Genomic DNA, 72,089 nt, shown 5'->3' with positions numbered 1-72,089 from the left:
ACTACCTCTCTGCACTATTCCCTGACCCCTCCATACTCAACACTACCTATCTGCACTACCCCCTGACCCCTCCATACTCACCACTACCTATCTGCACTACCTCCCTGACTCTTCCATACTCACCACTACCTATCTGCACTACCCCCTGACCCCTCTATACCAAACACTATCTCTCTGCACTACCTCACTGACCCCTCCTTACTCACCACTACCTATCTGCACTACCCCCTGACCCCTCCATACTCAGCAATACCTATCTGCACTACCTCCCCGACCCCTCCATACTCACCACTACCTATCTGCACTACTTCCCTGACTCCTCCATTCTCACCACTACCTATCTGCACTACCTCCCTGACCCCTCTATACTCACCACTACCTATCTGCACGACCCCCTGACCCCTCCATACTCACCATTACCTATCTGCACTACTTCCTGTCTCCTCCATACTCACCACTGCCTATCTGCACTACCTCCCTGACCCCTCCTTACCATACACTATCTCTCTACACTACCTTTCTGACCCCCCCCATACTCACCACTGCCTATCTGCAATACCCCCTGACCCCTCCATACTCACCACTACCTATCTGCACTACCCCCTGACCCCTCCATACTCACCACTATCTCTCTGCACTACCTCCCTGACCCCCCCATACTCACCACTACCTATCTGCACTACCCCCTGACCCCTCCTTTCTCACCACTACCTATCTGCACTACCTCCCTGACCCCTCCTTACTCACCACTACCTATCTGCACTACCCCCTGAACCCTCCATACTCACCACTACCTATCTGCACTACCTCCCTGACCCCTCCATACTCACCACTACCTATCTGCACTACTTCCCTGACTCCTCCATACTCACCACTACCTATCTGCACTACCTCCCTGACCCCTCTATACTCACCACTACCTATCTGCACTACTTCCCTGACTCCTCCATACTCACCATTACCTATCTGCACTACTCCCTGACTCCTCCATACTCACCACTGCCTATCTGCACTATCTCCCTGACCCCTCCTTACCATACACTATCTCTCTGCACTACCTCACTGACCCCCCATACTCACCACTGCCTATCTGCACTACCCCCTGACCCCTCCATACTCACCACTACCTATCTGCACTACCCCCTGACCCCTCCATACTCACCACTATCTCTCTGCACTACCTCCCTGACCCCCCCATACTCACCACTACCTATCTGCACTACCCCCTGACCCCTCCTTACTCACCACTACCTATCTGCACTACGTACCTGACCACTCCATACTCACCACTACCTATCTGCACTACCTCCCTGACTCCTCCATACTCACCACTACCTATCTTCACTACCCCCTGACCCCTCCTTACTCAACACTACCTATCTTTTCTACCCCCTGCCCCCTCCATACTCACCACTACCTATCTGCACTATTCCCTGACCCCTCCATACTCACCACTATCTCTCTGCACTACCCCCTTACCCCTCCATACTCACCACTACCTCTCTGCACTATTCACTGACCCCTCCATACTCACCACTACCTATCTGCACTACCCCCTGACCCCTCCATACTCACCACTACCTATCTGCACTACCTCCCTGACTCCTCCATACTCACCACTACCTATCTGCACTACCTCCTGACCCCTCTTTACCAAACACTATGTCTCTGCACTACCTACCTGAACCCTCCTTACTCTCCACTACCTATCTGCACTACCCCCTGACCCCTCCATACTCACCACTACCTATCTGCACTACCTCCCTGACCCCTCCATACTCACCACTACCTATCTGCACTTCTTCCCTGACTCCTCCATACTCACCACTACCTATCTGCACTACCTCCCTGACCCCTCTATACTCACTACTACCTATCTTCACTACCCCCTGACCCCTCCTTACTCAACACTACTTATCTGCACTACTCCCTGACTCCTCCATACTCACCACTGCCTATCTGCACTATTCCCTGACCCCTCCATACTCACCACTATCTCTCTGCACTACCCCCTGACCCCTCCATACTCACCACTACCTCTCTGCACTATTCCCTGACCCCTCCATACTCACCACTACCTATCTGCACTACCTCCTGACCCCTCCATACTCATCACTACCTATCTGCACTACCTCCCTGACCCCTCCATACTCACCACTACCTATCTGCGCTACCTCCCTGACTCCTCCATACTCACCACTATCTCTCTGCACTACCTCACAGACCTCTCCATACTCACCACTACCTATCTGCACTACCTCCCTGACTCCTCCATACTCACCACTACCTATCTGCACTACCTCCTGACCCCTCCATACTCATCACTACCTATCTGCACTACCTCCCTGACCCCTCCATACTCACCACTACCTATCTGCACTACCTCCCTGACTCCTCCATACTCACCACTATCTCTCTGCACTACCTCACTGACCTCTCCATACTCACCACTACCTATCTGCACTACCTCCCTGACTCCTCCATACTCACCACTACCTATCTGCACTACCCCCTGACCCCTCCATACTCACCACTACCTATCTGCACTACCTCCTGACCCCTCTTTATGAAACACTATCTCTCTGCACTACCTCCCTGACCCCTCCTTACTCACCACTACCTATCTGCCCTACCCCCTGAACCCTCCATACTCACCACTACCTATCTGCACTACCTCCCTGACCCCTCCATACTCACCACTACCTATCTGCACTACTTCCCTGACTCCTCCATACTCACCACTACCTATCTGCACTACCTCCCTGACCCCTCTATACTCACCACTACCTATCTGCACTACTTCCCTGACTCCTCCATACTCACCATTACCTATCTGCACTACTCCCTGACTCCTCCATACTCACCACTGCCTATCTGCACTATCTCCCTGACCCCTCCTTACCATACACTATCTCTCTGCACTACCTCACTGACCCCCCATACTCACCACTGCCTATCTGCACTACCCCCTGACCCCTCCATACTCACCACTACCTAACTGCACTACCCCCTGACCCCTCCATACTCACCACTATCTCTCTGCACTACCTCCCTGACCCCCCCATACTCACCACTACCTATCTGCACTACCCCCTGACCCCTCCTTACTCACCACTACCTATCTGCACTACGTACCTGACCACTCCATACTCACCACTACCTATCTGCACTACCTCCCTGACTCCTCCATACTCACCACTACCTATCTGTACTACCCCCTGCCCCCTCCATACTCACCACTACCTCCCTGACCCCTCCATACTCACAAGTACCTCCCTGACCCCTCCATACTCACCACTACCTATCTGTTCTACCTCCTGACCCCTCCATATTCACCACTACCTATCTGCACTATTCCCTGACCCCTCCATACTCACCACTATCTCTCTGCACTACCCCCTGACCCCTCCATACTCACCACTACCTCTCTGCACTATTCCCTGACCCCTCCATGCTCACCACTACCTATCTGCACTTCCTCCTGACCCCTCCATACTCATCACTACCTATCTGCACTACCTCCCTGACCCCTCCATACTCACCACTACCTATCTGTACTACCCCCTGACCCCTCCATATTCACCACTTCCTATCTGCACTATTCCCTGACCCCTCCATACTCACCACTATCTCTCTGCACTACCCCCTTACCCCTCCATACTCACCACTACCTCTCTGCACTATTCCCTGACCCCTCCATACTCAACACTACCTATCTGCACTACCCCCTGACCCCTCCATACTCACCACTACCTATCTGCACTACCTCCCTGACTCTTCCATACTCACCACTACCTATCTGCACTACCCCCTGACCCCTCTATACCAAACACTATCTCTCTGCACTACCTCACTGACCCCTCCTTACTCACCACTACCTATCTGCACTACCCCCTGACCCCTCCATACTCAGCAATACCTATCTGCACTACCTCCCCGACCCCTCCATACTCACCACTACCTATCTGCACTACTTCCCTGACTCCTCCATTCTCACCACTACCTATCTGCACTACCTCCCTGACCCCTCTATACTCACCACTACCTATCTGCACGACCCCCTGACCCCTCCATACTCACCATTACCTATCTGCACTACTTCCTGTCTCCTCCATACTCACCACTGCCTATCTGCACTGCCTCCCTGACCCCTCCTTACCATAAACTATCTCTCTACACTACCTTTCTGACCCCCCCCATACTCACCACTGCCTATCTGCACTACCCCCTGACCCCTCCATACTCACCACTACCTATCTGCACTACCCCCTGACCCCTCCATACTCACCACTATCTCTCTGCACTACCTCCCTGACCCCCCCACACTCACCACTACCTATCTGCACTACCCCCTGACCCCTCCTTTCTCACCACTACCTATCTGCACTACCTCCCTGACCCCTCCTTACTCACCACTACCTATCTGCACTACCCCCTGAACCCTCCATACTCACCACTACCTATCTGCACTACCTCCCTGACCCCTCCATACTCACCACTACCTATCTGCACTACTTCCCTGACTCCTCCATACTCACCACTACCTATCTGCACTACCTCCCTGACCCCTCTATACTCACCACTACCTATCTGCACTACTTCCCTGACTCCTCCATACTCACCATTACCTATCTGCACTACTCCCTGACTCCTCCATACTCACCACTGCCTATCTGCACTATCTCCCTGACCCCTCCTTACCATACACTATCTCTCTGCACTACCTCACTGACCCCCCATACTCACCACTGCCTATCTGCACTACCCCCTGACCCCTCCATACTCACCACTACCTATCTGCACTACCCCCTGACCCCTCCATACTCACCACTATCTCTCTGCACTACCTCCCTGACCCCCCCATACTCACCACTACCTATCTGCACTACCCCCTGACCCCTCCTTACTCACCACTACCTATCTGCACTACGTACCTGACCACTCCATACTCACCACTACCTATCTGCACTACCTCCCTGACTCCTCCATACTCACCACTACCTATCTTCACTACCCCCTGACCCCTCCATACTCACCACTACCTATCTGTACTACCCCCTGACCCCTCCATACTCACCACTACCTCCCTGACCCCTCCATACTCACAACTACCTCCCTGACCCCTCCATACTCACCACTACCTATCTGTTCTACCTCCTGACCCCTCCATATTCACCACTACCTATCTGCACTATTCCCTGACCCCTCCATACTCACCACTATCTCTCTGCACTACCCCCTGACCCCTCCATACTCACCACTACCTCTCTGCACTATTCCCTGACCCCTCCATACTCACCACTACCTATCTGCACTTCCCCCTGACCCCTCCATACTCATCACTACCTATCTGCACTACCTCCCTGACCCCTCCATACTCACCACTACCTATCTGTACTACCCCCTGACCCCTCCATATTCACCACTACCTATCTGCACTATTCCCTGACCCCTCCATACTCACCACTATCTCTCTGCACTACCCCCTTACCCCTCCATACTCACCACTACCTCTCTGCACTATTCCCTGACCCCTCCATACTCAACACTACCTATCTGCACTACCCCCTGACCCCTCCATACTCACCACTACCTATCTGCACTACCTCCCTGACTCTTCCATACTCACCACTACCTATCTGCACTACCCCCTGACCCCTCTATACCAAACACTATCTCTCTGCACTACCTCACTGACCCCTCCTTACTCACCACTACCTATCTGCACTACCCCCTGACCCCTCCATACTCAGCAATACCTATCTGCACTACCTCCCCGACCCCTCCATACTCACCACTACCTATCTGCACTACTTCCCTGACTCCTCCATTCTCACCACTACCTATCTGCACTACCTCCCTGACCCCTCTATACTCACCACTACCTATCTGCACGATCCCCTGACCCCTCCATACTCACCATTACCTATCTGCACTACTTCCTGTCTCCTCCATACTCACCACTGCCTATCTGCACTACCTCCCTGACCCCTCCTTACCATACACTATCTCTCTACACTACCTTTCTGACCCCCCCCATACTCACCACTGCCTATCTGCACTACCCCCTGACCCCTCCATACTCACCACTACCTATCTGCACTACCCCCTGACCCCTCCATACTCACCACTATCTCTCTGCACTACCTCCCTGACCCCCCCATACTCACCACTACCTATCTGCACTACCCCCTGACCCCTCCTTTCTCACCACTACCTATCTGCACTACCTCCCTGACCCCTCCATACTCACCACTATCTCTCTGCACTACCTCCCTGACCCCCCCATACTCACCACTACCTATCTGCACTACCCCCTGACCCCTCCTTACTCACCACTACCTATCTGCACTACCTCCCTCACCCCTCCATACTCATCACTACCTATCTGCACTACCTCCCTGACCCCTCCATACTCACCACTACCTATCTGCACTACCTCCCTGACTCCTCCATACTCACCACTATCTCTCTGCACTACCTCACTGACCTCTCCATACTCACCACTACCTATCTGCACTACCTCCCTGACTCCTCCATACTCACCACTACCTATCTGCACTACCCCCTGACCCCTCCATACTCACCACTACCTATCTGCACTACCTCCCTGACTCCTCCATACACACCACTACCTATCTGCACTACCCCCTGACCCCTCCATACTCACCACTACCTATCTGCACTACCTCCTGACCCCTCCATACTCATCACTACCTATCTGCACTACCTCCCTGACCCCTCCATACTCACCACTACCTATCTACACTACCTCCCTGACTCCTCCATACTGACCACTATCTCTCTGCACTACCTCACTGACCTCTCCATACTCACCACTACCTATCTGCACTACCTCCCTGACTCCTCCATACTCACCACTACCTATCTGCACTACCCCCTGACCCCTCCATACTCACCACTACCTATCTGCACTACCTCCCTGACTCCTCCATACTCACCACTATCTCTCTGCACTACCTCACTGACCTCTCCATACTCACCACTACCTATCTGCACTACCTCCCTGACTCCTCCATACTCACCACTACCTATCTGCACTACCTCCTGACCCCTCTTTACGAAACACTATCTCTCTGCACTACCTCCCTGACCCCTCCTTACTCACCACTACCTATCTGCACTACCCCCTGACCCCTCCATAATCACCACTACCTATCTGCACTACCTCCCTGACCCCTCCATACTCACCACTACCTATCTGCACTACTTCCCTGACTCCTCCATACTCACCACTACCTATCTGCACTACCTCCCTGACCCCTCTATACTCACCACTACCTATCTGCACTACTTCCCTGACTCCTCCATACTCACCATTACCTATCTGCACTACTCCCTGACTCCTCCATACTCACCACTGTCTATCTGCACTATCTCCCTGACCCCTCCTTACCATACACTATCTCTCTGCACTACCTCACTGACCCCCCATACTCACCACTGCCTATCTGCACTACCCCCTGACCCCTCCATACTCACCACTACCTATCTGCACTACCCCCTGACCCCTCCATACTCACCACTATCTCTCTGCACTACCTCCCTGACCCCCCCATACTCACCACTACCTATCTGCACTACCCCCTGACCCCTCCTTACTCACCACTACCTATCTGCACAACCTCCCTGACCCTTCCATACTCACCACTACCTATCTGCACTACCTCCCTGACTCCTCCATACTCACCACTACCTATCTTCACTACCCCCTGACCCCTCCTTACTCAACACTACCTATCTGTTCTACCCCCTGACCCCTCCATACTCACCACTACCTCCCTGACCCCTCCATACTCACCACTACCTCCCTGACCCCTCCATACTCACCACTACCTATCTGTACTACCTCCTGACCACTCAATATTCACCACTACCTATCTGCACTATTCCCTGACCCCTCCATACTCACCACTCTCTCTCTGCACTACCCCCTGACCCCTCCATACTCACCACTACCTCTCTGCACTATTCCCTGACCCCTCCATACTCACCACTACCTATCTGAACTTCCTCCTGACCCCTCCATACTCATCACTACCTATCTGCACTACCTCCCTGACCCCTCCATACTCACCACTACCTATCTGTACTACCCCCTGACCCCTCCATATTCACCACTACCTATCTGCACTATTCCCTGACCCCTCCATACTCACCACTATCTCTCTGCACTACCCCCTTACCCCTCCATACTCACCACTACCTCTCTGCACTATTCCCTGACGCCTCCATACTCACCACTACCTGTCTGCACTACCCCCTGACCCCTCCATACTCACCACTACCTATCTGCACTACCTCCCTGACTCTTCCATACTCACCACTACCTATCTGCACTACCCCCTGACCCCTCTATACCAAACACTATCTCTCTGCACTACCTCCCTGACCCCTCCTTACTCACCACGACCTATATGCACTACCCCCTGACCCCTCCATACTCAGCACAACCTATCTGCACTACTTCCCCGACCCCTCCATACTCACCACTACCTATCTGTACTACTTCCCTGACTCCTCCATACTCACCACTACCTATCTGCACTACCTCCCTGACCCCTCTATACTCACCACTACCTATCTGCACTACTTCCCTGACTCCTCCATACTCACCATTACCTGTCTGCACTACTCCCTGACTCCTCCATACTCACCACTGCCTATCTGCACTACCTCCCTGAACCCTCCTTACCATACACTATCTCTCTACACTACCTCCCTAACCCCCCCCATACTCACCACTGCCTATCTGCACTACCCCCTGACCCCTCCATACTCACCACTACCTATCTGCACTACCCCCTGACCCCTCCATACTCACCACTATCTCTCTGCACTACCTCCCTGACCCCCCCATACTCACCACTACCTATCTGCACTACCCCCTGACCCCTCCTTACTCACCACTACCTATCTGCACTACCTCCCTGACCCCTCCATACTCACCACTATCTCTCTGCACTACCTCCCTGAACGCCCATACTCACCACTACCTATCTGCACAACCCCCTGACCCCTCCTTACTCACCACTACCTATCTGCACTACCTCACTGACCTCTCCATACTCACCACTACCTATCTGCACTACCTCCCTGACTCCTCCATACTCACCACTACCTATCTGCACTACCCCCTGACCCCTCCATACTCACCACTACCTATCTGCACTACCTCCCTGACTCCTCCATACTCACCACTACCTATCTGCACTACCCCCTGACCCCTCCATACTCACCACTACCTATCTGCACTACCTCCTGACCCCTCCATACTCATCACTACCTATCTGCACTACCTCCCTGACCCCTCCATACTCACCACTACCTATCTGCACTACCTCCCTGACTCCTCCATACTCACCACTATCTCTCTGCACTACCTCACTGACCTCTCCATACTCACCACTACCTATCTGCACTACCTCCCTGACTCCTCCATTCTCACCACTACCTATCTGCACTACCCCCTGACCCCTCCATACTCACCACTACCTATCTGCACTACCTCCCTGACTCCTCCATACTCACCACTACCTATCTGCACTACCTCCTGACCCCTCTTTACGAAACACTATCTCTCTGCACTACCTCCCTGACCCCTCCTTACTCACCACTACCTATTTGCACTACCCCCTGACCCCTCCATAATCACCACTACCTATCTGCACTACCTCCCTGACCCCTCTATACTCACCACTACCTAACTGCACTACTTCCCTGACTCCTCCATACTCACCATTACCTATCTGCACTACTCCCTGACTCCTCCATACTCACCACTGTCTATCTGCACTATCTCCCTGACCCCTCCTTACCATACACTATCTCTCTGCACTACCTCACTGACCCCCCATACTCACCACTGCCTATCTGCACTACCCCCTGACCCCTCCATACTCACCACCTATCTGCACTACCCCCTGACCCCTCCATACTCACCACTATCTCTCTGCACTACCTCCCTAACCCCCCCATACTCACCACTACCTATCTTCACTACCCCCTGACCCCTCCTTACTCAACACTACCTATCTGTTCTACCCCCTGACCCCTCCATACTCACCACTACCTCCCTGACCCCTCCATACTCACCACTACCTCCCTGACCCCTCCATACTCACCACTACCTATCTGTACTACCTCCTGACCACTCCATATTCACCACTACCTATCTGCACTATTCCCTGACCCCTCCATACTCACCACTCTCTCTCTGCACTACCCCCTGACCCCACCATACTCACCACTACCTCTCTGCACTATTCCCTGACCCCTCCATACTCACCACTACCTATCTGAACTTCCTCCTGACCCCTCCATACTCATCACTACCTATCTGCACTACCTCCCTGACCCCTCCATACTCACCACTACCTATCTGTACTACCCCCTGACCCCTCCATATTCACCACTACCTATCTGCACTATTCCCTGACCCCTCCATACTCACCACTATCTCTCTGCACTACCCCCTTACCCCTCCATACTCACCACTACCTCTCTGCACTATTCCCTGACGCCTCCATACTCACCACTACCTGTCTGCACTACCCCCTGACCCCTCCATACTCACCACTACCTATCTGCACTACCTCCCTGACTCTTCCATACTCACCACTACCTATCTGCACTACCCCCTGACCCCTCTATACCAAACACTATCTCTCTGCACTACCTCCCTGACCCCTCCTTACTCACCACGACCTATATGCACTACCCCCTGACCCCTCCATACTCAGCACAACCTATCTGCACTACCTCCCCGACCCCTCCATACTCACCACTACCTATCTGTACTACTTCCCTGACTCCTCCATACTCACCACTACCTATCTGCACTACCTCCCTGACCCCTCTATACTCACCACTACCTATCTGCACTACTTCCCTGACTCCTCCATACTCACCATTACCTATCTGCACTACTCCCTGACTCCTCCATACTCACCACTGCCTATCTGCACTACCTCCCTGAACCCTCCTTACCATACACTATCTCTCTACACTACCTCCCTAACCCCCCCCATACTCACCACTGCCTATCTGCACTACCCCCTGACCCCTCCATACTCACCACTACCTATCTGCACTACCCCCTGACCCCTCCATACTCACCACTATCTCTCTGCACTACCTCCCTGACCCCCCCATACTCACCACTACCTATCTGCACTACCCCCTGACCCCTCCTTACTCACCACTACCTATCTGCACTACCTCCCTGACCCCTCCATACTCACCACTATCTCTCTGCACTACCTCCCTGAACCCCCATACTCACCACTACCTATCTGCACAACCCCCTGACCCCTCCTTACTCACCACTACCTATCTGCACTACCTCACTGACCTCTCCATACTCACCACTACCTATCTGCACTACCTCCCTGACTCCTCCATACTCACCACTACCTATCTGCACTACCCCCTGACCCCTCCATACTCACCACTACCTATCTGCACTACCTCCCTGACTCCTCCATACTCACCACTACCTATCTGCACTACCCCCTGACCTCTCCATACTCACCACTACCTATCTGCACTACCTCCTGACCCCTCCATACTCATCACTACCTATCTGCACTACCTCCCTGACCCCTCCATACTCACCACTACCTATCTGCACTACCTCCCTGACTCCTCCATACTCACCACTATCTCTCTGCACTACCTCACTGACCTCTCCATACTCACCACTACCTATCTGCACTACCTCCCTGACTCCTCCATTCTCACCACTACCTATCTGCACTACCCCCTGACCCCTCCATACTCACCACTACCTATCTGCACTACCTCCCTGACTCCTCCATACTCACCACTACCTATCTGCACTACCTCCTGACCCCTCTTTACGAAACACTATCTCTCTGCACTACCTCCCTGACCCCTCCTTACTCACCACTACCTATTTGCACTACCCCCTGACCCCTCCATAATCACCACTACCTATCTGCACTACCTCCCTGACCCCTCTATACTCACCACTACCTATCTGCACTACTTCCCTGACTCCTCCATACTCACCATTACCTATCTGCACTACTCCCTGACTCCTCCATACTCACCACTGTCTATCTGCACTATCTCCCTGACCCCTCCTTACCATACACTTTCTCTCTGCACTACCTCACTGACCCCCCATACTCACCACTGCCTATCTGCACTACCCCCTGACCCCTCCATACTCACCACCTATCTGCACTACCCCCTGACCCCTCCATACTCACCACTATCTCTCTGCACTACCTCCCTAACCCCCCCATACTCACCACTACCTATCTGCACTACCCCCTGACCTTTCCTTACTCACCACTACCAATCTGCACTACCTCCCTGACCCTTCCATACTCACCACTACCTATCTGCACTACCTCCCTGACTCCTCCATACTCACCACTACCTATCTTCACTACCCCCTGACCCCTCCTTACTCAACACTACCTATCTGTTCTACCCCCTGACCCCTCCATACTCACCACTACCTCCCTGACCCCTCCATACTCACAACTACCTCCCTGACCCCTCCATACTCACCGCTACCTATCTGTACTACCTCCTGACCACTCCATGTTCACCACTACCTATCTGCACTATTCCCTGACCCCTCCATACTCACCACTCTCTCTCTGCACTACCCCCTGACCCCTCCATACTCACCACTACCTCTCTGCACTATTCCCTGACCCCTCCATACTCACCACTACCTATCTGCACTTCCTTCTGACCCCTCCATACTCATCACTACCTATCTGCACTACCTCCCTGACCCCTCCATACTCACCACTACCTATCTGTACTACCCCCTGACCCCTCCATATTCACCACTACCTATCTGCACTATTCCCTGACCCCTCCATACTCACCACTATCTCTCTGCACTTCCCCCCTTACCCCTCCATACTCACCACTACCTCTCTGCACTATTCCCTGACCCCTCCATACTCACCACTACCTATCTGCACTACCCCCTGACCCCTCCATACTCGCCACTACCTATCTGCACTACCTCCATGACTCCTCCATACACACCACTATCTCTCTGCACTACCTCACTGACCTCTCCATACTCACCACTACCTATCTGCACTACCTCCCTAACTCCTCCATACTCACCACTACCTATCTGCACTACCCCCTGACCCCTCCATACTCACCACTACCTATCTGCACTACCTCCCTGACTCCTCCATACTCTCCACTACCTATCTGCACTACCCCTTGACCCCTCCATACTCACCACTACCTATCTGCACTACCTCCTGACCCCTCCATACTCATCACTACATATCTGCACTACCTCCCTGACCCCTCCATACTCACCACTACCTATCTGCACTACCTCCCTGACTCCTCCATACTCACCACTATCTCTCTGCACTACCTCACTGACCTCTCCATACTCACCACTACCTATCTGCACTACCTCCCTGACTCCTCCATACTCACCACTACCTATCTGCACTACCCCCTGACCCCTCCATACTCACCACTACCTATCTGCACTACCTCCCTGACTCCTCCATACTCACCACTACCTATCTGCACTACCTCCTGACCCCTCTTTACGAAACACTATCTCTCTGCACTACCTCCCTGACCCCTCCTTACTCACCACTACCTATCTGCACTACCCCCTGACCCCTCCATAATCACCACTACCTATCTGCACTACCTCCCTGACCCCTCCATACTCACCACTACCTGTCAGCACTACTTCCCTGACTCCTCCATACTCACCACTACCTATCTGCAGTACCTCCCTGACCCCTCTATACTCACCACTACCTATCTGCACTACTTCCCTGACTCCTCCATACTCACCATTACCTATCTGCACTACTCCCTGACTCCTCCATACTCACCACTGTCTATCTGCACTATCTCCCTGACCCCTCCTTACCATACACTATCTCTCTGCACTACCTCACTGACCCCCCATACTCACCACTGTATATCTGCACTACCCCCTGACCCCTCCATACTCACCACTACCTATCTGCACTACCCCCTGACCCCTCCATACTCACCACTATCTCTCTGCACTACCTCCCTGACCCCCCGATACTCACCACTACCTATCTGCACTACCCCCTGACCCCTCCTTACTCACCACTACCAATCTGCACTACCTCCCTGACCCTTCCATACTCACCACTACCTCCCTGACCCCTCCTTGCTCACAACTACCTCCCTGACCCCTCCATACTCACCACTACCTATCTGTACTACCTCCTGACCACTCCATGTTCACCACTACCTCTCTGCACTATTCCCTGACCCCTCCATACTCACCACTACCTATCTGCACTTCCTTCTGACCCCTCCATACTCATCACTACCTATCTGCACTACCTCCCTGACCCCTCCATACTCACCACTACCTATCTGTACTACCCCCTGACCCCTCCATATTCACCACTACCTATCTGCACTATTCCCTGACCCCTCCATACTCACCACTATCTCTCTGCACTTCGCCCCTTACCCCTCCATACTCACCACTTCCTCTCTGCACTATTCCCTGACCCCTCCATACTCACCACTACCTATCTGCACTACCCCCTGACCCCTCCATACTCACCACTACCTATCTGCACTACCTCCCTGACTCCTCCATACACACCACTATCTCTGCACTACCTCCCTGACTCCTCCATACTCACCACTATCTCTCTGCACTACCTCACTGACCTCTCCATACTCACCACTACCTATCTGCACTACCTCCCTGACTCCTCCATACTCACCACTACTTATCTGCACTACCCCCTGACCCCTCCATACTCACCACTACCTATCTGCACTACCTCCCTGACTCCTCCATACTCACCACTATCTCTCTGCACTTCGCCCCTTACCCCTCCATACTCACCACTTCCTCTCTGCACTATTCCCTGACCCCTCCATACTCACCACTACCTATCTGCACTACCCCCTGACCCCTCCATACTCACCACTACCTATCTGCACTACCTCCCTGACTCCTCCATACACACCACTATCTCTGCACTACCTCCCTGACTCCTCCATACTCACCACTATCTCTCTGCACTACCTCACTGACCTCTCTATACTCACCACTACCTATCTGCACTACCTCCCTGACTTCTCCATACTCACCACTACCTATCTGCACTACCCCCTGACCCCTCCATACTCACCACTACCTATCTGCACTACCTCCCTGACTCCTCCATACTCACCACTACCTATTTGCACTACCCCCTGACCCCTCCATACTCACCACTACCTATCTGCACTACCTCCTGACCCCTCCATACTCATCACTACCTATCTGCACTACCTCCCTGACCCCTCCATACTCACCACTACCTATCTGCACTACCTCCCTGACTCCTCCATACTCACCACTATCTCTCTGCACTACCTCACTGACCTCTCCATACTCACCACTACCTATCTGCACTACCTCCCTGACTCATCCATACTCACCACTACCTATCTGCACTACCCCCTGACCCCTCCATACTCACCACTACCTATCTGCACTACCTCCCTGACTCCTCCATACTCACCACTACCTATCTGCACTACCTCCTGACCCCTCTTTACGAAACACTATCTCTCTGCACTACCTCCCTGACCCCTCCTTACTCACCACTACCTATCTGCACTACCCCCTGACCCCTCCATAATCACCACTACCTATCTGCACTACCTCCCTGACCCCTCCATACTCACCACTACCTGTCTGCACTACTTCCCTGACTCCTCCATACTCACGACTACCTATCTGCACTACCTCCCTGACCCCTCTATACTCACCACTACCTATCTGCACTACTTCCCTGACTCCTCCATACTCACCATTACCTATCTGCACTACTCCCTGACTCCTCCATACTCACCACTGTCTATCTGCACTATCTCCCTGACCCCTCCTTACCATACACTATCTCTCTGCACTACCTCACTGACCCCCCATACTCACCACTGCCTATCTGCACTACCCCCTGACCCCTCCATACTCACCACTACCTATCTGCACTACCCCCTGACCCCTCCATACTCACCACTATCTCTCTGCACTACCTCCCTGACCCCCCGATACTCACCACTACCAATCTGCACTACCTCCCTGACGCTTCCATACTCACCACTACCTATCTGCCCTACCTCCCTGACTCCTCCATACTCACCACTACCTATCTTCACTACCCCCTGACCCCTCCTTACTCAACACTACCTATCTGTTCTACCCCCTGACCCCTCCATACTCACCACTACCTCCCTGACCCCTCCATACTCACAACTACCTCCCTGACCCCTCCATACTCACCACTACCTATCTGTACTACCTCCTGACCACTCCATGTTCACCACTACCTATCTGCACTATTCCCTGACCCCTCCATACTCACCACTACCTCTCTGCACTATTCCCTGACCCCTCCATACTCACCACTACCTATCTGCACTTCCTTCTGACCCCTCCATACTCATCACTACCTATCTGAACTACCTCCCTGACCCCTCCATACTCACCACTACCTATCTGTACTACCCCCTGACCCCTCCATATTCACCACTACCTATCTGCACTATTCCCTGACCCCTCCATACTCACCACTATCTCTCTGCACTTCGCCCCTTACCCCTCCATACTCACCACTTCCTCTCTGCACTATTCCCTGACCCCTCCATACTCACCACTACCTATCTGCACTACCCCCTGACCCCTCCATACTCACCACTACCTATCTGCACTACCTCCCTGACTCCTCCATACACACCACTATCTCTGCACTACCTCACTGACCTCTCCATACTCACCACTACCTATCTGCACTACCTCCCTGACTCCTCCATACTCACCACTACCTATCTGCACTACCCCCTGACCCCTCCATACTCACCACTACCTATCTGCACTACCTCCCTGACTCCTCCAAACTCACCACTACCTATCTGCACTACCCCCTGACCCCTCCATACTCACCACTACCTATCTGCACTACCTCCTGACCCCTCCATACTCATCACTACATATCTGCACTACCTCCCTGACCCCTCCATACTCACCACTACCTATCTGCACTACCTCCCTGACTCCTCCATACTCACCACTATCTCTCTGCACTACCTCACTGACCTCTCCATACTCACCACTACCTATCTGCACTACCTCCCTGACTCCTCCATACTCACCACTACCTATCTGCACTACCCCCTGACCCCTCCATACTCACCACTACCTATCTGCACTACCTCCCTGACTCCTCCATACTCACCACTACCTATCTGCACTACCTCCTGACCCCTCTTTACGAAACACTATCTCTCTGCACTACCTCCCTGACCCCTCCTTACTCACCACTACCTATCTGCACTACCCCCTGACCCCTCCATAATCACCACTACCTATCTGCACTACCTCCCTGACCCCTCCATACTCACCACTACCTGTCAGCACTACTTCCCTGACTCCTCCATACTCACCACTACCTATCTGCAGTACCTCCCTGACCCCTCTATACTCACCACTACCTATCTGCACTACTTCCCTGACTCCTCCATACTCACCATTACCTATCTGCACTACTCCCTGACTCCTCCATACTCACCACTGTCTATCTGCACTATCTCCCTGACCCCTCCTTACCATACACTATCTCTCTGCACTACCTCACTGACCCCCCATACTCACCACTGTATATCTGCACTACCCCCTGACCCCTCCATACTCACCACTACCTATCTGCACTACCCGCTGACCCCTCCATACTCACCACTATCTCTCTGCACTACCTCCCTGACCCCCCGATACTCACCACTACCTATCTGCACTACCCCCTGACCCCTCCTTACTCACCACTACCAATCTGCACTACCTCCCTGACCCTTCCATACTCACCACTACCTCCCTGACCCCTCCTTGCTCACAACTACCTCCCTGACCCCTCCATACTCACCACTACCTATCTGTACTACCTCCTGACCACTCCATGTTCACCACTACCTCTCTGCACTATTCCCTGACCCCTCCATACTCACCACTACCTATCTGCACTTCCTTCTGACCCCTCCATACTCATCACTACCTATCTGCACTACCTCCCTGACCCCTCCATACTCACCACTACCTATCTGTACTACCCCCTGACCCCTCCATATTCACCACTACCTATCTGCACTATTCCCTGACCCCTCCATACTCACCACTATCTCTCTGCACTTCGCCCCTTACCCCTCCATACTCACCACTTCCTCTCTGCACTATTCCCTGACCCCTCCATACTCACCACTACCTATCTGCACTACCCCCTGACCCCTCCATACTCACCACTACCTATCTGCACTACCTCCCTGACTCCTCCATACACACCACTATCTCTGCACTACCTCCCTGACTCCTCCATACTCACCACTATCTCTCTGCACTACCTCACTGACCTCTCCATACTCACCACTACCTATCTGCACTACCTCCCTGACTCCTCCATACTCACCACTACTTATCTGCACTACCCCCTGACCCCTCCATACTCACCACTACCTATCTGCACTACCTCCCTGACTCCTCCATACTCACCACTATCTCTCTGCACTTCGCCCCTTACCCCTCCATACTCACCACTTCCTCTCTGCACTATTCCCTGACCCCTCCATACTCACCACTACCTATCTGCACTACCCCCTGACCCCTCCATACTCACCACTACCTATCTGCACTACCTCCCTGACTCCTCCATACACACCACTATCTCTGCACTACCTCCCTGACTCCTCCATACTCACCACTATCTCTCTGCACTACCTCACTGACCTCTCTATACTCACCACTACCTATCTGCACTACCTCCCTGACTTCTCCATACTCACCACTACCTATCTGCACTACCCCCTGACCCCTCCATACTCACCACTACCTATCTGCACTACCTCCCTGACTCCTCCATACTCACCACTACCTATTTGCACTACCCCCTGACCCCTCCATACTCACCACTACCTATCTGCACTACCTCCTGACCCCTCCATACTCATCACTACCTATCTGCACTACCTCCCTGACCCCTCCATACTCACCACTACCTATCTGCACTACCTCCCTGACTCCTCCATACTCACCACTATCTCTCTGCACTACCTCACTGACCTCTCCATACTCACCACTACCTATCTGCACTACCTCCCTGACTCATCCATACTCACCACTACCTATCTGCACTACCCCCTGACCCCTCCATACTCACCACTACCTATCTGCACTACCTCCCTGACTCCTCCATACTCACCACTACCTATCTGCACTACCTCCTGACCCCTCTTTACGAAACACTATCTCTCTGCACTACCTCCCTGACCCCTCCTTACTCACCACTACCTATCTGCACTACCCCCTGACCCCTCCATAATCACCACTACCTATCTGCACTACCTCCCTGACCCCTCCATACTCACCACTACCTTTCTGCACTACTTCCCTGACTCCTCCATACTCACGACTACCTATCTGCACTACCTCCCTGACCCCTCTATACTCACCACTACCTATCTGCACTACTTCCCTGACTCCTCCATACTCACCATTACCTATCTGCACTACTCCCTGACTCCTCCATACTCACCACTGTCTATCTGCACTATCTCCCTGACCCCTCCTTACCATACACTATCTCTCTGCACTACCTCACTGACCCCCCATACTCACCACTGCCTATCTGCACTACCCCCTGACCCCTCCATACTCACCACTACCTATCTGCACTACCCCCTGACCCCTCCATACTCACCACTATCTCTCTGCACTACCTCCCTGACCCCCCGATACTCACCACTACCTATCTGCACTACCCCCTGACCCCTCCTTACTCACCACTACCAATCTACACTACCTCCCTGACGCTTCCATACTCACCACTACCTATCTGCCCTACCTCCCTGACTCCTCCATACTCACCACTACCTATCTTCACTACCCCCTGACCCCTCCTTACTCAACACTACCTATCTGTTCTACCCCCTGACCCCTCCATACTCACCACTACCTCCCTGACCCCTCCATACTCACAACTACCTCCCTGACCCCTCCATACTCACCACTACCTATCTGTACTACCTCCTGACCACTCCATGTTCACCACTACCTATCTGCACTATTCCCTGACCCCTCCATACTCACCACTACCTCTCTGCACTATTCCCTGACCCCTCCATACTCACCACTACCTATCTGCACTTCCTTCTGACCCCTCCATACTCATCACTACCTATCTGAACTACCTCCCTGACCCCTCCATACTCACCACTACCTATCTGTACTACCCCCTGACCCCTCCATATTCACCACTACCTATCTGCACTATTCCCTGACCCCTCCATACTCACCACTATCTCTCTGCACTTCGCCCCTTACCCCTCCATACTCACCACTTCCTCTCTGCACTATTCCCTGACCCCTCCATACTCACCACTACCTATCTGCACTACCCCCTGACCCCTCCATACTCACCACTACCTATCTGCACTACCTCCCTGACTCCTCCATACACACCACTATCTCTGCACTACCTCACTGACCTCTCCATACTCACCACTACCTATCTGCACTACCTCCCTGACTCCTCCATACTCACCACTACCTATCTGCACTACCCCCTGACCCCTCCATACTCACCACTACCTATCTGCACTACCTCCCTGACTCCTCCAAACTCACCACTACCTATCTGCACTACCCCCTGACCCCTCCATACTCACCACTACCTATCTGCACTACCTCCTGACCCCTCCATACTCATCACTACATATCTGCACTACCTCCCTGACCCCTCCATACTCACCACTACCTATCTGCACTACCTCCCTGACTCCTCCATACTCACCACTATCTCTCTGCACTACCTCACTGACCTCTCCATACTCACCACTACCTATCTGCACTACCTCCCTGACTCCTCCATACTCACCACTACCTATCTGCACTACCCCCTGACCCCTCCATACTCACCACTACCTATCTGCACTACCTCCCTGACTCCTCCATACTCACCACTACCTATCTGCACTACCTCCTGACCCCTCTTTACGAAACACTATCTCTCTGCACTACCTCCCTGACCCCTCCTTACTCACCACTACCTATCTGCACTACCCCCTGACCCCTCCATAATCACCACTACCTATCTGCACTACCTCCCTGACCCCTCCATACTCACCACTACCTGTCAGCACTACTTCCCTGACTCCTCCATACTCACCACTACCTATCTGCAGTACCTCCCTGACCCCTCTATACTCACCACTACCTATCTGCACTACTTCCCTGACTCCTCCATACTCACCATTACCTATCTGCACTACTCCCTGACTCCTCCATACTCACCACTGTCTATCTGCACTATCTCCCTGACCCCTCCTTACCATACACTATCTCTCTGCACTACCTCACTGACCCCCCATACTCACCACTGTATATCTGCACTACCCCCTGACCCCTCCATACTCACCACTACCTATCTGCACTACCCGCTGACCCCTCCATACTCACCACTATCTCTCTGCACTACCTCCCTGACCCCCCGATACTCACCACTACCTATCTGCACTACCCCCTGACCCCTCCTTACTCACCACTACCAATCTGCACTACCTCCCTGACCCTTCCATACTCACCACTACCTCCCTGACCCCTCCTTGCTCACAACTACCTCCCTGACCCCTCCATACTCACCACTACCTATCTGTACTACCTCCTGACCACTCCATGTTCACCACTACCTCTCTGCACTATTCCCTGACCCCTCCATACTCACCACTACCTATCTGCACTTCCTTCTGACCCCTCCATACTCATCACTACCTATCTGCACTACCTCCCTGACCCCTCCATACTCACCACTACCTATCTGTACTACCCCCTGACCCCTCCATATTCACCACTACCTATCTGCACTATTCCCTGACCCCTCCATACTCACCACTATCTCTCTGCACTTCGCCCCTTACCCCTCCATACTCACCACTTCCTCTCTGCACTATTCCCTGACCCCTCCATACTCACCACTACCTATCTGCACTACCCCCTGACCCCTCCATACTCACCACTACCTATCTGCACTACCTCCCTGACTCCTCCATACACACCACTATCTCTGCACTACCTCCCTGACTCCTCCATACTCACCACTATCTCTCTGCACTACCTCACTGACCTCTCCATACTCACCACTACCTATCTGCACTACCTCCCTGACTCCTCCATACTCACCACTACTTATCTGCACTACCCCCTGACCCCTCCATACTCACCACTACCTATCTGCACTACCTCCCTGACTCCTCCATACTCACCACTATCTCTCTGCACTTCGCCCCTTACCCCTCCATACTCACCACTTCCTCTCTGCACTATTCCCTGACCCCTCCATACTCACCACTACCTATCTGCACTACCCCCTGACCCCTCCATACTCACCACTACCTATCTGCACTACCTCCCTGACTCCTCCATACACACCACTATCTCTGCACTACCTCCCTGACTCCTCCATACTCACCACTATCTCTCTGCACTACCTCACTGACCTCTCTATACTCACCACTACCTATCTGCACTACCTCCCTGACTTCTCCATACTCACCACTACCTATCTGCACTACCCCCTGACCCCTCCATACTCACCACTACCTATCTGCACTACCTCCCTGACTCCTCCATACTCACCACTACCTATTTGCACTACCCCCTGACCCCTCCATACTCACCACTACCTATCTGCACTACCTCCTGACCCCTCCATACTCATCACTACCTATCTGCACTACCTCCCTGACCCCTCCATACACACCACTACCTATCTGCACTACCTCCCTGACTCCTCCATACTCACCACTATCTCTCTGCTCTACCTCACTGACCTCTCCATACTCACCACTACCTATCTGCACTACCTCCCTGACTCATCCATACTCACCACTACCTATCTGCACTACCCCCTGACCCCTCCATACTCACCACTACCTATCTGCACTACCTCCCTGACTCCTCCATACTCACCACTACCTATCTGCACTACCTCCTGACCCCTCTTTACGAAACACTATCTCTCTGCACTACCTCCCTGACCCCTCCTTACTCACCACTACCTATCTGCACTACCCCCTGACCCCTCCATAATCACCACTACCTATCTGCACTACCTCCCTGACCCCTCCATACTCACCACTACCTGTCTGCACTACTTCCCTGACTCCTCCATACTCACGACTACCTATCTGCACTACCTCCCTGACCCCTCTATACTCACCACTACCTATCTGCACTACTTCCCTGACTCCTCCATACTCACCATTACCTATCTGCACTACTCCCTGACTCCTCCATACTCACCACTGTCTATCTGCACTATCTCCCTGACCCCTCCTTACCATACACTATCTCTCTGCACTACCTCACTGACCCCCCATACTCACCACTGCCTATCTGCACTACCCCCTGACCCCTCCATACTCACCACTACCTATCTGCACTACCCCCTGACCCCTCCATACTCACCACTATCTCTCTGCACTACCTCCCTGACCCCCCGATACTCACCACTACCTATCTGCACTACCCCCTGACCCCTCCTTACTCACCACTACCAATCTGCACTACCTCCCTGACGCTTCCATACTCACCACTACCTATCTGCCCTACCTCCCTGACTCCTCCATACTCACCACTACCTATCTTCACTACCCCCTGACCCCTCCTTACTCAACACTACCTATCTGTTCTACCCCCTGACCCCTCCATACTCACCACTACCTCCCTGACCCCTCCATACTCACAACTACCTCCCTGACCCCTCCATACTCACCACTACCTATCTGTACTACCTCCTGACCACTCCATGTTCACCACTACCTATCTGCACTATTCCCTGACCCCTCCATACTCACCACTACCTCTCTGCACTATTCCCTGACCCCTCCATACTCACCACTACCTATCTGCACTTCCTTCTGACCCCTCCATACTCATCACTACCTATCTGAACTACCTCCCTGACCCCTCCATACTCACCACTACCTATCTGTACTACCCCCTGACCCCTCCATATTCACCACTACCTATCTGCACTATTCCCTGACCCCTCCATACTCACCACTATCTCTCTGCACTTCGCCCCTTACCCCTCCATACTCACCACTTCCTCTCTGCACTATTCCCTGACCCCTCCATACTCACCACTACCTATCTGCACTACCCCCTGACCCCTCCATACTCACCACTACCTATCTGCACTACCTCCCTGACTCCTCCATACACACCACTATCTCTGCACTACCTCACTGACCTCTCCATACTCACCACTACCTATCTGCACTACCTCCCTGACTCCTCCATACTCACCACTACCTATCTGCACTACCCCCTGACCCCTCCATACTCACCACTACCTATCTGCACTACCTCCCTGACTCCTCCATACTCACCACTACCTATCTGCACTACCCCCTGACCCCTCCATACTCACCACTACCTATCTGCACTACCTCCTGACCCCTCCATACTCATCACTACATATCTGCACTACCTCCCTGACCCCTCCATACTCACCACTACCTATCTGCACTACCTCCCTGACTCCTCCATACTCACCACTATCTCTCTGCACTACCTCACTGACCTCTCCATACTCACCACTACCTATCTGCACTACCTCCCTGACTCCTCCATACTCACCACTACCTATCTGCACTACCCCCTGACCCCTCCATACTCACCACTACCTATCTGCACTACCTCCCTGACTCCTCCATACTCACCACTACCTATCTGCACTACCTCCTGACCCCTCTTTACGAAACACTATCTCTCTGCACTACCTCCCTGACCCCTCCTTACTCACCACTACCTATCTGCACTACCCCCTGACCCCTCCATAATCACCACTACCTATCTGCACTACCTCCCTGACCCCTCCATACTCACCACTACCTGTCAGCACTACTTCCCTGACTCCTCCATACTCACCACTACCTATCTGCACTACCTCCCTGACCCCTCTATACTCACCACTACCTATCTGCACTACTTCCCTGACTCCTCCATACTCACCATTACCTATCGGCACTACTCCCTGACTCCTCCATACTCACCACTGTCTATCTGCACTATCTCCCTGACCCCTCCTTACCATACACTATCTCTCTGCACTACCTCACTGACCCCCCATACTCACCACTGCCTATCTGCACTACCTCCCTGACTCCTCCATACACACCACTATCTCTGCACTACCTCACTGACCTCTCCATACTCACCACTACCTATCTGCACTACCTCCCTGACCCCTCCATACTCACCACTACCTATCTGCACTACCCCCTGACCCCTCCATACTCACCACTATCTCTCTGCACTACCTCCCTGACCCCCCCATACTCACCACTACCTATCTGCACTACCCCATGACCCCTCCTTACTCACCACTACCAATCTGCACTACCTCCCTGACCCTTCCATACTCACCACTACCTATCTGCACTACCTCCCTGACTCCTCCATACTCACCACTACCTATCTTCACTACCCCCTGACCCCTCCTTACTCAACACTACCTATCTGTTCTACCCCCTGACCCCTCCATACTCACCACTACCTCCCTGACCCCTCCATTCTCACAACTACCTCCCTGACCCCTCCATACTCACCACTACCTATCTGTACTACCTCCTGACCACTCCATATTCACCACTACCTATCTGCACTATTCCCTGACCCCTCCATACTCACCACTCTCTCTCTGCACTACCCCCTGACACCTCCATACTCACCACTACCTCTCTGCACTATTCCCTGACCCCTCCATACTCACCACTACCTATCTGCACTTCCTTCTGACCCCTCCATACTCATCACTACCTATCTGCACTACCTCCCTGACCCCTCCATACTCACCACTACCTATCTGTACTACCCCCTTACCCCTCCATATTCACCACTACCTATCTGCACTATTCCCTGACCCCTCCATACTCACCACTATCTCTCTGCACTTCCCCCCTTACCCCTCCATACTCACCACTACCTCTCTGCACTATTCCCTGACCCCTCCATACTCACCACTACCTATCTGCACTACCCCCTGACCCCTCCATACTCACCACTACCTATCTGCACTACCTCCCTGACTCTTCCATACTCACCACTACCTAACTGCACTACCCCCTGACCCCTCTATACCAAACACTATCTCTCTGCACTACCTCCCTAACCCCTCCTTACTCACCACTACCTATCTGCACTACCCCCTGACCCCTCCATACTCACCTCTACCTATCTGCACTACTCCCTGACTCCTCCATACTCACCACTGCCTATCTGCACTACCTCCCTGACCCCTCCTTACCATACACTATCTCTCTACACTACCTCCCTGACCCCCCCCATACTCACCACTGCCTATCTGCACTACCCCCTGACCCCTCCATACTCACCACTACCTATCTGCACTACCCCCTGACCCCTCCATCCTCACCACTATCTCTCTGCACTACCTCCCTGACCCCCCCATACTCACCACTACCTATCTGCACTACCCCCTGACCCCTCCTTACTCACCACTACCTATCTGCACTACCTCCCTGGCCCCTCCATACTCACCACTACCTATCTGCACTACCTCCCTGACTCCTCCATACTCACCACTCCCTTTCTGCACTACCTCCTGACCCCTCCATACTCACGAATACCTATCTGCACTACCTCCCTGACCCCTCCATACTCACCACTATCTCTCTGCACAACCTCCTGACCCCTCCATACTCACCACTACCTATCTGCACTACCTCCTGACCCCTCCATACTCACCACTACCTATCTGCACTAGCTGCTGACCTCTCCATACTCACCACTACCTATCTGCACTACCTCCTGACCCTTCCATACTCACCACTACCTATCTGCACTACCCCCTGACCCCTTCTTACCACTACCTATCTGCAGTACCCCCTGACCCCTCCTTACTTACCACTACCTATCTTCACTACCCCCTGGCCCCTCCTTACTCACCACTACCTATCTTCACTACCCCCTGACCCCTCCTTACTCAACACTACCTATCTGTTCTACCCCCTGACCCCTCCATATTCACCACTACCTCCCTGACCCCTCCATACTCACCACTACCTCCCTGACCCCTCCATACTCACCAATACCTATCTGTACTACCTCCTGACCCCTCCATATTCACCACTACCTATCTGCACTATTCCCTGACCCCTCCATACTCACCACTATCTCTCTGCACTACCCCCTGACCCCTCCATACTCACCACTACCTCTCTGCACTATTCCTGACCCCTCCATACTCACCACTACCTATCTGCACTACCTCCTGACCCCTCCATACTCATCACTACCTATCTGCACTACCTCCCTGACCCCTCCATACTCACCACTACCTATCTGCACTACCTCCCTGACTCCACCATACTCACCACTATCTCTCTGCACTACCCCACTGAACTCTCCATACTCACCACTACCTATCTGCACTACCTCCCTGACCCCTCCATACTCACCACTACCTATCTGCACTACCTGCCGACCTCTCCATACTCACCACTACCTATCTGCACTACCTCCTGACCCCTCCATACTCACCACTACCTATCTGCACTACCCCCTGACCCCTTCTTACCACTACCTATCTGCACTACCCCCTGACCCCTTCTTACCACTACCTATCTGCAGTACCCCCTGACCCCTCCTTACTCACCACTACCTATCTTCACTACCCTCTGACCCCTCCTTACTCAACACTACCTATCTGTTCTACCCCCTGACCCCTCCATACTCACCACTACCTCCCTGACCCCTCCATACTCACCACTACCTCCCTGACCCCTCCATACTCACCACTACCTATCTGCACTACCTCCTGACCCCTGCATATTCACCACTACCTATCTGCACTACTTCCCTGACTCCTCCATACTCACCACTACCTATCTGCACTACCCCCTGACCCCTCCATACTCACCACTACCTATCTGCACTACTTCCCTGACTCCTCCATACTCACCACTACCTATCTGCACTACCTCCCTGACCCCTCCTTACTCACCACTACCTATCTGCACTACCTCCTTGACCCCTCAATACTCACCACTACCTATCTGTACTACCTCCCTGACTCCTCCATACTCACCACTACCTATCTTCACTACCCCCTGACACCTCCTTACTCAACACTAACTATCTGTTCTACCCCCTGACCCCTCCATACTCACCACTACCTCCCTGACCCCTCCATACTCACAACTCCCTCCCTGACCCCTCCATACTCACCACTACCTATCTGTACTACCTCCTGACCCCTCCATATTCACCACTACCTATCTGCACTATTCCCTGACCCCTCCATACTCACCACTATCTCTCTGCACTACCCCCTGACCCCTCCATACTCACCACTACCTCTCTGCACTATTCCCTGACCCCTCCATACTCACCACTACCTATCTGCACTTCCTCCTGACCCCTCCATACTCATCACTACCTATCTGCACTACCTTCCTGACCCCTCCATACTCACCACTACCTATCTGCAATACCTCCTGACCCCTCTTTACCAAACACTATCTCTCTGCACTACCTACCTGACCCCTCCTTACTCACCACTACCTATCTGCACTACCCCCTGACCCCTCCATACTCACCACTACCTATCTGCACTACCTCCCTGACCCCTCCATACTCACCACTACCTATCTGCACTACCTCCAGACCGCTCTTTACGAAACTCTAAGTCTCTGCACTACCTCCCTGACACCTCCTTACTCACCACTACCTACCTGCACTACCCCCTGACCCCTCCATACTCACCACTACCTATCTGCACTACCTCCCTGACCCCTCCATACTCACCACTACCTATCTGCACTACTTCCCTGACTCCTCCATACTCACCACTACCTATCTGCACTACCTCCCTGACCCCTCTATACTCACCACTACCTATCTGCACTACTTCCCTGACTCCTTCATACTCACCATTACCTATCTGCACTACTCCCTGACTCCTCCATACTCACCACTGCCTTATCTGCACTACCTCCCTGACCCCTCCTTACCATACACTGTCTCTCTGCACTACCTCACTGACCCCCCCATACTCACCACTGCCTATCTGCACTACCCCCTGACCCCTCCATACTCACCACTACCTATCTGCACTACCCCCTGACCCCTCCATACTCACCTCTATCTCTCTGCACTACCTCCCTGACCACCCATTCTCACCACTACCTATCTGCACTACCCCCTGACCCCTCCTTACTCACCACTACCTATCTGCACTACCTCCTTGACCCCTCAATACTCACCACTACCTATCTGTACTACCTCCCTGACTCCTCCATACTCACCACTACCTATCTTCACTACTCCCTGACACCTCCTTACTCAACACTAACTATCTGTTCTACCCCCTGACCCCTCCATACTCACCACTACCTCCCTGACCCCTCCATACTCACAACTCCCTCCCTGACCCCTCCATACTCACCACTACCTATCTGTACTACCTCCTGACCCCTCCATATTCACCACTACCTATCTGCACTATTCCCTGACCCCTCCATACTCACCACTATCTCTCTGCACTACCCCCTGACCCCTCCATACTCACCACTACCTCTCTGCACTATTCCCTGACCCCTCCATACTCACCACTACCTATCTGCACTACCCCCTGACCCCTCCATACTCACCACTACCTATCTGCACTACCTCCCTGACCCCTCCATACTCACCACTACCTATTTGCACTACCTCCAGACCGCTCTTTACGAAACTCTATCTCTCTGCACTACCTCCCTGACCCCTCCTTACTCACCACTACCTACCTGCACTACCCCCTGACCCCTCCATACTCACCACTACCTATCTGCACTACCTCCCTGACCCCTCCATACTCACCACTACCTATCTGCACTACTTCCCTGACTCCTCCATACTCACCACTACCTATCTGCACTACCTCCCTGACCCCTCTATACTCACCACTACCTATCTGCACTACATCCCTGACTCCTCAATACTCACCATTACCTATCTGCACTACTCCCTGACTCCTCCATACTCACCACTGCCTATCTGCACTACCTCACTGACCCCTCCTTACGATACACTATCTCTCTGCACTACCTCACTGACCCCCCCATACTCACCACTGCCTATCTGCACTACCCCCTGACCCCTCCATACTCACCACTACCTATCTGCACTACCCCCTGACCCCTCCATACTCACCACTATCTCTCTGCACTACCTCCCTGACCACCCATTCTCACCACTACCTATCTGCACTACCCCCTGACCCCTCCTTACTCACCACTACCTATCTGCACTACCTCCCTGACTCCTCCATACTCACCACTACCTATCTTCACTACCCCCTGACCCCTCCTTACTCAACACTACCTATCTGTTCTACCCCCTGACCCCTCCATACTCACAACTACCTCCCTGACCCCTCCATACTCACCACTACCTATCTGTACTACCTCCTGACCCCTCCATATTCACCACTACCTATCTGCACTATTCCCTGACCCCTCCCTACTCACCACTATCTCTCTGCACTACCCCCTGACCCCTCCATACTCACCACTACCTCTCTGCACTATTCCCTGACCCCTCCATACTCACCACTACCTATCTGCACTTCCTCCTCTCCCCTCCATACTCATTACTACCTATCTGCACTACCTCCCTGACCCCTCCATACTCACCACTACCTATCTGCACTACCTCCTGACCCCTCTTTACCAAACACTATCTCTCTGCACTACCTCCCTGACCCCTCCTTACTCACCACTACCTATCTGCACTACCCCCTGACCCCTCCATACTCACCACTACCTATCTGCACTACCTCCCTGACCCCTCCATACTCACCACTACCTATCTGCACTACTTCCCTGACTCCTCCATACTCACCACTACCTATCTGCACTACCTCCTTGACCCCTCTATACTCACCACTATCTATCTGCACTACTTCCCTGACTCCTCCATACTCACCATTACCTATCTGCACTACTCCCTGACTCCTCCATACTCACCACTGCCTATCTGCACTACCTCCCTGACCCCTCCTTACCATACACTATCTCTCTGCACTACCTCACTGACCCCCCCATACTCACCACTGCCTATCTGCACTACCCCCTGACCCCTCCATACTCACCACTACCTATCTGCACTACCCCCTGACCCTTCCTTACTCACCACTACCTATCTGCACTACCTCCCTGTCCCCTCCATACTCACCACTACCTATCTGCACTACCTCCTGACCCCTCCATACTCACCACTACCTATCTGCACTACCTGCTGACCTCTCCATACTCACCACTACCTATCTGCACTACCTCCTGACCCATCCATACTCACCACTACCTATCTGCACTACCCCCTGACCCCTTCTTACCACTACCTATCTGCAGTACCCCCTGACCCCTCCTTACTCAACACTACCTATCTGTTCTACCCCCTGACCCCTCCATACTCACCACTACCTCCCTGACCCCTCCATACTCACCACTACCTATCTGTACTACCCCCTGACCCCTCCATACTCACCACTACCTATTTGCACTACCTCCCTGACCCCTACATACTCACCACTATCTCTCTGCACTACCCCCTGACCCCTCCATACTCACCACTACCTATCTGCACTACCTCCCTGACTCCTCCATACTCACCACTACCTATCTGCACTACCTCCTGACCCCTCCTTACCAAACACTATCTCTCTGCACTACCTCCTGACCCCTCCTTACTCACCACTACCTATCTGCACTACCCCCTGACCCCTCCATACTCACCACTACCTATCTGCACTACTTCCCGGACTCCTCCATACTCACCATTACCTATCTGCACTACTCCCTGACTCCTCCATACTCTCCACTGCCTATCTGCACTACCTCCCTGACCCCTCCTTACCATACACTATCTCTCTGCACTACCTCCCTGACCCCTCCATACTCACCACTGCCTATCTGCACTACCCCCTGACCCCTCCATACTCACCACTACCTATCTGCACTACCCCCTGACCCCTCCATAATCACCACTACCTATCTGCACTACCTCCCTGACCCCTCCATACTCACCACTACCTATCTGCACTACCTCCCTGACCCCTCCATACTCACCACTACCTATCTGCACTACCTCCCTGACCCCTCCATACTCAACACTACCTCTCTGCACTACCCCCTGACCCCTCCTTACTCACCACTACCTATCTGCTCTACCCACTGACCCCTCCTTACTCACCAATACCTATCTGCACTACCTCCCTGACCCCTCCATACTCACCACTACCTATCTACACTACCTCCCTGACTCCTCCATACTCACCACTACCTATCTGCACTACGTAATGACCCCTCCATACTCACCAATACATATCTGCACTACCTCCCTGACCCCTCCATACTCACCACTATCTCTCTGCACTACCTCCTGACCCGTCCATACTCACCACTACCTATCTGCACTACCTCCTGACCCCTCCATACTCACCACTACCTATCTGCACTACCTGCTGACCTCTCCATACTCACCACTACCTATCTGCACTACCTCCTGATCCCTCCATACTCACCACTACCTATCTGCACTACCCCCTGACCCCTTCTTACCACTACCTATCTGCAGCACCCCCTGACCCCTCCTTACTCACCACTACCTATCTTCAGTACCCCTGACCCCTCCTTACTCAACACTACCTATCTGTTCTACCCCCTGACCCCTCCATACTCCCCACTACCTCCCTGACCCCTCCATACTCACCACTACCTATCTGCACTACCCCCTGACCCCTCCATACTCACCACTACCTCCCTGACCCCTCCATACTCACCACTGCCTATCTGCACTACCCCCTGACCCCTCCATACTCACCACTACCTATCTGCACTACCCCCTGACCCCTCCATACTCACCACTACCTATCTGCACTACCTCCCTGACCCCTCCATACTCACCACTACCTATCTGCACTACCTCCCTGACCCCTCCATACTCACCACTACCTATCTGCACTACCTCCCTAACCCCTCCATACTCAACACTACCTCTCTGCACTACCCCCTGACCCCTCCTTTCTCACCACTACCTATCTGCACTACCCCCTGACCCCTCCTTACTCACCAATACCTATCTGCACTACCTCCCTGACCCCTCCATACTCACCACTACCTATCTACACTACCTCCCTGACTCCTCCATACTCACCACTACCTATCTGCACTACGTAATGACCCCTCCATACTCACCAATACATATCTGCACTACCTCCCTGACCCCTCCATACTCACCACTATCTCTCTGCACTACCTCCTGACCCCTCCATACTCACCACTACCTATCTGCACTACCTCCTGACCCCTCCATACTCACCACTACCTATCTGCACCACCTGCTGACCTCTCCATACTCACCACTACCTATCTGCACTACCTCCTGATCCTCCATACTCACCACTACCTATCTGCACTACCCCCTGACCTCTTCTTACCACTACCTATCTGCAGCACCCCCTGACCCCTCCTTACTCACCACTACCTATCTTCAGTACCCCCTGACCCCTCCTTACTCAACACTACCTATCTGTTCTACCCCCTGACCCCTCCATACTCCCCACTACCTCCCTGACCCCTCCATACTCACCACTGCCTATCTGCACTACCCCCTGACCCCTCCATACTCACCACTACCTCCCTGACCCCTCCATACTCACCACTGCCTATCTGCACTACCCCCTGACCCCTCCATACTCACCACTACCTATCTGCACTACCCCCTGACCCCTCCATACTCACCACTACCTATCTGCTCTACCTCCCTGACCCCTCCATACTCACCACTACCTAACTGCACTACCTCCCTTACCCCTCCATACTCACCACTACCTATCTGCACTACCTCCCTGACCCCTCCATACTCAACACTACCTCTCTGCACTACCCCCTGACCCCTCCTTTCTCACCACTACCTATCTGCACTACCCCCTGACCACTCCTTACTCACCAATACCTATCTGCACTACCTCCCTGACCCCTCCATACTCACCACTACCTATCTACACTACCTCCCTGACTCCTCCATACTCACCACTTCCTATCTGCACTACGTAATGACCCCTCCATACTCACCAATACATATCTGCACTACCTCCCTGACCCCTCCATACTCACCACTATCTCTCTGCACTACCTCCTGACCCCTCCATACTCACCACTACCTATCTGCACTACCTCCTGACCCCTCCATACTCACCACTACCTATCTGCACTACCTGCTGACCTCTCCATACTCACCACTACCTATCTGCACTACCTCCTGATCCCTCCATACTCACCACTACCTATCTGCACTACCCCCTGACCCCTTCTTACCACTACCTATCTGCAGCACCCCCTGACCCCTCCTTACTCACCACTACCTATCTTCAGTACCCCCTGACCCCTCCTTACTCAACACTACCTATCTGTTCTACCCCCTGACCCCTCCATACTCCCCACTACCTCCCTGACCCCTCCATACTCACCACTACCTATCTGCACTACCCCCTGACCCCTCCATACTCACCACTACCTCCCTGACCCCTCCATACTCTCCACTGCCTATCTGTACTTCCCCCTGACCCCTCCATACTCACCACCACCTAACTGCACTACCCCCTGACCCCTCCACACTCACCACTACCTATCTGCACTACCTCCCTGACACCTCCATACTCACCACTACCTATCTGCACTACCTCCCTGACCTCTCCATACTCACCACTACCTATCTGCACTACCCTCTGACCCCTCCATACTCATCACTACCTATCTGCACTACCCCCTGGCCCCTCCATACTCACCACTATCTATCTTCACTACCCCCTGACCCCTCCATACTCTCCACTACCTATCTGCACTACCCCCTGACTCCTCCATACTCACCACTACCTATCTGCACTACCTCCCTGACCCCTCCGTACTCACCACTACCTATCTGCACTACCTGCCTGACCCCTCCATACTCACCACTACCTATCTGCACTTTCCCCTGACCCCTCCATACTCACCACTACCTATCTGCACTACCTGCTGACCTCTCCATACTCACCACTACCTATCTGCACTACCTCCTGATCCCTCCATACTCACCACTACCTATCTGCACTACCCCCTGACCCCTTCTTTCCACTACCTATCTGCAGCACCCCCTGACCCCTCCTTACTCACCACTACCTATCTTCAGTACCCCCTGACCCCTCCTTACTCAACACTACCTATCTGTTCTACCCCCTGACCCCTCCATACTCCCCACTACCTCCCTGACCCCTCCATACTCACCACTACCTATCTGCACTACCCCCTGACCCCTCCATACTCACCTCTACCTCCCTGACCCCTCCATACTCTCCACTGCCTATCTGTACTTCCCCCTGACCCCTCCATACTCACCACCACCTAACTGCACTACCCCCTGACCTCTCCACACTCACCACTACCTATCTGCACTACCTCCCTGACCCCTCCATACTCACCACTACCTATCTGCACTACCTCCCTGACCTCTCCATACTCACCACTACCTATCTGCACTACCCTCTGACCCCTCCATACTCATCACTACCTATCTGCACTACCCCCTGGCCCCTCCATACTCACCACTATCTATCTTCACTACCCCCTGACCCCTCCATACTCTCCACTACCTATCTGCACTACCCCCTGACTCCTCCATACTCACCACTACCTATCTGCACTACCTCCCTGACCCCTCCGTACTCACCACTACCTATCTGCACTACCTGCCTGACCCCTCCATACTCACCACTACCTATCTGCACTTTCCCCTGACCCCTCCATACTCACCACTACCTATCTGCACTACCTGCTGACCTCTCCATACTCACCACTACCTATCTGCACTACCTCCTGATCCCTCCATACTCACCACTACCTATCTGCACTACCCCCTGACCCCTTCTTACCACTACCTATCTGCAGCACCCCCTGACCCCTCCTTACTCACCACTACCTATCTTCAGTACCCCCTGACCCCTCCTTACTCAACACTACCTATCTGTTCTACCCCCTGACCCCTCCATACTCCCCACTACCTCCCTGATCCCTCCATACTCACCACTACCTATCTGCACTACCCCCTGACCCCTCCATACTCACCACTACCTCCCTGACCCCTCCATACTCTCCACTGCCTATCTGTACTTCCCCCTGACCCCTCCATACTCACCACCACCTAACTGCACTACCCCCTGACCCCTCCACACTCACCACTACCTATCTGCACTACCTCCCTGACCCCTCCATACTCACCACTACCTATCTGCACTACCTCCCTGACCTCTCCATACTCACCACTACCTATCTGCACTACCCTCTGACCCCTCCATACTCATCACTACCTATCTGCACTACCCCCTGGCCCCTCCATACTCACCACTATCTATCTTCACTACCCCCTGACCCCTCCATCCTCTTCACTACCTATCTGCACTACCCCCTGACTCCTCCATACTCACCACTACCTATCTGCACTACCTCCCTGACCCCTCCGTACTCACCACTACCTATCTGCACTACCTGCCTGACCCCTCCATACTCACCACTACCTATCTGCACTTTCCCCTGACCCCTCCATACTCACCACTACCTATCTGCACTACCTGCTGACCTCTCCATACTCACCACTACCTATCTGCACTACCTCCTGATCCCTCCATACTCACCACTACCTATCTGCACTACCCCCTGACCCCTTCTTACCACTACCTATCTGCAGCACCCCCTGACCCCTCCTTACTCACCACTACCTATCTTCAGTACCCCCTGACCCCTCCTTACTCAACACTACCTATCTGTTCTACCCCCTGACCCCTCCATACTCCCCACTACCTCCCTGACCCCTCCATACTCACCACTACCTATCTGCACTACCCCCTGACCCCTCCATACTCACCACTACCTCCCTGACCCCTCCATACTCACCACTGCCTATCTGTACTTCCCCCTGACCCCTCCATACTCACCACCACCTAACTGCACTACCCCCTGACCCCTTCACACTCACCACTACCTATCTGCACTACCTCCCTGACCCCTCCATACTCACCACTACCTATCTGCACTACCTCCCTGACCTCTCCATACTCACCACTACCTATCTGCACTACCGTCTGACCCCTCCATACTCATCACTACCTATCTGCACTACCCCCTGACCCCTCCATACTCACCACTATCTATCTTCACTACCCCCTGACCCCTCCATACTCTCCACTACCTATCTGCACTACCCCCTGACTCCTCCATACTCACCACTACCTATCTGCACTACCTCCCTGACCCCTCCATACTCACCACTACCTATCTGCACTACCTCCTGACCCCTCCATACTCACCACTACCTATCTGCACTACCCCCTGACCCCTCCATACTCACCACTACCAATCTGCACTACCCCCTGACCCCTCCTTACCAAACACTATGAATATCTAATTAACCTCTATACCTTAAATGTCGCTATTTAGCGTTATGATAGAGCCAAAAGCACTCCTGGGCTTGCGGCAGCAAGACCCTACCACAGGGTCTCGCCGTAAGCCCGATGGTCGCGATGGTCATGACCATCGCTACCATCTTTTTGGCCGCTCGCATAAGCTGTGGGTGGTCCATTTTTAGGTAGGAGGGCCCTGATTCAGAGCGAGCGCTCTGGTCAGAGCGGCTCTGAATCAGGCCCTCAATAATTCACTATGATCCATAACTCCTGAACGCATGATCCGACTCCCTTGCCAATATAACCGGATATCTGGAAATAGACAGGGTATCAGTATAGTACCGAACATGAAATGTCTACGATGTTCTATACCATTAATATCAAATACATACATTTTACATCATAATTAATAACTTTAATATAAACCATAATGTGCAGGAACTTTTTATGAGTGCGTGTATATTTATGATTTTATGTAAGTATGCGTTGTGCGTCTAAGCACAGCGTAAAAGGTGCGCTGTGTGCAGGGTTTGTGTACAGTGCACACATGCTCTGTGTGTGTTTATATCTGTAATAGCATCGGTGTATATGTGTGCACACATTGTGGATACACATGCGATTGTCTATGTGTATGTATATATCATGAATTAATATATATATATATAATGGAGGAAAAAACAGAACAAGGACTCCATTTGGCTCGTCCTCTATCACAGATGTCTTATTTTTGAGGGTTTTCTTAGAAGCCCTCTTTTCTCTCTTTTTCCCCCCATCGTCTTTTTACACTAGGGGTTCTGGAAATGGGCGGGACAGACACCTGAGCATGGCCAGATTTCCTTTGGCCTAAAAAAACCTCTGATGAAAAATCCTCCACATTATCTGAGCGCAGTATCATTTAAACATGACATAAATGAATCAGAGCATAACAATAAATTGTCTACATATTGAATTAGAACAGATCCATTAGCAGGTTGAAAAGATTGCAAACAGTCGTGTAAGGAAAATAATGGGGCTATCTATGAAGCCCTGGGGCAACTGTGTCCATGTGTATTGTACCCCTCTGATTGTGAATGCAAATAGATACTGACAGGGTAAAGAGGGACAGAGACGAATGTAGAACACAGGTCAATGACAGTGAAATGGGTTGTGGATGGTGGAATCTGCATGAGGATGACAGCTGGATTTGGCATTATGGGGAATTGGCTCTCAACTACTTTATTAACCCCTTTAAGGTCCTGTACTAATCTATAGCCCCTCCCCCCAGCCTTCACTGGAAAAATGGGACTATTGGCTACACTTGCTGTACAGACTAAAATTCCCTGTTGCAATAACCGCTCAATTATGGGATAAACCCCTATCTCTACTTCTGGTTTCAACGGGTACTTGGGAATTTTTGGAGCTTGCCTACCACTTTTTAGATTTACCATTACTGGAGCTACATTTGCCAACAATCCAGTGTCCTGTCCATTTTTGGCCCAGAGGGACCCTGGTATTTGTAACATTTCCTTTATCTGGGGTGAAATTTGCTCTAGAACGGTAGAGTGCAACATTAGTCTTTGTGGGGTGTCCAATATATCCCTTACCTCATGTGCAAACTTCTCAGGGATATCTTGGAATATACCATCAGGGGTACAGTAAATGACACATCCCATTTTACACAACAAATCCCTTCCCAGTAGGTTAGTAGGAGCCGCTGCTGCCAAGAGAAAAGAATGTTTGGTTTGCAGTGGTCCGATTGTAACCTCTGCGGATTTGGTTAAAGGATAATGTTGCACTTTACCCGTTACCCCATGGCTGGTATAGTCTTGTTAGTAACCTGAAAATTTAATGGAGAATTTATCACTGACCTGTTCGCCCCCATGTCTACAAGAAAAGTATGTTTAGTACCAGCTACATCAACTGTCATTGTAGGTTCTTCCCTAGTATTCTCAGTTAACCTGACTGTGTCACGGCCAGGGTTTCTCGGCATGGTGGTCACCGGGTATTACCTGTGAGGTCATTGTGGCGAGGGGTGTCCTGCGGCGCTGCTGGTGTTAGGCGAGGGGCATTGGCTGCACATGGTTCTGTGCGGGCACATTGTCACTAGGGCTGGTGAGGCCTGGCGGTGTTTCCGTTCCATTTGGCATGGGCTCCGCCATCTTGCCTTCGGCCATGTGATTCAAGCTGTCCAATCCTGGGGGGTCATGTGCTCTTTCCAGCCAGTCACAGCGTGGCACCTGGTATTTAGGAAGGTCCAGAGCCTTCCTTCCTTGCCAGTGCAACATGTTTCTCAGCTACAGCTGAGAGAGAGTACCTGTGCCTTACCTGCCTCCTTGAAAGCGCTGCTTAGCCTGTACCTTTCCTGCTCCAACCTGCTGGTCTTACCTTGCACCCTCCATTTACCTTTCCCCTGCCTGAGTACCTGAACCTGCTGTCTCCCTGCACCTTGCCTCCACTTACTCCAAGCTGGACTTCATCACCTCTGCCTGCATTTCATTTCAGCTCACCATACCTGCATACTGGACTGTTCCTGCCTGTCACTATCTGGACATTCTCCCATTTACCCCACTACCATTATCAAGTGCACTTTAGTGATATACCTGGACTTTTTCTTTTGCCATTTCCATGTCTACCAAGTCACTTATTAAAAGCTCCACTTTTTTATTTAAATCTGCTTCTGTGTCTGCTCCTATCACCACCCCGGGTCCACAACTGTCAAAGCCGTATGATTGGCTGAGACAGAATCTGTTTACAATCGGAATCTGCAAGACGCCATTTTGCGACTGATCACCCAGCGCCATTTTAAGTTACAACTCACGAGCTAAGTACATATGGCGATGTTTTAATAATCCTTTCAGAAACCATACCCTGATGTATCTTAGGACAACCTTGCAAAAAAAAAATACCATAACAAACACAGTATTCACGCAGAGTTTAGTAAAACAGCTTCCTGAGAAAAGTAATTAGAAAAACAATATACCAGGATACTGTGGGTGTTTTTGCATGTAAATGGAGAGACCCCACATGTGGACAGGTGTAGCTGTGGCAATTGAAATCTGAATGAACAATGGTAAGAAATTGCTTGAAAAGTACTGACACAGGTATCCTAAATAGGCAGAAGAGAACTTTTATATTCTCTGTCAGACAGGATGGCACCAGCAGTCAGTTGGGGGTCTCCACCCTGTTTGAGTGTGAAGCTCACTGCTCATAACCCTTGCATAGTACTTTTAAAATAAACATGTGTTGGAAGGGTATGGTATGTGCATATATGTGTGTATATACATATATATATATGTATGTTATCCATCATAGATAGAGTTACACACTGCACACTCACATAACAGGTTCCATAGCTTCAAAGTGTAATATTCAAGGTTTATTCATTTATTACTAATGTTGTGAAATAAAGACTATTTGATATCCAAGGTTTAGTACATGATAAGCAAACCGTGTTTGGTGTTGTACTGATCTACTCTGTCTCAACAGCTTTCCGGTATCATCGGTGAGAAGATCTCAACATGCGTTCACAACTTATGGACTGTAGAGTTAAAACACCAAAATGTACTTTGTAATGTTAGCAACTTAGATTTGCATGTAGTGCGAAAAAGGAGACAAAAGGCTGTCAGAGGCTGACCTGTGTCCATTTGAATCGACCTGTTAAATGTCCTGTAACAGAAGCACCGTGACATAGAACCAATGGAATTATGCCAAACTTGCCTTTTGTATTGCCTATCCCTGTAAGGGTATATATGTTCATTCAGATCCCAATCTGGAGTCTTCTTGCTGATGCTGTTGATGGAGGTTTCTTGTTGATGCCGGTAACTGGTCCCAGTGCGCGTGCGTATGTATAACTGTACCTTGGGTCTGTATGATTTCTTTGCGCTAAATTGTCTTTAGATCACAGCGTGTAACCTACTGTGTTTATGTTTTATGTTGTGCGTTGGAAACACATTTCAAAGTCTGAAGGCATTTATTTACTGTATGACTGCATACGCAAATAGCGTCAATTCTAGAAGGTATATGCAGAACTTAGAAGGTATAGGCAGGAACGTATAAAGGTTTAGAAGGTATAGGAAGGATTGTACCAAGGTCTAATTACGTTATAACACAACAAAACCAGAACCTCACAGACTGGCTGTAGACTACAGGTATGACCTGACCCTTAGCACTGACTATCTTCCAGTAAAGCATTTACTGCCACTATGTGTGCTGGTGACTGTTGGATCTGTCCTGACTTCTGTGGGTGTTTAGGTGCCCCCTGGTAAGGTGGCCCCCTCCTCTTCTCCCTTCAGTTTCTACTTATGTGTCCTATCTGATTACAGTTATAACACCTTCTTGAATATGTGTTGAAAGGTTGTTGTTGTGTGGGTTGGGGTACATGAAGAGTTTGAGGCTGTGTATGGTATGTGTGTTGAGGCGAGGTATGTTGATATGTGTTTTGTTGCTGATGTGTGTGTGGCTGCGCAGGATGGTATGTACTGAAAGCATGTAGTTGCGCAGGTGTACATGTCTCTTGTGGCTGTATATACATTGCTTCTAAAGCTTGAATGCTAACAGCCATTAGCTTTTTGCTTTGTGTTTCTCTTTTCCTGAGGATGTTTTTATCATGTTCAATAGCAGATTCCCTGAGAACGTCTACCGTGATTCCCCTCCAGTTAGGCTGGGAGGTCTGAACCCTGGTCTTTAGGTTGTCTTTAAGACCATCCATAAGTACCGTGACTGCCACTTCCCTGTGGTGTGTGTTGACTTTTATGTCTTCTATCCCAGTGTACTGGGTGATAGTCTGCAGTGCTCGGGTGAAATAATCTGCTGCAGACTCACTCTCCTGTTTAATGGTGAAAATTTTACTCCAATTCACTACTACTGGAAAATATACGGCCAATTGGGTGACTATGGGGGCAATATTATCTTGGTTACTTTCATCAGTTAAGTGATCGTCTCCATCCAATACACAGGCCGTGATGAATCTATTCACATTGGTATTAGATGGAAGACATGAACATAATACCACTCGCCAATCCCTGTTGGTTGGCTTGTGAGCATTACCAAGATCCTTAACAAATTTTTGGCATTTAGCTAATTCTTTTCTAGGGTCGGGAAAGTCTGACATTATAGAATGCAGCTCTGCTCTCGTCCATGGACAATGCATAGTTACATCCCTTGTAAGCACTACACCGTTTGCATCCGGATTCCCATTGGGAACTGTTATTGTCTGGACAGGATGGACACCTACCACATCGCTACCTTTGGCCTTGGCACTTGGGGGGTTTAGTCTACTACTGCTACGTATTATATTACTTCCACCAACCACAGCTGTCGCTTCAGTTGGTGGCGCTACAGCTTATGGTATCACCTCTGCCGCTATACCTGGTGGGGTCACTCCCTGTTCTTGCTGCGGTGGAATAGGTAACATTTGAACAGCATGTGAAATGGCAGACACTACAACAGGTTCATCATCTGACAAACATTTTCCTTATACTTACTCAGAATAGGGTACAAGTTACTTGTTACATTTTTATTATTTTTAGTATCAGCTGTACCTGAACCTTCAGCCGCATAGGGTTGCGGAGGTCTGCCTGCACTAACGCCTGCACCTTCGGCAACGCTACCTTGCCGTGCGTGCATGCTCCCTTGAGGCACGCACATGGCACTATTTAGCATTGCATGCGCGCCCCTTGCATCGTGAGCGCAGCGCTATTTTGCATTGCATGCACGGCGCTAAGCCACGTGTTCCCCTCATGTTGCCATAGTTTTAAACAATCATTATACTTTATTCGTTTCTTTAGAGATTTCACCACACAGATGCTATCCCTAACATTATTCAACACCTCCGCATCAAAACTGCCAATTTAAGGAAAACGTTTCACACACATTCTGGTCATCTTAACCCATACATCACAGTACGCAGTAGCATACATACCATATTTAGTATACGTTATATGCCTTGCCGAACCTGTCGGTCCTTCCAAAAGCAGCACATCATCCATCATACCCAGCGTCAGCCTGGCACCCATCTGGGAAAACGCTAAGCACTTTTCGCTAGTATGTGGATCGGTGAACAAGTCAATAGAGATATGTTCACGCACTCCTATCCCATTGTACACAGAGCCGGCCTTCTAACCGTTATGGACGGCTTGGACAATCAGGGTACAGAATAACACCCTATACAATTAAACTGTCTTTCCGGACACCTTTCAGCCCTTGTCCGGTAGCTCACCCTTTATGACTACTTTCCACTGCTAGAATTTAAGTGTTTCAATAACACTTACCCTTTTCAGTGATTTCATCCACTACCCCCAAGCCACAATCATGGTCTGCCCAACCGTGTGGTCCAGTCACAGTGTCCAGTGAACCTAACTGATCAATGGGCTCTGTGACTACAGTTGGGGGCCGAATTTTGAAAACCTATTTTCTTCAAGGTACAAAATCCCTGTCCTTGCTGCAATACACCTGCTATGTGTACATACCCAGTAGCTTGCTGCCTCGTCAGACACCTACCGGGTCTTTTAGGTCCGACACACGGTACCTCATCTATAGGTCCCGACACACTGGCCCTCATTCAGAGGCGGTCGGAGGATGCAAGCGGTCGCTCAGAAACTGGGCGGCCGCTTGCATCCTGACCGCCCGCCTCTGTTTCGGTTGTTATGCTGTGGGTTTACACCCACAGCTCTAACGACCGCTCGGGTGATGGTCGCGATGGTCAGAGACCATCGCGACCATTGGGGCTTACGACGAGACACTAGGGTAGGGTCTCACTTGTCGTAAGCCCCGGAGAGCTTCTGGCTCTGTCAGAGCCGGAAGCTCTCCACTGACATCACTAGTGATGTCAGTGGGGCCTCCCCCAAATGGTAGGCATTCCCATGAGAACGCCTCCATTTGGGCTGCCACCCCCCCCGGCCCGCCTTCCAAATGGGGCGAGCTGTCAATCAACATCGACAGCTCGCCCCCTTTGGAAAGAGACCCACTACGACCATCGCTGTCGGTCGTAGCGGGTCTCACACATGCGCACGAGGGAGCCGACTCCCTCATGCGCATGTGCACTGGCCAAACATCAAGGCGGCCATGCGGTCGTAGACCATACGGCCACCTCTGAATAAGGTCCACAGTCCCTATCTTTCAAGTTGCAATCACGCGTCTGCTCACACACACTTTCAGTTTTCTGCACAGAAAATACACTTTTCACTAGTATGGCATTATGATACGGAGGTCTTAAACAATGTAATCGCTATCAATATGACAAATACTATCAGAATGATTGTTTGAAAATACGTGGCAGCAATACATGAAACACGTATACGCTATTATGTGAATCGCACCTTAGCGTTGGGACAGACAATGAAAGAAACAAAACTTTCCTACCCTGCCCCAGGTTCTAGCCATCGCTCCTTGAAAACACACACAATAGCAGATATCGGATTCACAACACTGAATGGTGCAGGTTTCGAACACAGGCCCTGAATCAGATCCGGACGCTCTGACAGACCCTACCTTGTGGTAGGGTCTTGTGGCCGCAAGCCCCAGAGAGATTTTGGCTCTAACAGAGCCGAAATCTCTCCCACTGACATCACTCGTGATGTCAGTGGGGCCGCCCCCAAATGGAGGCGTTCACATGGGAACGCCTCCATTTGGGCAGCCACTCCCCCGGCCCACCCACCAAAGGGGGCGTGCTGTCACTCAACATCGACAGCATGCCCCCTTTGGAGCGAGACCCAAAGCGACAGTTTGCTATCTGGGTCTCGTGCATGCGCACGATGGAGCCGGCTCCGTTGTGCGCATGCACACTGGGCCACCATCGACCCGCTTGTGAGCGCATAGCGTTCACGAGCGGGTCTGAATCAGGCCCACAGTGCGTTCTTCCCTGCATATGGCACCTTATTCCACCCTTTGTTGCGAAAGCGAGATCCGGTCGCTATCGTGCGGCCTCGCGGTAGCTTGGCCTCCTAACTATGAGCCCCCATCTATGAATACCGTATTGTCGTTAGCCCTAAATAATCACAAGACGCTATTTAAGAATTACCTGTCGCACAATAAATAATTGCTGTCCAAGCTAATCGTGTGGTTCCAAAGCACAAAGTATTATTAAAACAAGAATAAAAAGGTTTACGCGCTTTTAGCTAGACAATTAGCGCAAATAGCAATTAAATACAAAAGGTACAGTTTGATACATATGCAAGTGCACCGGTCCCAGTTACAGTCATCAATCCTGAGGTCTGTGGTCATCCAAGAGAATGGCTACTGACTGGGACCGGGACACAGGCTATATACCCTAACAGATCATGATAACAACAATATAGATAGACAAACATAGGCCCTCATTCAGAGCCGTTCGCTATTTGCGTTCGTTCGTTCAAAAACAAGGGGTGGCTATGCAAATGATCCGTTCGCACATTGCAGTCTGTTCACACCTCTAAGTCTGAACGAGCGAGCAAAACATACGCTCTTTTATTTCTTAAAAACGCCCCCTGGCCGCTCGCACCATACGTCATGTCCGCTATTTATTAGATTAATCGAGAACATCGAACAGGATATGAACTGCTCGCTATTCTTGTGGTTGGTTTTTTCAACCGCTATTTTGCGAGCAGTTCTGAGTTAAAAAAAACAAGTGACGTGGTCATTGACGCTGCTATATTAATTATGCACACCCATAAAACGCCCGTTTTGACCTTTAAGCACACCTGCGAACGGATCTCCACTCCCTGTTTTCAAGCACCTTCCCCTGTTACCACATACGCCTCATTCTGTCACTCAAAATAGCAGGCACTCGCTATATTGCGTACAAATGATTTTCGGCCGCACTGACTGGTTCGCGCATGCGTACTAAAAACCGTACGCATGCGCAGATGTGCGAACATCGCTCGGAACGAGCGTACTGCCGCTAGCGAGTGGCTCTGAATGAGGGCCATAATTCCATTGGTTCTTGCTCTTGGTCTTTGTAGTACGCTGTAGTTCATAGGACAGTTCACTAGGGGTATGTCCCAATTCTCCACAATCTCTTGAGATTACTTTGTCTTTCATTAATTGGTTTAAAATAGCTAAAGGCACTACATTACAGAGTATACATTCTAACCAATAATTTCCTATAATGCACAACCATCGAACGCAAGATGCGACTCCCTCGCTGATAGATTCGGATATCTGTAAATAAACAGTGTGTCAGTATAGTACCAAACATGCCATGTCTACCATGTTGTATACCTTAAATATCATATACATACATTTCACAACATAATTATATGCTACTAAAACCTCTAATATTACATTTAATGTGAAGGAACCTTTTATGAGTGCGTGTATATTTATGATTATATGTAAGTATGCGTTGTGCGTCTACACGCAGTGTAAAAGGTGCGCTGTGTGCATGGGTGTGTACAGCGCAAACATGCGCTGTGTGTGTGTTTATATTTACAATAGCAACTGTGTATATGTGTGCACGCATTGTGGATACACATGCGATCGTTTAAGTGTATGTATGTATATATATATATATATATATATATATGTGTGCAAATGTGCATCAGTGTCATAGATTTATATATATATATATATATATATATATATAGCTTTATCCATCAACTGGTGTCATTGACATTACCTTTGTCTGAACTAAGGGGCTGATGGTGCCGAATTGCACATGCGCACGATGGAGGGAGCTCCGTTGTGCACATGCGCGAGACCCAAATAACGACGGCCAAGCCGTCGTTATGGGTCTCACACCAAAGGGGGCGTGCTGTCGATGGTGAGTGACAGCACGCCCCCTTTGGTGGGCGTGCCGGGGGCGTGGCTGCCAGATGGAGGCGTTCCCATGTGAATGCCTACCGTCTGAGTCCGGCCCCACTGACATCACTAGTGATGTCAGTGGGAGTGATTTTGGCTCTGATAGAGCCAAAATCACTCCAGGGCTTGCGGCCGCGAGACCCTACCGCAGGGTCTCCATCGCAAGCCCGATGGTCGCGATGGTCTTGACCATCGCGACCATCTTTTTGGCCGCTCGCATATGCTGTGGGTGGTCACCCACAACTATGCGAGCGCCAGGAGGCCACTCCATTTCCATGTAGGAGGGCCCTGATTCAGAGCGAGCGCTCTGGTCAGAGCGTTCGGCTCTGAATCAGGCCCTAAGTTCAAAAATGACAGACAATGGAGTTGTTCTGATCAGAGATGGCCAGCAGATACTTGAGGGAATCACAATGTAATCCAAGGCCTCTCCAGCCTGCTGGGAAATTTAAATGCTAGTTCGTTTAGGCATACAATGATAGTCAGACTTAAAGACAATGGTTCATTTAAAACACTCATCTGCACCTCACAGTATCTTTGTGTATTCCAATTACTAGTGCCAGACATGTCCACAAGACTTGTCTGTCAGCACTGAATATATAAAGTCTTTAAATATATATGTGTATTCATGCGCATTTATTATGTAAAGACTTTAACAGTGTTCAGTAACACAGCAGATGTACACAACGCTAAAATAGCACTGTGCACAATGATATTATACGGACTACGCCAGATGGCGTCGTGCAGACAATGCAAACATGACGTCTTCAGATATTTTCAAAGATCTGATCTCAGCCAATCATCTCACTTCGACAATATGTTCAGTGCTGTGCAGTTAATTTCTATCAATTAACAAAATGCAAAGTTAATGAACAGAAGAGAAGGAACTCGGCAGGGAGGTTGTTCCAAACATCTTGGAGAACTAATCACAGATCTGTGGATGTAGCTGGCTCACATCCTTCTGTCTCTTCATGTAATCCCAGACAGACTCGATAATGTTGAGATCAGGGCTCTGTGGGGGCCATATCATCACTTCCAGGACTCCTTGTTCTTCTGGAGTCGGTATGTAATGCCGCCGATCTATTTCCGGTGGTCCAAATACCGACACCAGAAGCCCGAACAGTGAAGATTCATACTAGAGCTGATAGTTACCCTAACATTCCCTTCTCCCCCCCCCCTAGTTCTAGACAATAAATGCTGACTCACTTAAAAAAAGAAAAATTGTCATCAATAACAACAGCCTTATTGTTGGTTGACAATAACTAAAGCTGGGTACACATTTAACGATGTGTACCCAGCCGAACTGTTGTGCGAAGGGGCCGGGCAGGGTTCCCGGCATCGGCAACAGTTCTGCTACTAACATCTCATGCTTAAACTGCAGCTAGTGGGACTGATTCAGCAACGAACGCAAAGGAGAGAACGCAAGCACTTGGCAGATGTTTGCGCACTGTGCATGTGTATGCATTGCACTGCGAATGTGCGAACTAGCCAGTGCAATCAGAATAGGGCACGCAGACTACACGCAGGTCCCCTCCGATATTGGTTGACAGGAAGTGCCGTTTGTGGGTGGTGTCGGGGGGGCAGGCGAACGCAGGCATGCCTGTGCATTGGGACGCCGTTATAGGGGCGTGCATAAATAAGGCAGTACAGTGGCATACTCAGTCATACCGTAAGCTGTACACAGGAAGCGGACAAAATCCTGCGGCAGGTCAGGTCAACCTCTATTGTGCGTATGGATCCGATGGTTCCGATGTTTATGCTATCTTGCGTACTGATCAGGTTATCAGTAAAAGGAGATGGATGGCTTAATATGGAGCTGACCATCTGCATCTTATGCTGTGGTCTCCGTGCGTATGCATCGATTAACATATTCTTGCAGTGGCCGGGTGCGTGCGTCTGCTAGCGTGTGTTCCTTGCTGAATCAAGAACAGTGTCCAGTGACTAATATGCTGAGATTCATTGTATGCTTCACTTGGAATTACTTCTACAGTGTGAGGCCCTAACATTTAATACACTTTACAGTGGATACATTTTACAATACAATTAATAATGTTAGGTAGATCCTGGATAAATTTAAATAATGTGTTAGTACTAGGGATGATAGGGACCCATCTTCTGCGGCAGGGCCGGATTATAGGGAGGGCGACAGGGGCGGTCGTCCCGGGGGCCCCCAATGTGGTCAACATAAGTTGCCCCCCGCACTGTCCCCGGCCCCATCCCTAGATGAACTGTTTTTGTTTTTTATCACAGCTGCCTGCTGCGGCCCACGAATAAGCCCCGACCATTCTGGCATTTGGCTCCGCCCCTTCTACTGCTGCTGGCCTGCTGCATCTGAAGAAAGCAGCAGTGGCGTAACTAGGGCAGGGCAAGAGCACATTCTGCTCTGCTACTAGATGAGGCTAGGTGTATTCCTGCTGAATCCTGTAACATTGCTACTGTGCTCTTTGGCTTGCCTTTTACAAAGTTTATTCTACCTGCAAGTGTGTGCTACCTACCTGCATTCTATCCTGTTCCTGAATTCTGTACTGATGCTTCCCTATCAGTATAGAGTGTTGGTCGCTGAAGCCGGGGTCCGGGAGATTAGGAAGAGGGCCCAGCGAAGAAGGACGAGAGCATGCTGGACCAAGGAGTGGCTTCTACAAAGGGATACCCGACCTCACATGTCCCTGCTGATGGAGATCAAGGAGAACAACCCGAAGGACTATCGGAAATACCTGCGCATGGATGACGCCACCTTCCAAGAATTGCTGACTATGGTGATCCCCCACATCCGGAGACAGGACACAAGGTGGCGGAGGGCAATCCCTGCTGAAGAGAGACTGGTGGCCAGTGGCGGGCTGGGCCAGGGGGCAGGGTGCCATGTGCCCCCCGGGCCGCAGCGTCATGCGGGCCATGGGCCGGTACAGTCTGTGTCATTGTGACACAGACTGCACCGCTGACCAGACAGAGTCCGGTCAGCGCTACACAGCACAAACACACAGTCGCCGGAGCCGGCAGCTGTGTGTTTGCTTTAATCAGCAGTAGCTGAGAGTCTGTCAGACTCTCATCGGCTGCTGCTGCTCCCACTGCAGGAGCCATCTTCCAGCTCCCGCAGTGGGTAATGGGAGAGCCGTCGTCATGACGATGTCTCTCCCATAATGCAAAGCGGCCAGAGGAGCCGGTGGAAGCGTCGGGACCAGGAGCGGGAGTTTTAGGTAAGTGTTTTTTTTTTTTTTTTAATTCTCTCTCTACTGGGGGCACTACCAAGGGGGGGGGATTACTATGGGGGCACTACCAGGGGGGGATTTCTATGGTGGCACTACCAGGGGGGGATTACTACTGGGAGCACCACCAGGGGGGTGGATTACTACTGGGGGCACTACAAGGGGGGGATTACTATGGGGGCACTACCAGGGGGGGGATTACTATGGGGGCACTACCAGGGGGGGGATTTCTATGGTGGCACTACCAGGGGGGGATTACTACTGGGGGCACTACCAGGGGGGGGGATTACTACTGGGGGCACTACAAGGGGGGGATTACTATGGGGGCACTACCAGGGGGGGGATTACTATGGGGGCACTACCAGGGGGGGGATTTCTATGGTGGCACTACCAGGGGGGGATTACTACTGGGGGCACTACCAGGGCGGTGGATTACTACTGGGGGCACTACAAGGGGGGGACTACTACTACTAGGGGAACTACAAGGGGGGACTACTACTACTACTGGGGGGGCTACTACTGGGGGCACTACAAGGGGAGGGGACTACTACTAGGGGCACTACATAGGGGGGAGGGGACTACTACTAGGGGCACTACATAGGGGGAGGGGACTACCACTGGGGGCACTGCGAGGGACCACTGCTGGGGGCTCTATATAAAGGGCAATACTGGGGGGTACTGCATAGGGGGGAGACTACAACTGGGGCCACTATTTAAGGGACATTGCATAAGGGTTACCACTATTGGGGGCACTGCATGGGGGGGTGGACTGCTACTGGGGGCACTGCATAGGGGGTACCACTATTGGGGGCACTATATAAGGGACTTACTACTGGGGGCACAAGGGGCACTGAACAGGGGGGACCACTACTGGGGGCACAAGGGGCACTGCATAGTGGGGGATCACTACTGGGGGCACTACTGGAGGCCTGCATAAGGGTGTTATCTCCTGTGGCACACGGGGGCACTGCATATGGGCACTACAACAGGTGGCTGCCCCTAATCTTTATTTTTACCTTACATTAATCCCATATGGACCCGCCTCCTCCCTGAAACACTTGAGGGGGGGCGGCGCCGTAACACGCACGTTCTTCGGGCACCCTGGCTACACGCTACTCCTCTGCCAGGGCCGCCTGTATGCATTTGCCCCCCAGGCTAAAAGTTGCCAGCCAGCCACTACTGGTGGCTACCCTGAGGTACCTGGCTACAGGAAGGTCACTGGAAGACCTGAAGTTTGGGACCCTCATCTTCCCTCAGTCCTTGGGTGTCATCATTCCGGAGACCTGCAAGGCTATCGTTAAAGTGCTGCAGTACCAGTATTGCAAGGTAAGTAAAAAAATCTACACCACACATTGGTTTCTTGTTTAAAGAAAAAAAGTTTTTATTTTTTCACAACAAATAGCAAAAAATAGCCGGCATTAAGTACAATGTGCACTGACCTGTAGGCAACCGAAAGTGTGCACTAAACTGTGTGCAATATATATATTGCAATAACAATTTTATAACATTATCACCAAATTTTATGAATCCCAATAGGTAGCCAGCTGTATGTGATAGGGTGGGTCAGACGCCAGTTTCAACAGGCCAATACACACATGGCACAAGTATACATTGTGGCCCCGGCTTCCAGCAATGTGTACTTGTGCCATGTGTGTAGTCACCTTGTCCAAACAGCGTCATCACCACCCTATCCCATGCAGCAAGCACCTATTGGGAGTCATAAAATTTGGTGATATTAAAAGCAAGAAAAAGATTACATCTCTGTATAACGGGGTGATTCATCCGCTGCATCCAGCAGAGCATTAAACAAGGTCGTGCTGGTGCTTGGGGTGCTCGGTGGGGGAGTAATATCTAACTGGGCTGGGGGGGGATGGACATACCTGTTTGGGGCAGGGGAAAATAGCATTGGGTCTGCTATATATGTTGAATTGTGGATATTTTTGCTCATACAGCGACTCAATAGGTCGTAGTTTAACCTGAGGAAAGTTTTTTGGGTATCTGTATCCATATTTCTGAAAGTGCTGTTCACATGAGCTGTGAAGTCATCTATGGCATCAGGAGGTTTCTGCAGCAGCCCTTCTGCATTTTGTAAAAATTTGTCCTCACGTTCCGTAAGATTCTCCTTTCTCCCCTGTTTCTTTTTCTTTTTTTGGGGTTGTTGGGAAGAAGATGAGGGTCCAGGTGGAAGTGGAGTTTCCACTAGTGTGGTATTCTCCACCTCACTGTCACCACCGAGCAGACTGAGGTCGGGTGTGGATCCTAAATCAGGGTCTTGGGTGGGAGTCTATATAGGAAAAAAAGATAAAAAAATGATAGTCATGTTTTAACCCCTTTTTTACTATTTTTACAGTTTCCTAACACCGTGGAGGAGTGAACCAGCATCGCTGAAGATTTTGAACAACGTTGGAATTTCCCTAGCTGTGAAGGAGCCATCGATGGGAAACACATCCGCATCAACCCACCTGCCAACACCGGATCACATTACTACAACTACAAAGGATTCTTCAGCATCGTTCTCATGGCAGTGGTGAATGCCAACTACGAATTTCTGTTTATGGATGTCGGCAAGAATGGCCGTGCTTCGGATGGTGGGTCCTTCAAACAGACGACTGTGTGCCCCCAGGTAATAAATGCATGACCCAGCCACCGTCTGCTGTAATGAGGCGGGGGGTGGCTGAGTCATGCATAAATCTCCCACTGCCCACCAATGTGTGCCCCCAGGTAATAAATGCATGACCCAGCCACTGTCTGCTGTAATGAGGCGGGCGGTGGCTGGGTCATGCATCAGCTCCCACTGCCCACCAATGTGTGCCCCCAGGTAATAAATGCATGACCCAGCCACCGTCTGCTGTAATGAGGCGGGTGGTGACTGGGTCATGCATTAAGCTCCCACTGCCCACCAATGTGTGCCCCAGGTAATAAATGCATGACCCAGCCACCGTCTGCTGTAATGAAGGGGGCGGTGGTTGGGTCATGCAATAAGCTCCCACTGCCCACCAATATGTGCCCCCTACCTAACTAACTAGCCACCAATGTCATGGGGCCTCCTAATCATTAATTAGACAACCAATCAATTTTTTGTAAAATTAATAGACAAAAATATTTAATCAAGATAAACAAATACATTCCAGGAAGATTATTCATATTAAAATAACATAAAATATTAGTAATAAACATGTTTAAAAATCAATACAATACAGATAAAATAAAAATACATTTAAAGTAATATAACTTAAAAAACATACAAAATAAACACGTATTTAACAAAATAATCACCATACATTACATTTAAAAACACACATCATTTAAAGCTGGGGTCTTCTACCTTTGGGCCTCCAGCTGTTGTGGAACTAATATCCCAGGATGCACTGCCACCCTTGGGAAATATCAGCATGTTAAAACTTTGGCTGGGCTTCCTGGGATCTGTAGTTCCACAACAGAAACAGGCCCAAAGGTGGAAGACCCATGCTGTAAAACAAAGAAAAACATTATATTACCAATAAATGAACACATGAAATTCCTGTAACCTAAAAAAAACACCATACATTACATTTAAAAACACACATAATTTCTGTAAAGCTGGGGTCTTCTACTTTTGTGCCTGTCGCTGTTGTGGAACTACAGATCCCAGGATGCCCTGTCATCCTTGGGAAATATCAGCATGTTAAAACTTTGGCAGGGCTTCCTGGGATCTGTAGTTCCACAATAGAGGCAGGGCCAACGGTGGAAGACCCATGCTGTAAAATAAAGAAAAACATTACATTACCAGGAAATGAACACATGACATTCCTGTAAAAGAAAACACCATTATAAATAATACATTTAAAAACACATATAATTTCGGTAAAGCTGGGATCTTCTACCTTTGGGCCTGTCAGTGTTGCGGAACTACAGATCCCAGGATGCCCTGCCACCCTTGGGAAATATCAGCATGTTAAAACTTTGGCAGGGCATCCTGGGATCTGTAGTTCCACAACACCGACAGGCCCAAAGGTAGAAGAACCATGCTATAAAACAAAGAAAAACATTACATTACCAAGAAATGAACACATGACATTCCTGTAAAAGAAAACACCATTACAATACATTTAAAAATACACATCATTTAACCACTTAACTGACAAATTCTTTTTCCAAAAAACGCTCCAAAATTGTCGGTTTCTTTTATGATTGAATTAGGTCAAGAACATCATTTTAAACTTATTCATCACTATTTTATTTGAAAAAAATATTTTTTTTAAACACAGTATACCATAAAAATAGCATTTTTATGTTATACTGTAGTGATGGCCATTGACAGCTGTACCATCGATGGTTCAACCATCGTTAGAAGCCGTCAATTTACCGATTAATCAAGATCTGTGTAGACCACAACTGTCGATGTTACCTAAACATCGATCGAGGGTTGCCATCAATGGTGCAACATTGATGGCCACCAGCAATGGCAACCCACTTGTTTTCAGTCAGACCATCGATGGTTTGCAAACCATCGATGGACAGTTGCCATCTCTAATCAGAGGCTCTGTGATGTCTATCGATAGCTAGAGAGGGCACTTAAAGACGCGTCCCATTTTCGTCATTCTTGGGGGCGTGCCCGGCACTTACGGACACGCCAGGCAGCCCCCAAGCACTGCCGACAGGGAGAATAGATGCCGGGCGCATGCACATTTCCCCACCTGCGGGACACTGCGACCCCCGGGTGAAGACGGCATATATATATGCTCCTGTTTACACACACACATGTATATATATATATAGGCCCTTATAAAAACGGGCATCATTGGGGAGGAGGAGCTGTGGCCGGATGTAGTGTGCTGGGCTGCCTGGGTGTATGGAAGCAGCAGCCAAAGTTGTGGCTGCTGCTTCCTGTACATAACAGTGATCACTAGTGTGATCACTTTAGTACCTCAGCGGGAGGGTGCCCCGCTGTCGGCCTGGATACATAGCAGCGGCGGCGGCGGCGGCTACCAGCCGCTACTGCTTTTTAATGATGGAGGTGGAGCCGGCTGCCCGATCGCTGTTGGCCACAGTGATCGGGTCACAGCAGCAGCTGCGGATACATGGGCCGCGGCTGCTGCTTCTATGGGAGGGGGGTTGCCGACGGTGCCCGATCACTGTGGCCAGCAGTGACCGGGACACGCTAGAGAGGCAGCCACACTTGCAGAGGGACCAGAAGGTCCCTCTGATTTAGGCGGCTGTGGGAAGATTAGCTTCCCACAGCCGCCTAGTGGGCATTTCTGACTGGTCGTATCAGATACGACCATGACAGGGAAAGCCCAGCCTGGTGTGGTCGTATCTGATACGACCGTGCCAGGCAAGTGGTTAAAGCTGGGGTCTTCTACCTTTGGGCCTCCAGCTGTTGTGGAACTACACATCCCAGGATCCACTGCCACCCTTGGGAAATATCAGCATGTTAAAACCGTGGCAGGGCATCCTGGGTTCTGTAGTTCCACAACAGCTGGAGGCCCAAAGGTGGAAGAATCATGCTGTAAAACAAAGAAAAAGATTACATTACCAAGAATTTAAATGTTCTTTTTAAATGTCCATTTAAATGTCCTTTTTTTCCTCTTCTTAGATATGTCCATGGATAGTGAATGTGAGTTCGTAATAGGATTCATCGAAATCCTGCACTCGAAAGACTGTCTGTGGAGGATCAGTTCTCGGAAGTACCACAACAAGTCGCACAAGTTGGCCGCACTAGAGCTGCTCTTGGAGTATACGAAAAAAGTACATTGCTGATACAGACCTGAAAACTGTCCAGCACAAGATTCAAAACCTCAGGACAGTGTACATAAAAGAAAAAAAGAAGGTGGATGACTCCAAAAGATCAGGAGCGGGCACAGATGATATATATGAGCCCACGCTCTGGTACTACCGTATGATGTCATTCATCAGTGATCAGGAGCTTCAAAGGGAATCTATCGTCTTGATGGCTGAGCGCGAGGGAGAAGAGGAGGTTGCAGAAGTGCCTGGACCGTCTGCAGAAGTCTTGGTAAGAAGTGACACAGGGCCTGATTCAGAGCCACTCGTAAGCGGCCGCTCGTTCGCTCCGCGCGATGTTTGCCCAACTGCGCATGCGTACGGATCGTTATACGCATGCGCGAACCAGTCAGTACGGTCGAAATTCATGTGCTCGCAAAATAGCGAATGCCTGATAATTTGAGTGACAGGAGTATGCGTATGTGGGTGGTAACGGGGGAAGGTGCTTGAAAACGGGGAGTGGAGATCAGAACGCAGGCGTGCTTAAAGGTCAAAACGGGCATTTTATGGGTGTGCATAATTAAAACAGCAGCGTCATTGACCACGTCACTGGGTTATTTTATAGCCAGAACTGCTCGCAAAATTGTGGTAGCAAAAACCAACCACAAGAATAGCGAGCAGTTCATACCCTGGTCGATGTACTCGATTAATCTAATAAATAGCGGACATGACGTAGGATGCGAGCGGCCAGGGGGCGTATTTTTTCAAAAAACGACCGCAAGTTTTGTTCGCTCGTTCAGACCTAGAGGCGTGAACAGACCGCAAAGAGCGAACGGTTGATTTGAATAGCCACCCCTATTTTCTGGACGAGCGAGCGCTAATTGCGTCCGGCTCTGAATCAGGCCCACAGTTTAAACCAAAATCCTTAATGTTTTTGTTCTTAAATCCCAAATGTCCAATTTAGTCGGTAGTGCACAGACAGTCCTCCTGCATAACGGTGGGTTTCGTTCTGATCAAAATTAATAGTTACACATGTGACCAAAATGAGTGAGTACAAATGAACACACTTTATTTACTATTAAGTAGCAAACAACAAACAATTAACATACAAAGTATACTGTATACTCAACTTTTGTCTATGTATTCAGATGACACCGGTAATTCATCAACTTCAGCATAAGATGTACTTCATCTTATCTTCCAGGGAGCCCTCGTTTCAATAACGCCCAGGTAGTTCAATTTACATTGCAGGCATCTTTCTGCAGACTTAGGCCCTCATTCAGAGCCGTACGCTCTGAGCAGAGCGCACGCTCTGAATGAGGGCCGTCCTCCATAACTATGGAGCGTCCTCCTGGACGCTCGTATAGCTGTGGGTCACCACCCACAGCCTATACGAGCGTGCAGTTTGATGGCCGCGATGGTCTTGACCATCGCGACCATCGAAACTGCGAGCCGGAGCCTGCGGTTGAGGTTTTCAACCGCAAGGCCCGGAGTGATTTTGGCTCTATCAGAGCCAAAATCACTCCCACTGACATCACTAGTGATGTCAGTGGGCCGGCTTCTGACGGTAGGCGTTCCCTTGGGAACGCCCCCGTCAGGGAGGCACGTCCCCGGCACGCCCACCAAAGGGGGCGTGCTGTCAATCAACATCGACAGCACGCCCCCTTTGATCAGACACAACGAGCGAAGGAAAGTCCTTCGCTCGTCGCGTCTGGCGTATGCGCACGACGGAGCTCCCGCCGTCATGTGCATGCGCAGTGCACAACATCGACCCACTTGCGAGCGGACAGCCGCTTGCGAGTGGGTCTGAATCAGGCCCTTAGATCTATGCACGAGCCGAGAGCCTTTGTCTACCTCTGATTTATATACCCTAGTCTATGAGGTGGTGGCTGTCCGGATATTAAGCCCATATTAGTTACATACAGTACTAGGTATCAAGCACTCATTGGTCCAGCATAGCATGAACCATGCTTATCTCCTGCACATGCTCTGTAAGCACTAACATATATTCAGACAAAGACATACAGTAATGACGTATCCTAATGTCTGAAGATGAACTCTATTTCAAAACTCAATACAAAATGAGCACAAGGGTACAATATAGGACGCTATAAATACATAAATGTGGCAAAAGAATTATGTAAATGAATACTGTACGTTCCTTTGAAGGAAATTATCACATCCGCAGGTTTTCTGATCTCTTTTAAGATGTATCCGGATTATCCCAACACAAGATTTCTCCTCATTGGATGTAGTTGGATATACAAAAAGAGGAACACAACCCATACTTGCCTACTCTCCCGGGAATCGAGGGAGGCTCCCGATTTTTCAGGTAACCCCCCGCGATCCCGGAAGAGTAGGCATATCTCCCGCATCCCGCCCACTTCCTAGTGAAGTGGGCAGGATGGGGAGATTTTACCTGAAATTATCGGGTCCGTCGGGAAGGGGCGTGGCTAAATTAGGCAAATCGCGTCATTTAGCCCCGCCTCCTCCTCAAGGACCCACGAATCACGGGGGTTTACTGTAAAGGGGCGGGGCCTAATGCCGTCTATCGTCTGGCCCCGCCCCCCGAAGAGGAGAGCAGCAGGTCCCCTCCTGCTGCTCCCGGAAAGCTGCCCAGCAATGTAGGTAAGTATGACACAACCAGTATATCACATTCCTGAAATATAACAATGCAAAAAAGGAAAAAGGTGTGGGGTGTCAGACTGAAAAACACCCCAGTGTTATGAAGGTGCGTAGCCCACTCACAGGAAAAAGTGATAGATGGCTCCCATAAAGGTTTCTTTCAAATCCAGGATCGCCCAATGTGATATTTAGATGACTCAATCAATACAAAGTGCGTACCATAACTCACATAGATAAGTATAAGGAGAAACTCATAAAGGTATCTTTAGATATGGGCAGGGGCGCCGAGAGGGGGGGGAGCGGGTACAGTTTACCCGGGCTTCCAGAGGGGCCCAGCAGGGGCCCGGCGGGGGCCCGGGTCTGGCGCAGCCCCCCCCCTCACTTCCTCCCTCCCTCTGAAGCAGCCCAGCACACAGCGTGTGCTGGACTGCAGTGGGAGATTCCTTGCGGCTGCTAAGTAGCAGCCACAGCAATCTCCTATGCCTGAAGGGGGGAGCGATCACACTGATTGTGCCCCCACTGACTTTGCGCCGGGCTGAGGGGCTCACAGCGCCCCCACCCCGGCGCGCAGCGCCGCTTCTGCAAAATATTTTTTTTCAAGGGGGCGTGGCCACGCCTCGTGAAATTAGGCCGGGGGGCCCCGCATGGCTCTCTACGCCCCTGGATATGGAGACAGCGTGCCACAATTCACTCAAGAGAAGATAGAAAATCACACATCAAGGTTTCCTTATAAGTCAGACAGGACTCTCTCTCTTCATATCACTGTTCAATCCCAAATGAATACTGTGGTTCTCAATATCAACGGTAAGTAATCCAAAAAAGACGTTTATTCAGATATAACATGAGTCCAAGTCAGCAAATACAAAAAAGAACAAAAATATAAAAAAATGGAAGACAAATGTCCTCATAAAACTGCTATAACATAACACTTAAAAACACATAAAAAAGACATACACAATACACAATGATTCCAGCGATAATCCTGAAGGTGAACAATGTTCAAATGGTCATACCTCCAATATTAGGAATAAGAAAGTCACAGAATCCTCAAGGTCAACGCGCGTTTCGGCTCTCTCTGGAGCCTTTGTCAAGACATGAGGATAATGAGACTGTGTTCAGATTTTATACCTCCGGTCACCTATCAGCATGTGAAATAAATTAATTCCAAATGTATCAGGTGAACCGGGACCTATTGTGCCTCCTACCTGTGTATGAGTAGTAGATCCAGCTGCTGAAAGCCGCTCCCCTCCACCTGTGTAACACCGGTGGAACTCCTCATCACAGCAATCCCATGATGGCTGTGAAGCATCCACCAGAAATTGGAAAGGCATCGCCTATCCTCCGTGTACACTCAACCAACGGAACTAGTCCTTAGGAACAAGGGGCCTGTCATGTGATGGATAGTGCGGGCGGAAGTGGTCACGCTGTGTCCCGGTTTGCCCAAACATGACATGTCACCAGGAGCACATACAATCTATTAGTATGTAGTCATGGTTACATATGCCATTGTGAAGGAAAACATTTGCTTGAACAATATCATATTCATGCTGTAAAACTGTCAAAGCCTAATACAAACCACTTATCATATAAATCTTAATGGAACAATAAAAATACATAGAAAACATCTAAATATAAATGGCACTTCTGTGTTCTGTTTTTCTTTGTTTCTTTTTCTTTTTTTCATAATCTTTTCTTGTCCTTAATATTTCCAATTGTTTTGTTAAGTCCACATCAAAAACGCCCTCTTGAAAAAGTCCCGATAGTGAGTGCCATAAGTCCCAGACCAAGTGTCACTAAAAAAACAAACCTGAATCAATATCAAAATATCAGGTGCCATCATTATTCTGATATCAGTATATCACAAAACCACTTTAGCTCAAAGTCTTTGTTTAACCCCACAGGCACTAAAGTCTTCAATGTATAAATCAAGTTAATTTCTGTCTTTGCCAGTATCGTGGCTAAATCCTTTGTTCTTGGGCCGGTCTTTACACTCTTAAGACCATAGAAGCCCACTATACCATCCAGGGAATAACTATGTGTCTCCTTAAAATGTGAAGACAGAGCATGGGTTTCTAGTCCCTTTCTCACATTACGTAAGTGCTCAGATACCCGTATCTTAAGTGGTCTAGATGTTCTCCCAATGTAAAATTGATTGCATCTGCACTTAATGGCATACACAATATTCTTGATGTGACAAGTCACAAAATCATTGATTTGGAAGTCATAACCATTAATCTGAACTCTTTCAATTTTATGGCTGCCTTCACTTTTAATCAGTCTGCATCCCTGACAGCTCCCACATCTAAAAAAAACTTTTGACACAATTGTCGTTGCATCTTTGGAGGGTGGGAGTGTACTACTGACAAGTTTGGATTTCAAATTGGGCGCTTTTCTGAAGATACAGACTGGTTTATCTGGGATAAAAGACCCCAACAGAGGGTCTTTTTTTAAAAGACCCCAATGTTTTTGTAGGATCTTTTCCACGGATTTATGTTCATCTGAAAATTCTGTGATAACGGCCCATTTGAAATTACTTTCCTTTTCTTTTTCCTTTAAATTTGACAAATTCTTCTTATTTATTTATTTATTTTATTTATTACCAGTTATTTATATAGCGCACACATATTCCGCAGCGCTTTACAGAGAGATTATTTGCCCATTCACATCCGTCCCTGCCCCAGTGGAGCTTACAATCTATATTCCCTAACACATGCTCACACACATACACACTAGGGTTAATTTTGAGGGTAGCCAATTAACCTAGCAGTATATTTTTGGAGTGTGGGAGGAAACCGGAGCACCCGGAGGAAACCCACGCAAGCACAGGGAGAATATACAAACTCCACACAGTTAGGGCCATGGTGGGAATTGAACCTATGACCTCATTGCTGTGAGGCAGTAACGCTACCATTACACCGTCTGTGCTGCCCCTATTATCAAAGCTTTATTATGCCACACAGTAATGCCCATTATAACATTCCACACAGTAATTCCCCTTACACATTATTCCTCCCTGCAACTCACCTCCCCGTGTCCCTCCAGAAACCTCTTGCCTCCCCCTGTGTGCCACCAGCAGCCAGCAGATGTGTTTTTGGGGCAAGGCCGCCAGCTAATTACAGCTGGCACAGTGGCAGACATGAACAGACAGCCCTGGCGGAATTTGATTCGGGTGCTGGCCAAGTGGAGCTTGCGGACTGGCAGCCAATCAGGAGCCACCACTGCTGATTGGCTGCCAGTTCACAAGCTCTGATTGCCTTGCGACCAGTGGTGCTGTCTCTCCATGTCTGCCTGCTGGTGCACCAGCTGTAATCAGCTGGCTGTCCAGCCCCAAATCCACTGGTGGAACTACCGAGCTGGCTGCAAACAGTGGCGTAACTACCGTGAGTGCAAGGGGTGTGGCTACTATAGTGCACGAGCTGCCTGTGTGGCCCGATGCTTCCCCTGCACCTAATCGGGATGTAGTTAGGAAGCCCGACTGAAATCCCGGCAAGAGACTAATGATAGACTAATGAAATCCCTACGCCTATCATCAGCCCCACGCCAAAATCCCGACGCCTGGCATACCTATCGTAGGTAAGCCGGGTGTCAGGAGCAGTTAGCCATGCTGGGGTGGAGGATTAGGTTTAGAGGCTCCTGTGGGGACAGTGTTAGGCAAATCCCCACGAGAGCGTTAGGCTATGGGAAGGGGGGGTTAGGGTCAGGCTCCCCCAGGGGGAGGTTAGGGGTAGGCACTCCCCTGGGAGGATTAGGCACCCAAGGGGGGAGGTTAGGCACCCCTAAAGGAGGGTTAGGGGGAAGAGGGAAGGGTTAGGTAGTCTACTTACCTTCTTCGGGATCTTCTGCTGCCGGTCTTCCAATGTTGGTATTTCATCCGCCAGACTTAGGTCCGGCGGTATGGCATACCGATTCCCCCCCAATCAAGCCACTGTTTGCATGCATGTTAGTAAACAGTGGGGTCCTTTCTCAGGGTCATTGGGGCTATAGGTGAGGACAATGTAAACATATAAAGTACTTCACGGTCCAGTCTTCAGCAGGGCAATGACGGGTATCCCAGCTAGTATGTGTGTGTGTGTGTGTGTGTGTGTGTGTGTGTATATATATATATATATATATATATATTTAGCATTTCCGCTAGACTGTTTCAGCGGGGCGCCGCACCCTGCTCTATTTCTGAAGGGCAGAAAGCACCCTGCTCTGTCCTCCACCTGTGGGCCGTGGTGTCCCGCGAGTGGGTTAAATGGCAGAACAGTGGTCACCGCCTGTGAATGGACGCTGCATCCATTCACGGTGACCGCGGCACTTGGGGGCTGCCCGGCATGTCCGTAAGTGCCGGGCACGCCACCAAAAGTGACGAAAAGGGGATGCGTCATAAAGTGATGCCCCTTTTCAGTAGGGGAGGGGGAGAGGGGGTCAGACATCAGAGAGTTTGATTTAAACCAATTCTTTGCTTTCCCCAGGTAAGGCGATGTTTCTGGCTGCAGATTTGCAGGGGAGAAGGTGGGGGTTGCTTTGCTTGTTGTGATTTATTACTCTGTAATGGCGGGAACCCCTATTTTTAGTCATTCTTTTTTTTTATGTCTCACAAACATAAAAGGGTAACCTGTGGTTTTTTTTTTTTTAAATAACTTTGTAAGAATATATGTTTTGAAACTCTGCATCTTCCAACAGGGAGGTAGTCAGCATCCCGGCAGATGGGACGCCGAAGTTAAAAAAAACGGTGCCGGAATCCCAACAGCAGTCGCAAACGGGTCAATTGTGGGGCAGTGCGCACATGCGAGCCCCGGAGCGAGCGCATAATTCACTCGCTCCGGGGCTCGCAAAAAATGGGGCGGCTGTCGATGTTGAGTGACAGCTCACCCCGCTTTGCAGGCGGGGAGGGGGTGTGGCTACACAAACCGAGGCATTCCTGAAGTAACGCCTGCCGTTTGTGGGAGGCACCACTGACATCACCAGTGATCATCTGTTAGAGCAGGAAGCTCCCTGGGGCTTGCGACAGACAAGACCCTACCACAAGGGTCTCGTTGCAAACCCCGATGGTCACGATGGTCGCGACCAACACCTGGCCGCTCGCAAAAACTGTGGGTGGTCACCCACAGTTTAGCGACCGGCCAGGAGGCTGGACTTTAAAAAACAAGTGGTCGCCCTGATTCAGAGCGAGCGCTCGCTTTATGCGAGTGGCTCTGAATCAGACCCTCTGTCTCTAGAATCCAGAGCGCCAGGGGTTAGGGAGAGGGTTAGGTTTATGGTTAGGAATATACACTAGATTAGGGTTAGGCACTAAGGGGGGGACGGTTAGGTTTAGGGTGCGGTGAGATTAGGATTAGGCACTAGGTGGGAGGTTAGGTTCAGGCACTTGGGGGGAGGGTTAGGTTTACGGTGCGGGGAGGGGGGAGGTTAGGTTTACGGTGCTGGGAGGGGGAGGTAAGGATTAGGCACTAGGGGGGAGGTTAGGTTCAGACACGGGGAGGAAGGTTAGGTTTATGGTGCGGGGAGGGGGAGGTTAGGATTAGGCACTAGTGGGGAGATTATGTTCAGGCACCAGGGAGTGTTAGGGGTAAGGGTTAGCGCTAGGGTACTTACCTCATTGTGTCGGGGTTATGACTGTCAGGATACCGCTGTCTGTATTTTGACCACCGGCATCTCGACCACCGGGATCCCGTACCCAACCCTTTCCAACACTATATTATTTTATGTTGTCTTTTTTTCAGATAATTTTTTTAATGTTTAATTTATATAGATATATTTGAATCTGTGGGGCGATTGAAATGTTTTGCGCACCCCCTGCTGGCTGTCTATACAATTGTAGCTTTGTTTGGATGCCTAAAGCTGCGGGGTGGGGGGGACACATTTCTTCTCGCAGCCTCCCGAGATGCAAGAAGAAATTGTTCAAAATCCGTTTTTGGGGCACCCAAACCAGGACTTCAGGCACCCAAACCAGGACTTCAGGCACCCAAACCAGGAATTCAGGCACCCAAACCAGGACTTCAGGCACCCAAACCAGGACTTCAGGCACCCAAACCAGGACTTCAGACACCCAAACCAGGAATTCAGGCACCCAAATCAGGAATTCAGGCACCCAAACCAGGACTTCAGGCACCCAAACCAGGACTTCAGGCACCCAAACCAGGAATTCAGGCACCCAAACTAGGACTTCAGACACCCAAACAAGAACTTCAGACAGATTTTGCTGCTTTCAGCTGCTAAACCCTGTTCCTTTGGGCGCGTTAAATACTAATGGGTGTCTAATCGGAGTAACAATTTATTTCCTCCGATAGACGCCCATTAGTTTAGACACCCAGCAGGGGGCACGCTAAACATTTGAATCGCCTCCTGTATATCTGTATAAAGCATACATTAACAAATTAATTTGTAATTTAAAAAATAATAGGTTATTAGAAAAAAAGGGCAGGGGGATGGAGGGGATACAGGGGGCAGTAGGTGATACAGGGCACAAGTCTGGTCTCTGCACAAAGGAGTCAAGAGATCATGCCAGCCTGCCAGGAACGGGGAAGCCATTTCCTGAAGAAGCGTGGAACCACACAGCAGCCTCGCACAAGTGTGGTGTCCCCAGCCCAGGCGGGTAAGCCAGACCCAGTAGCTGTCCACCTCTGCTATAGGGACATGTGTCTGGGTTCCCCAAAGTTTAGATAATACTACTGGCTTCTGTATATATTTGTATAATAGTGTGTAGTTGCTGTTTTTACATGTAGAAGTAGTGATATGTAAAATAAAGGTATCGTTATACCTTTGCTATTGTGTCGTTTCCAGTGCGATCTAAAGGGACTCATAAGGGACCTGGGGTACTGTGCCTTCCTATGTGTAGGCCCCTGAGAAAGACATACGAAGCCATCCAGCCAACATCTGTTCATTGACCGGCCATCCTTTCTTGCGGAATCCAGAAATTCATAGACCACAAATAAGGAGTCTGAATTTACTGTAGGAACTTGAATAGATCACATAAATCCATAGAGGCCGGACCATAGTCACTGAGGCCACAACAGCCGAGAGGACTGGTGACTGAAATCTCAGTACCATAAATTCCAGAATAACATGGAACTGAAAAACCACCTCAGGAAGAGACACAGGGCGAGTGCAACTCACAACCCTGACATGGCGAACTATCCAGAAGAGGGAGCCACATGAGAACACTCCCAATTCCAACACTCTCCTGGCGGATGCAAACGCCATAAGAGAGAGAGCCTAAGCCATAGACCATGTAATGGCTATAAAAGCTAGTGGTTCAAATTAAGGTCCCAGGAGGGCACGAAGAACCACTACCAAATCCCAAGGAGCCCCTAGGGTTGACAAAGGGAGGCAGAATCCAGAAAACACCCTGAAGGATGGTCTGGAAACCCGAAAGTGGAGCAATTCCACATCCGAACCATACTGACAGTGCAAAGATCCGCACTTTCAGGAAGGCCAGGCGGAGGGTGAGACCCAAGCCAGCTGGAAGGAATGCCAGAACTTCTGGAAATCCTAAACACCAGAGGACTGTAGCCCCAGGTACGATACCATAAGAATTATGTAAGGAACAGTCTGTGGTAGATCCCAGCAAAAGCTGGCCTATGCGCTCTAAACATCTCGACGATGACAGAGCCAGAGAAGCCTTAGGACCACAGTAGGGACGTAGTCAAAGACAAACGATCCCAGTCCAGGGGAAAGCAAAACAACCCTGAGACAACAGGTCCGGATATTGAGGTAGCCGGAACGGAGTGTTGATGAGAGACTCTGAAAATCCAAGTACTAGTGGCGCCTGGGTCAATCTGGAGCCACCGGCAGGACAGTGGGCCTGATTCAGAGTTGGGAATAGAGTGAGATATATCTCTCAACTGTGAACCTGAACAAACCATATTACAATGCAAGGGCTGTAAATACATACATTTTTTACATGTAGGGTAAATACTGGCTGCTTTTGCATATAGATCACAAATACTGCACAGCTTTATTATTACTCTACAATTTAAATGTCAGTTTGGAAACACTCCTCCTAAATCTAAATCTCTCTGCACATTTTAAATCTGCCCCACCTGCAGTGCAGCATGGTTTAACCAAGATGATCAGTTGATAGAGATATCTCTCTCTATTCCCAAGTCTGAATCAGGCCCAGTGTCTCCATCTCAAATGAACTTCCGAAGACCTCGAGGAAGAAGGGAGACCGGAGGAAACAGGTACACAAAGTGGAATGTCCAGTTCACTGACAACGCGTCACCGAAGGTTGCTTCAGTACCTCTAGTTCTGGACTCTAACCCCGGCAGTGTGTGATAGAGTCAGAAGGCCATAAGGACCACCTCTGGGAGGCCCCCTCTGCTCACTAGGAGTTGAAACCTCTGTTGGAGAAGAGACCAGTCCTCGGGATGCACGTCGTGATGGCTGAGGAAGTCCGCTCCCCAATGGAGAACTCCCGCAATGAACACTGCAGAGATGGCCGGGAGGAGACCCTTGGACTATGTCAGAATATGTGACATTCCTGTTATTGCTGCCCAACTACACGTGTCTCCTAGATGTAAGCCACTGTTATGACAGCGTTGGACTGAACCTTTACAGGATTACCGTGAAGTATGTGTTAGGCCAGAGCGAGGACCCAAGACAGCTTAGTCCCAATAAGTTGATTGGCAGGGCGGAATCGACAGACGTCCAACTGCCCAGAAAGGAGTGCGGACCGGTCACTGTGCCCCAGAGACTGGCGTCCGTTGTAAGGATTACCCTAGACGAGATGGCCATAGCCTCCCAGATAGAGACAGACGCACCTCCGGAGAGAGCATCCTCGTCTGAACAGTGATCTGATGGAGAAACCTGTTCCATCTGGAGAGGATCAGTTTTTGCAAAGGCCTGGAACGGACCTGAGCACATTCCACCCTTTCGAAAGTAGACATCCTGGATTTCAGAGTGTAATGACACTTGTCGCCTACGGAGACATCCGCGCACTCGTAGTGGAAGAGTGGAGGAGATCTTGTTTGACGTCAGAAGGATTCTCCGATTCAGAGAATCCAGCAGTGCTCCCATATGAATCATACCCTATGAGGGATTCAGGTAGGACTTTTTCCCAGTTGATTAACCATTTGTGCTTGTGAAGCAATGGTTAACTTTAAATGACTTTAAAGTACCTTGGTGATCCTGCTAAGAGCAGGAGGCCGTCCAGATACTGGAGCAGTTGGATACACTGAACAGGTGTGCTGTATTAAAAGCCAAGAATCTGGTAAACCCCGGTGGGGCTGTGGACAGTCCAAAAGGCAGAGCCTGAAAATCGAAAGTGTTGCTTGTGGCACAGCAAACCTGAGCTAAAGCTGAAGAGAGGGGGTTCTATAGGTACCTGTAGGTACGCGTCCTGAATATTCAGCAATACCATAAAGTCCCCAGGTTCCAAAGCTCGGATGATGGAGCGTAGGGGCCCCCTCCTGTGCCTAGGCACCGTTAGGAACTGGTTCAGGCACTTGAGATAGAGGATAGGCCAATGAGGACCATTCGGTCTCTGCACCAGAAAGAAAGTAGAATAACCAGTCCCATGCTGAGATAGTGGGGCTGGCATAATTACCCCTGCTTACTGCAAGGGCTGTATAGCTTTCTGGATTTGTAAGGCCTTGTCTGAAGAAGGGCCTGAATAGCAAAACATGTGGGGAGGCCTTCTAAGCAATGAAAGGGCATACCCGTGAGAGACTTCAACTCTTACCCAAGCCTCCGCGGTGACTTGACACCAGCCCTGGGCTAACTGAAAAAGTCGGTATCTCACTCCGGGATCCCCCAGATGAAGACTTGTCCCATCAGGCCGAAGGTTTATCCTTAGGTTTTAGAAGCAGGGCGTCTGGAATTCCAGGTCTGCTCGGTACCAGGTATGGCGACCCTCGTGGAGGCCGACAGCCTAGGAAATGACTGGCCTTTAGGCTGTCCCACAGGACAGAAAGACTTAACAGATTTAGTCTAAGGCCCTGTAGTGGGAGTAGCTACAGGCGGAAATTTTGCCGTTAGTGATACTGCCAACATTGCTGCAATCTTGTCAAGGTCAGGACCAAACAAGATCTCCCCAATATAGAGTATCCATTTTAAAGCCTATCTTGGAATTCACCTTTGCCTACCATGAGCGCAGCCATGGGGTATGGCGGCAGATACAGTCGCAGCCGAAACCCTGAAGGTTAGGAGACTGGCATTCAATGTAGTTACTCCAACATATGAATTTTTATGTGAGCAACAAAAGACATTTGATCGCCCAGCGCTTAATAGCATTAGCCAACCATGCGATAGCCATGGCTGGACGGGCAACCGCCCCTTTTTAGGCAAAGTCACCACCTACGGATCCGTAGACTCTTAATCAGACGAGTAACATGAAAATCCACCCCAGGAGGTGATTCTTATTACTTGTAACAATCCTCAGGGAATGGGAAACATGAGGCCAAACGCTGTCGTGCTACCTCTCATCTGGCGATAGCCAGACTCCCGCCATGTGATCCACCCGCTGGTCAGAGACGGGGAACACAGCCGAAGACACTTTAACGCTTAAACTGAGGGTGAATTAATTTAGGTGCAGGTTCGACATCCTCATAACAAGGATGGACTTGACCGCCAGCACCAAAGCAGGGATAATAATACTTGAATTAGGCTCCCCCTCGTGTGAGAGGGAAAGCAGTCCTGATACATCATCCAGTTCACACTTGGCTGACGACCTGTGTTAGACAGCAGTGCAGACCAGGAAGTAACCACTGGGCGTTTATAACGCCACTTTGTGTTTTGTAGAAATTACATCCACCCATGTGGTAATCCCTGCCAGGGAAATGACAGACTGTTGTGGTACCTGAGGGAATTTCATGTACTGTGAAAAACCCCGGTAGGGAGCGATAGTCTGTGTCACAGGGGTAAACCGCAAGAACTGCGAGATACCCTGAGAGGGAAGGGTAGCATGTTGAAGTAACCCCAAGAGGGTTACAACTAAGATCCTTAATGGAGGCCAGGGTCCTGAGAAACAAACCGCACAAGGGGGTCTTTTAAGGGGCTCGGCACCTGATGGCGCCATATACATAACCCTTTCTGAGTTAAATCCTCTGCACTCACACCTGCAGCACATGACTTGCAGGATAGCAAAAAATGGGTGCAGTATCGCGCTCTATTTCCTGGTTAGACATATCTGACTAACAACCATTGTGGAAATATTAAGCAGCGCTATACTGGTCCTGACTGACGCTAAGATTAGCCGCAGGGACCCATTATCAGCGTATGCAGCACACAGTTCCATCTAAAATATGGCAACATGCAACACGCAACAGTATGTGACAAACCTCACAAATATTGACAAGTATATATATGTGAGGTCTCGGAACCGCCCTAATTACACCTGTATTAGGGCAGATTGTAAAGAAAAGGGATAGATAGATATACACTGACAGGTGAGAGAAAAAAGCATAGACAGCACTAGCACAAGTCACATACAATGCAAAATATATATATATATAAGCACATACCTCCCAACTTTTCAGAGCCTCGCGGCTTCCCCCTGTTTTCGTCACTATAGGGGGCGTGCCCAGCACTTCGAGATGCTGGGCAGCCCCCCAGGCTCTCCCTACGCTAGTAGTGAACAGATGCCGTGCGATGCGTTCACCTTCTGCACACCCGCTTCTCTGCTAGGCAGAGCAGCGGGTGTGCTCTCCCCAACTTCCCCCCCTCCGCGGGACACTGTGGCCCGCGGGCGGGACAGTCCCAGAAAAACGGGACTGTCCCGCTAGAAGCGGGACAGTTGGGAGGTATGTAAGCATGACATATAATATACTGCAAAAAAATAGTCGAGGAGGGGGTGGCGATGCCCTCCATTACCCGAAGTGGAGGCGTATTGTTGCCGTTGCGGGTATATGCCTGCACTACACACTATAGTATAAGCCTGCACTACACACTACAGTATAGGCCTGCACTACACACTACAGTATAGGCCTGCACTACACTCTACAGTATATGCCTGCACTACATACTACAGTGTATGCCTGCACTACACACTACAGTATAGGCCTGCACTACACACTACAGTATAGGCCTGCACTACACACTACAGTATAGTCCTTCACTACACACTACAGTATAGGCCTACGCTACACACTACAGTATAGGCCTGCGCTACACTCTACAGTATAGGCCTGCGCTACACTCTACAGTATAGGCCTGCACTACACACTACAGTATAGGCCTGCGCTACACACTACAGTATATTCCTGCGCTACACACTACAGTATAGGCCTGCGCTACACAACACAGTATAGGCCTGCGCTACACACTACAGTATAGGCCTGCACTACACTCTACAGCAGTATTTCCCAACCTCGGCCCTCAAGGCACACTTACAGTCCAGGTTTTAGTGATATCCAGGCTTCCGCACATATGGTTAAATCAAACTAACTGCAGCACTAATTAAGACACCTGTGCTGAAGTTTGGCTATCCTTAAAACCTGGACTGTTAGTGTGCCTTGAGGACCGTGGTTGGGAACCCCTGCTCTACAGTATAGGCCTGTACTACACTCTACAGTATAGTCCTGCACTACACACTACAGTATAAGCCTGCACTACACACTACAGTATAGGCCTGCACTACACACTACAGTATAGGCCTGCACTACACACTACAGTATAGGCCTGCACTACACACTACAGTATAGGCCTGCACTACACTCTACAGTATAGGCCTGCACCACACACTACAGTATATGGCTGCACCACACACTACAGTATAGGCCTGCACCACACACTACAGTATAGGCCTGCACCACACACTACAGTATAGGCCTGCACCACACACTACAGTATAGGCCTGCACCACACACTACAGTATAGGCCTGCACTACACTCTACAGTATAGGCCTGCACTACACACTACAGTATAGGCCTGCACTACACACTACAGTATAGGCCTGCACTACACACTACAGTATAGTCCTGCACTACACACTACAGTATAGTCCTGTACTACACACTACAGTATATGCCTGCGCTACACTCTACAGTATAGGCCTGCGCTACACACTACAGTATAGGCCTGCCCTACACACTACAGTATAGGCCTGCACTACACACTACAGTATAGGCCTGCACTACACTCTACAGTATATATGCCTGCACTACACACTACAGTATAGTCCTTCACTACACACTACAGTATAGTCCTGCGCTACACACTACAGTATAGGCCTGCGCTACACACTACAGTATAGGCCTGCGCTACACTCTACAGTATAGGCCTGCGCTACACTCTACAGTA

The sequence above is a fragment of the Taudactylus pleione genome, unplaced genomic scaffold (assembly GCF_031769625.1).
Source record: "Taudactylus pleione unplaced genomic scaffold, aTauple2 ptg000483l, whole genome shotgun sequence".
NCBI lineage: Eukaryota > Metazoa > Chordata > Amphibia > Anura > Myobatrachidae > Taudactylus > Taudactylus pleione.
This window is presented reverse-complemented; position numbering follows the sequence as displayed.